This window comes from Rutidosis leptorrhynchoides, chromosome 2 (genome assembly GCF_046630445.1).
Source record: "Rutidosis leptorrhynchoides isolate AG116_Rl617_1_P2 chromosome 2, CSIRO_AGI_Rlap_v1, whole genome shotgun sequence".
NCBI classification, from domain to species: Eukaryota; Viridiplantae; Streptophyta; class Magnoliopsida; order Asterales; family Asteraceae; genus Rutidosis; species Rutidosis leptorrhynchoides.
The window spans coordinates 96,420,666-96,492,754 of NC_092334.1; the positions used below are offsets into that span (position 1 = coordinate 96,420,666).

Genomic DNA, 72,089 nt, shown 5'->3' on the forward strand with positions numbered 1-72,089 from the left:
GAAGTGATTCTAGTATATTTCAAGACTATATTGCTTGAGGACAAGCAACGCTCAAGTGTGGGAATATTTGATAATGCTAAAAACGAACATATATTTCATATCATTATCCCTCAAGAAAGACAGGCTTTTAGTTGCAGTTGTCCTATTTACAAGGAATATTCGTTTAAATATTAAAAGGTGAAGACAAAAGGCAGATTCGACAAATTGAAGACGCAAACGACCAAAAATCTAAAAAGTACAAAGTACAAGCAAAGAGGTTCAAATTATTGATGAGAAACGTCTCAAAATTACAAGAGTACAAGGTGCAAAACGCAAAGTACAAGATATTAAATTATACGCAAGGACGTTCAAAAATTCGGAACCGGGACCAGAGTCAACTCTCAACGCTCGACGCAACGGACTAAAAATTACAAGTCAACTATGCACATGAATATAATATAATATATAATTAATTCTTAAAATTAATATATATATTATATTATATTATAAAACTGTCGGCAAGCTAGGAGCCAAGCTTGTGTGAGCTGGAATCCACAGCTCTGCACTCGCGGAGCTTATAAAGGCAAAAACCTCCGCACTCGCGGAGGTCAAATAGTATTACGTGGGCCTATAAAAGGCCAAGCATTCGGCCGAAATTTACACATCTTTTTCTCCTCATTCATCAACGTATATGTATATATATTTATATTTTAATTTTAATTTTAATTTCTAATAATAAGTGTAGTGACCCGAACTTTTCCATGTTTATATATATTAATTGAGATTGATATTTACATGATTAAATGTTTCCAACATGTTAAGCAATCAAACTTGTTAAGACTTGATTAATTGAAATATGTTTCATATAGACAATTGACCACCCAAGTTGACCGGTGATTCACGAACGTTAAAACTTGTAAAAACTATATGATGACATATATATGGATATATATATATATAGTTAACATGATACTATGATAAGTAAACATATCATTAAGTATATTAACAATGAACTACATATGTAAAAACAAGACTACTAACTTAATGATTTTTAAACGAGACATATATGTAACGATTATCGTTGTAAAGACATTTAATGTATATATATCATATTAAGAGATATTCATACATGATAATATCATGATAATATAATAATTTAAAATCTCATTTGATATTATAAACATTGGGTTAACAACATTTAACAAGATCGTTAACCTAAAGGTTTCAAAACAACACTTACATGTAACGACTAACGATGACTTAACGACTCAGTTAAAATGTATATACATGTAGTGTTTTAATATGTATTTATACACTTTTGAAAGACTTCAATACACTTATCAAAATACTTCTACTTAACAAAAATGCTTACAATTACATCCTCGTTCAGTTTCATCAACAATTCTACTCGTATGCACCCGTATTCGTACTCGTACAATACACAGCTTTTAGATGTATGTACTATTGGTATATACACTCCAATGATCAGCTCTTAGCAGCCCATGTGAGTCACCTAACACATGTGGGAACCATCATTTGGCAACTAGCATGAAATATCTCATAAAATTACAAAAATATGAGTAATCATTCATGACTTATTTACATGAAAACAAAATTACATATCCTTTATATCTAATCCATACACCAACGACCAAAAACACCTACAAACACTTTCATTCTTCAATTTTCTTCATCTAATTGATCTCTCTCAAGTTCTATCTTCAAGTTCTAAGTGTTCTTCATAAATTCCAAAAGTTCTAGTTTCATAAAATCAAGAATACTTTCAAGTTTGCTAACTCACTTCCAATCTTGTAAGGTGATCATCCAACCTCAAGAAATCTTTGTTTCTTACAGTAGGTTATCATTCTAATACAAGGTAATAATCATATTCAAACTTTGGTTCAATTTCTATAACTATAACAATCTTATTTCAAGTGATGATCTTACTTGAACTTGTTTTCGTGTCATGATTCTGCTTCAAGAACTTCGAGCCATCCAAGGATCCGTTGAAGCTAGATCCACTTTTCTTTTTTCCAGTAGGTTTATCCAAGGAACTTAAGGTAGTAATGATGTTCATAACATCATTCGATTCATACATATAAAGCTATCTTATTCGAAGGTTTAAACTTGTAATCACTAGAACATAGTTTAGTTAATTCTAAACTTGTTCGCAAACAAAAGTTAATCCTTCTAACTTGACTTTTAAAATCAACTAAACACATGTTCTATATCTATATGATATGCTAACTTAATGATTTAAAACCTGGAAACATGAAAAACACCGTAAAACCGGATTTACGCCGTCGTAGTAACACCGCGGGCTGTTTTGGGTTAGTTAATTAAAAACTATGATAAACTTTGATTTAAAAGTTGTTATTCTGAGAAAATGATTTTTATTATGAACATGAAACTATATCCAAAAATTATGGTTAAACTCAAAGTGAAAGTATGTTTTCTAAAATGGTCATCTAGACGTCGTTCTTTCGACTGAAATGACTACCTTTACAAAAACGACTTGTAACTTATTTTTCCGACTATAAACCTATACTTTTTCTGTTTAGATTCATAAAATAGAGTTCAATATGAAACCATAGCAATTTGATTCACTCAAAACAGATTTAAAATGAAGAAGTTATGGGTAAAACAAGATTGGATAATTTTTCTCATTTTAGCTACGTGAAAATTGGTAACAAAACTATTCCAACCATAACTTAATCAACTTGTATTGTATATTATGTAATCTTGAGATACCATAGACACGTATACAATGTTTCGACCTATCATGTCGACACATCTATATATATTTCGGAACAACCATAGACACTCTATATGTGAATGTTGGAGTTAGCTATACAGGGTTGAGGTTGATTCCAAAATATATATAGTTTGAGTTGTGATCAATACTGAGATACGTATACACTGGGTCGTGGATTGATTCAAGATAATATTTATCGATTTATTTCTGTACATCTAACTGTGGACAACTAGTTGTAGGTTACTAACGAGGACAGCTGACTTAATAAACTTAAAACATCAAAATATATTAAAAGTGTTGTAAATATATTTTGAACATACTTTGATATATATGTATATATTGTTATAGGTTCGTGAATCAACCAGTGGCCAAGTCTTACTTCCCGACGAAGTAAAAATCTGTGAAAGTGAGTTATAGTCCCACTTTTAAAATCTAATATTTTTGGGATGAGAATACATGCAGGTTTTATAAATGATTTACAAAATAGACACAAGTACGTGAAACTACATTCTATGGTTGAATTATCGAAATCGAATATGCCCCTTTTTATTAAGTCTGGTAATCTAAGAATTAGGGAACAGACACCCTAATTGACGCGAATCCTAAAGATAGATCTATCGGGCCCAACAAGGCCCATCCAAAGTACCGGATGCTTTAGTACTTCGAAATTTATATCATATCCGAAGGGTGTCCAGGAATGATGGGGATATTCTTATATATGCATCTTGTTAATGTCGGTTACCAGGTGTTCACCATATGAATGATTTTTATCTCTATGTATGGGATGTGTATTGAAATATGAAATCTTGTGGTCTATTGTTACGATTTGATATATATAGGTTAAACCTATAACTCACCAACATTTTTGTTGACGTTTAAAGCATGTTTATTCTCAGGTGAATACTAAGAGCTTCCGCTGTTGCATACTAAAATAAGGACAAGATTTGGAGTCCATGTTTGAATGATATTGTGTAAAAACTGCATTCAAGAAACTGATTTCGATGTAACATATTTGTATTGTAAACCATTATGTAATGGTCGTGTGTAAACAGGATATTTTAGATTATCATTATTTGATAATCTACGTAAAGCTTTTTAAACCTTTATTTATGAAATAAAGGTTATGGTTTGTTTTAAAATGAATGCAGTCTTTGAAAAACGTCTCATATAGAGGTCAAAACCTCGCAACGAAATCAATTAATATGGAACGTTTTTAATCAATAAGAACGGGACATTTCAGTTGGTATCCGAGCGTTGGTCTTAGAGAACCAGAATTTTGCATTAGTGTGTCTTATCTAGTTTGTTAGGATGCATTAGTGAGTCTGGACTTCGACCGTGTTTATTTGAAAAATGATTGCTTAACAAATTTTGTTGGAAACTATATATTTTTAACATGTGAATATTATGTGATATATTAATCTCTTAACGCGTTTGATATTATGTGATAGATGTCTACCTCTAGAACAAGTCCCATTGACTCACCTAATAATAATGAAGAGTCAAATGTAAATTGGAATGATTCATGGACTGATTCACAAGTTCCCGAAGAGGAACCGGAAGAAGAGTCGGAACCGGAAGAAGAATCGGAACCGGAAGAAGAATCAGAACCGGATGAAGAAATAGAACCGGTGGGGGAAATAATAAAACGGTTAAGTAAAAGAAAATCCTCAACCAACCGACCAAGGTTAATTATGGTCAATGGTGTTTCCGCCAAGGAAGCAAAATATTGGGAGGATTACCAATTCTCCGATGAATCGGATTCTGACGAGAATTCCGATGATGTTATAGAAATTACCCCAACTGAATTTAAAAAGGCAAAAGAAAATAATAAGGGAAAGGGCATAAAAATAGAGAAATCTAATTCCAACCCCGATGAACTTTATATGTATCGTCAACCCCCGAAGTCCTTAAGTTGTAACAATGACCCGGGAACCTCTAAACCACCAGGTTTTTCTAAACCAATGTGGAAAATAACGGCTCGTATTAGGGGAACATCATATATCCCTAGAAACTTGGCAAAACGAACCAAAACCGAAGAAGAAGAAACAAGCGAGTCGGAATAAGATAGTTGTATTCGTGTGGTGTAATATATGTAATATAGTGTGCTTATGCTTTATGATATATGTAAAAATTGCTTGTATTAATAAGTATTTTTTTTTATGAATCTAACTCTTGTCTATTTTACAGTATAAAAACACAAAATGGATAGACAACCCAATATTTTAAGAGACCTACCCGGAGACATGATTGATGAAATCTTGTCTAAAGTCGGTCAGAATTCTTCAGCACAACTATTTAAGGCGAGATCAGTTTGTAAGACATTCGAAGAACGTTCCAAGAATGCCTTGGTTTATAAAAGGCTTTCGTTTGAAAGATGGGGGATATCACATTGGGAAATCCATAAGTTACGATGTGTTTACTTTGACGCATATATTGCGGGGAACCCAAATGCTATTTTACGCAATGGGTTAAGAAATTATTTTGACTCAATATATTCGAATATTGGACTTCGTGATTTAGAAAAAGCGGCTAACATGCAACATAAAGAAGCATGTTATGCTTACGGATTAGTAATGTTCGCCTCTCACCAAAGTGAGAACAAGAACATCGGCCTACAACTATTAAACAAAACGTTCCCACAAGTGACGGAGTCGGTAATTGGGGTAAGAAATGAGGTTTTTAGATTGTTACGGGACTGTTGGACATTACGTAACCCTCGTCCCTTTGACGACGTTACAACACGCTGTCTTATCAACGGCCATAACGGTTATGTTCCACAAGACCAAGGATGGGAAGTAGTCCTAGTAAAACCAGAATGCATGACTTGTTTCTGGACGTATGAATTACGTGTCTTTATTGCCTTTGCTGAACGACTTGTGTACTAGCTAGAATTATCTTCACAACTATCTTGTATCAAAGTTATTGTGTGCTATATTTCATGCTTTATGTAAAATAAGCGATATTGTAAGTTTGTAAAATATTGTATAAAAGTTTGAACGCGAAATATTATTATAATCAGTTTTTCATATAGAATTGTAGTAGTTGAATTGTATATTAGCTACTAAGTATGAACTTAACGGGTAGGTACTACCCGAATTTAAACTTATAAAACGCTAATATGAAGAAAAAGCTTTTATAAATGAGTTCATATTATGCTACGAAATACTATTAACTACTCTTAATATTCTGTATGATTAACTTGTTCCATTTGACTATTTTGAAGGAAATGGCACCGACTACTCGACACACCGTGAATATGAATGAAGAGGAATTCCGTACTTTTCTAGCTTCAAACATAGCCGTAGTACAGGCTGCGCTACATACCAACAATAACCTTGGATCTAGCAGTACAGGAAATCATGTAGGATGCACCTACAAAGAATTCACTGCCTGCAAACCTTTGGAATTTGATGGAACCGAAGGACCGATCGGATTGAAACGGTGGACCGAGAAGGTCGAATCGGTGTTTGCCATAAGTAAGTGTACTGAAGAGGATAAAGTGAAGTACGCTACGCATACCTTCACAGGTTCTGCGTTAACATGGTGGAATACCTATCTAGAGCAAGTGGGACAAGACGATGCGTACGCACTACCGTGGTCAGCATTCAAGCACTTGATGAACGAGAAGTACCGTCCCAGAACCGAGGTCAATAAGCTCAAGACAGAACTTAGAGGGTTACGAACCCAAGGATTTGATATTACCACATACGAAAGACGATTCACAGAATTGTGCCTATTGTGTCCGGGAGCATTCGAAGATGAGGAAGAGAAGATCGACGCGTTTGTGAAAGGATTACCGGAAAGAATCCAAGAAGATATAAGTTCACACGAGCCCGCCTCCATACAACAGGCATGTAGAATGGCTCACAAACTAGTGAACCAGATTGAAGAAAGAATTAAAGAACAGACTGCTGAAGAGGCCAATGTGAAGCAAGTCAAAAGAAAGTGGGAGGAAAACGGTGATAAGAATCACCAATACAACAACAACAGCAATTACAACAATAATCGCAACAATTATCCCAACAATCGCAACATCAATCGCAACTACAACAAACGGCCCAACAACAACAACAACAACAACAACAAAAACTACAACAATCATCCCAACAATAATAATAACCGCAACAACAACAACAATTAGAAGCAGCTATGCCAAAGGTGTGAAAAGTATCACTCGGGGTTCTGCACCAAATTTTGCAACAAGTGTAAAAGAAACGGTCATAGCGCGGCGAAGTGTGAGGTCTACGGACCAGGGGTTAATAGAACGAAAGGAACAAATGGTGTCGGAACGAGTAATGGCGGAGCAAGTAGTGTCGGAGCAAGTTATGCCAATGTAGTTTGTTATAAATGTGGAAAACCGGGCCACATTATTAGAAATTTCCCGAACCAGGAGAACACGAATGGACAAGGCCGCGGAAGAGTTTTCAATATTAATGCGGCAGAGGCACAGGAAGACCCGGAGCTTGTTACGGGTACGTTTCTTATTGACAATAAATCTGCTTACGTTTTATTTGATTCGGGTGCGGATAGAAGCTATATGAGTAGAGATTTTTGTGCTAAATTAAGTTGTCCATTGACGCCTTTGGATAGTAAATTTTTACTCGAATTAGCAAATGGTAAATTAATTTCAGCAGATAATATATGTCGGAATCGAGAAATTAAACTGGTTAGCGAAACATTTAAGATTGACTTGATACCAGTAGAGTTAGGGAGTTTTGATGTGATAATCGGTATGGACTGGTTGAAAGAAGTGAAAGCAGAGATCGTTTGTTACAAAAATGCAATTCGCATTATACGAGAAAAAGGAAAACCCTTAATGGTGTACGGAGAAAAGGGCAACACGAAGCTACATCTTATTAGTAATTTGAAGGCACAAAAACTAATAAGAAAAGATTGCTATGCTGTTCTAGCACACGTCGAGAAAGTACAAACTAAAGAAAAGAGCATCAATGATGTTCCCATTGCAAAAGAATTTCCCGATGTATTTCCGAAAGAATTACCGGGATTACCCCCACATCGATCCGTTGAATTTCAAATAGATCTTGTACCAGGAGCTGCACCAATAGCTCGTGCTCCTTACAGACTCGCACCCAGTGAGATGAAAGAACTGCAAAGCCAATTACAAGAACTTTTAGAGCGTGGTTTCATTCGACCAAGCACATCACCGTAGGGAGCTCCTGTTTTGTTTGTCAAGAAGAAAGATGGTACATTCAGGTTGTGTATCGACTACCGAGAGTTGAACAAACTTACCATCAAGAACCGCTACCCACTACCGAGAATCGACGACTTATTTGATCAACTACAAGGCTCGTCTGTTTATTCAAAGATTGACTTACGTTCCGGGTATCATCAAATGCGGGTGAAAGAAGATGATATTCCAAAGACTGCTTTCAGAACACGTTACGGTCATTACTAGTTTATGGTCATGCCGTTTGGTTTAACTAATGCACCAGCTGTGTTCATGGACCTTATGAACCGAGTGTGTGGAACAAGTTTGTCATTGTTTTCATTGATGACATACTTATTTACTCAAAGAATGACCAAGAACACGGTGAACATTTGAGAAAGGTGTTAGAAGTATTGAGGAAGGAAGAATTGTACGCTAAGTTTTCAAAGTGTGCATTTTGGTTGGAAGAAGTTCAATTCTTCGGTCACATAGTGAACAAAGAAGGTATTAAGGTGGATCCGGCAAAGATAGAAACTGTTGAAAAGTGGGAAACCCCGAAAACTCTGAAACACATACGCCAGTTTTTAGGACTAGCTGGTTACTACAGAAGGTTCATCCAAGACTTTTCCAGAATAGCAAAACCCTTGACTGCATTAACGCATAAAGGGAAGAAATTTGAATGGAATGATGAACAAGAGAAAGCGTTTCAGCTATTGAAGAAAAAGCTAACTACGGCACCTATATTGTCATTGCCTGAAGGGAATGATGATTTTGTGATTTATTGTGACACATCAAAGCAAGGTCTCGGTTGTGTATTAATGCAACGAACGAAGGTGATTGCTTATGCGTCTAGACAATTGAAGATTCACGAACAAAATTATACGACGCATGATTTGGAATTAGGCGCGGTTGTTTTTGCATTAAAGACTTGGAGACACTACTTATATGGGGTCAAAAGTATTATATATACCGACCACAAAAGTCTTCAACACATATTTAATCAGAAACCACTGAATATGAGGCAGCGTAGGTGGATTGAATTATTGAATGATTACGACTTTGAGATTCGTTACCACCCGGGAAAGGCAAATGTGGTAGCCGATGCCTTGAGCAGGAAGGACAGAGAACCCATTCGAGTAAAATCTATGAATATAATGATTCATAATAACCTTACTACTCAAATAAAGGAGGCGCAACAAGGAGTTTTAAAAGAGGGAAATTTAAAGGATGAAATACCCAAAGGATCGGAGAAGCATCTTAATATTCGGGAAGACGGAACCCGGTATAGGGCTGAAAGGATTTGGGTACCAAAATTTGGAGATATGAGAGAAATGGTACTTAGAGAAGCTCATAAAACCAGATACTCAATACATCCTGGAACGGGGAAGATGTACAAGGATCTCAAGAAACATTTTTGGTGGCCGGGTATGAAAGCCGATGTTGCTAAATACGTAGGAGAATGTTTGACGTGTTCTAAGGTCAAAGCTGAGCATCAGAAACCATCAGGTCTACTTCAACAACCCGAAATCCCGGAATGGAAATGGGAAAACATTACCATGGATTTCATCACTAAATTGCCAAGGACTGCAAGTGGTTTTGATACTATTTGGGTAATAGTTGATCGTCTCACCAAATCAGCACACTTCCTACCAATAAGAGAAGATGACAAGATGGAGAAGTTAGCACGACTGTATTTGAAGGAAGTAGTCTCCAGACATGGAATACCAATCTCTATTATCTCTGATAGGGATGGCAGATTTATTTCAAGATTCTGGCAGACATTACAGCAAGCATTAGGAACTCGTCTAGACATGAGTACTGCCTATCATCCACAAACTGATGGGCAGAGCGAAAGGACGATACAAACGCTTGAAGACATGCTACGAGCATGTGTTATTGATTTCGGAAACAGTTGGGATCGACATCTACCGTTAGCAGAATTTTCCTACAACAACAGCTACCATTCAAGCATTGAGATGGCGCCGTTTGAAGCACTTTATGGTAGAAAGTGCAGGTCTCCGATTTGTTGGAGTGAAGTGGGGGATAGACAGATTACGGGTCCGGAGATTATACAAGAAACTACCGAGAAGATCATCCAAATTCAACAACGGTTGAAAACCGCCCAAAGTCGACAAAAGAGCTACGCTGACATTAAAAGAAAAGATATAGAATTTGAAATTGGAGAGATGGTCATGCTTAAAGTTGCACCTTGGAAAGGCGTTGTTCGATTTGGTAAACGAGGGAAATTAAATCCAAGGTATATTGGACCATTCAAGATTATTGATCGTGTCGGACCAGTAGCTTACCGACTTGAGTTACCTCAACAACTCGCGGCTGTACATAACACTTTCCACGTCTCGAATTTGAAGAAATGTTTTGCTAAAGAAGATCACACTATTCCGTTAGATGAAATCCAAATCAACGAAAAACTCCAATTCATCGAAGAACCCGTCGAAATAATGGATCGTGAGGTTAAAAGACTTAAGCAAAACAAGATACCAATTGTTAAGGTTCGATGGAATGCTCGTAGAGGACCCGAGTTCACCTGGGAGCGTGAAGATCAGATGAAGAAGAAATACCCGCATCTGTTTCCAGAAGATTCGTCAACACCTTCAACAGCTTAAAATTTCGGGACGAAATTTATTTAACGGGTAGGTACTGTAGTGACCCGAACTTTTCCATGTTTATATATATTAATTGAGATTGATATTTACATGATTAAATGTTTCCAACATGTTAAGCAATCAAACTTGTTAAGACTTGATTAATTGAAATATGTTTCATATAGACAATTGACCACCCAAGTTGACCGGTGATTCACGAACGTTAAAACTTGTAAAAACTATATGATGACATATATATGGATATATATATATAGTTAACATGATACTATGATAAGTAAACATATCATTAAGTATATTAACAATGAACTACATATGTAAAAACAAGACTACTAACTTAATGATTTTTAAACGAGACATATATGTAACAATTATCGTTGTAAAGACATTTAATGTATATATATCATATTAAGAGATATTCATACATGATAATATCATGATAATATAATAATTTAAAATCTCATTTGATATTATAAACATTGGGTTAACAACATTTAACAAGATCGTTAACCTAAAGGTTTCAAAACAACACTTACATGTAACGACTAACGATGACTTAACGACTCAGTTAAAATGTATATACATGTAGTGTTTTAATATGTATTTATACACTTTTGAAAGACTTCAATACACTTATCAAAATACTTCTACTTAACAAAAATGCTTACAATTACATCCTCGTTCAGTTTCATCAACAATTCTACTCGTATGCACCCGTATTCGTACTCGTACAATACACAGCTTTTAGATGTATGTACTATTGGTATATACACTCCAATGATCAGCTCTTAGCAGCCCATGTGAGTCACCTAACACATGTGGGAACCATCATTTGGCAACTAGCATGAAATATCTCATAAAATTACAAAAATATGAGTAATCATTCATGACTTATTTACATGAAAACAAAATTACATATCCTTTATATCTAATCCATACACCAACGACCAAAAACACCTACAAACACTTTCATTCTTCAATTTTCTTCATCTAATTGATCTCTCTCAAGTTCTATCTTCAAGTTCTAAGTGTTCTTCATAAATTCCAAAAGTTCTAGTTTCATAAAATCAAGAATACTTTCAAGTTTGCTAACTCACTTCCAATCTTGTAAGGTGATCATCCAACCTCAAGAAATCTTTGTTTCTTACAGTAGGTTATCATTCTAATACAAGGTAATAATCATATTCAAACTTTGGTTCAATTTCTATAACTATAACAATCTTATTTCAAGTGATGATCTTACTTGAACTTGTTTTCGTGTCATGATTCTGCTTCAAGAACTTCGAGCCATCCAAGGATCCGTTGAAGCTAGATCCACTTTTCTTTTTTCCAGTAGGTTTATCCAAGGAACTTAAGGTAGTAATGATGTTCATAACATCATTCGATTCATACATATAAAGCTATCTTATTCGAAGGTTTAAACTTGTAATCACTAGAACATAGTTTAGTTAATTCTAAACTTGTTCGCAAACAAAAGTTAATCCTTCTAACTTGACTTTTAAAATCAACTAAACACATGTTCTATATCTATATGATATGCTAACTTAATGATTTAAAACCTGGAAACACGAAAAACACCGTAAAACCGGATTTACGCCGTCGTAGTAACACCGCGGGCTGTTTTGGGTTAGTTAATTAAAAACTATGATAAACTTTGATTTAAAAGTTGTTATTCTGAGAAAATGATTTTTATTATGAACATGAAACTATATCCAAAAATTATGGTTAAACTCAAAGTGAAAGTATGTTTTCTAAAATGGTCATCTAGACGTCGTTCTTTCGACTGAAATGACTACCTTTACAAAAATGACTTGTAACTTATTTTTCCGACTATAAACCTATACTTTTTCTGTTTAGATTCATAAAATAGAGTTCAATATGAAACCATAGCAATTTGATTCACTCAAAACAGATTTAAAATGAAGAAGTTATTGGTAAAACAAGATTGGATAATTTTTCTCATTTTAGCTACGTGAAAATTGGTAACAAAACTATTCCAACCATAACTTAATCAACTTGTATTGTATATTATGTAATCTTGAGATACCATAGACACGTATACAATGTTTCGACCTATCATGTCGACACATCTATATATATTTCGGAACAACCATAGACACTCTATATGTGAATGTTGGAGTTAGCTATACAGGGTTGAGGTTGATTCCAAAATATATATAGTTTGAGTTGTGATCAATACTGAGATACGTATACACTGGGTCGTGGATTGATTCAAGATAATATTTATCGATTTATTTCTGTACATCTAACTGTGGACAACTAGTTGTAGGTTACTAACGAGGACAGCTGACTTAATAAACTTAAAACATCAAAATATATTAAAAGTGTTGTAAATATATTTTGAACATACTTTGATATATATGTATATATTGTTATAGGTTCGTGAATCAACCAGTGGCCAAGTCTTACTTCCCGACGAAGTAAAAATCTGTGAAAGTGAGTTATAGTCCCACTTTTAAAATCTAATATTTTTGGGATGAGAATACATGCAGGTTTTATAAATGATTTACAAAATAGACACAAGTACGTGAAACTACATTCTATGGTTGAATTATCGAAATCGGATATGCCCCTTTTTATTAAGTCTGGTAATCTAAGAATTAGGGAACAGACACCCTAATTGACGCGAATCCTAAAGATAGATCTATCGGGCCCAACAAGCCCCATCCAAAGTACCGGATGCTTTAGTACTTCGAAATTTATATCATATCCGAAGGGTGTCCCGGAATGATGGGGATATTCTTATATATGCATCTTGTTAATGTCGGTTACCAGGTGTTCACCATATGAATGATTTTTATCTCTATGTATGGGATGTGTATTGAAATATTAAATCTTGTGGTCTATTGTTACGATTTGATATATATAGGTTAAACCTATAACTCACCAACATTTTTGTTGACGTTTAAAGCATGTTTATTCTCAGGTGAATACTAAGAGCTTCCGCTGTTGCATACTAAAATAAGGATAAGATTTGGAGTCCATGTTTGAATGATATTGTGTAAAAACTGCATTCAAGAAACTGATTTCGATGTAACATATTTGTATTGTAAACCATTATGTAATGGTCGTGTGTAAACAGGATATTTTAGATTATCATTATTTGATAATCTACGTAAAGCTTTTTAAACCTTTATTTATGAAATAAAGGTTATGGTTTGTTTTAAAATGAATGCAGTCTTTGAAAAACGTCTCATATAGAGGTCAAACCCTCGCAACGAAATCAATTAATATGGAACGTTTTTAATCAATAAGAACGGGACATTTCAATAAGGGTATGTTAGCGAATGTTGTAAGGGTGTAAGTCGAAATTCTGTCCGTGTAACGCTACGCTATTTTTAATCATTGTAAGTTATGTTCAACCTTTTTAATTTAATGTCTCGTAGCTAAGTTATTATTATGCTTATTTAATACCGAAGTAATCATGATGTTGGGCTAATTACTAAAATTGGGTAATTGGGCTTTGTACCATAATTGGGGTTTGGACAAAAGAACGACACTTGTGAAAATTAGACTATGGGCTATTAATGGGATTTATATTTGTTTAACTAAATGATAGTTTGTTAATTTTAATATAAAGATTTACAATTGGACATACCTATAAATAACCATATACACTCAATCGGACACGATGGGCGGGATATTTATATGTACGAATAATCGTTCATTTAACCGGACACGGGAATGGATTAATAGTCTATGGAATTATTAAAACTGGGGTGAAATTATGTACAAGGACACTTGGCATAATTGATAACAAAGTATTAAAACCTTGGGTTACACGCAGTCGATATCCCGGTGTAATTATTAAACAAAGTATTAAGACCTCGTTACAGTTTAAGTCCCCAATTAGTTGGAATATTTGACTTCGGGTATAAGGATAATTTGACGAGGACACTCGCACTTTATATTTATGACTGATGGACTGTTATGGACAAAAACCAGACGGACATATTAAATAATCCAGGACAAAGAACAATTAACCCATGGGAATAAACTAAAATCAACACGTCAAACATCATGATTACGGAAATTTAAATAAGCATAATTCATTTATTTTCAAATTTAATTGCACTTCTAATTATTGCACTTTTATTTATTGTTATTGTATTTAATTGCACTTTTATTTATTGTCATTGTATTTAATTGCACTTTTAATTTTCGTACTCTTTAATTATCGTAATTTTATTTTATCGCACTTTTATTTATCGCAATTTCATTATCGTTATTTACTTTACGCTTTAAATTAAGTCTTTTATTTATTTAATATTTTACATTAGGTTTTAACTGCGACTAAAGTTTTAAAAATTGACAAACCGGTCATTAAACGGTAAAACCCCCTTTTTATAATAATAATATTACTTATATATATATTTGTATTTTTATAAATTAAAACTAATATAGCGTTAAGCTTTGTTTAAAAGATTCCCTGTGGAACGAACCAGACTTACTTAAAACTACACTACTATACGATTAGGTACACTGCCTATAAGTGTTGTAGCAAGGTTTAGGTATATCCATTCTATAAATAAATAAATATCTTGTGTAAAATTGTATCGTATTTAATAGTTTTTCCTAGTAAAAATAAAGCTATTTCATATACACCTAACTTAACATCAAGTATTTTTGGTGCCGCTGTCGGGGAACTTAAACGCCGAAAGCGCAACGCTAATGATATAAAAAAATAATAATAATATAATTTTGTAAAAGTTTTTATTAAGTCCTTCGTATAAAAATATAAGTTTTTTAAAAAAAAATATAAAAATATAAAAATACAAAAAGGGTTTGTAAAAAAATATAGAAAGTTAAAAAGTATTTTTATTTTTGAGTTTAAATATAAGTATTTTATTGTTTTATATAAATATTTATTTATATTTATATATATTTTATATTTATAGAAAAACAGAAAATTAAAAAAAAATTATATAAAAAACGAACCCTTTCTCAGCTTAAATTTGACCCTCCGCGACTCTCGGAGCATTTGAACTGGACCATACCGCACTCGCGGAGGTCCTCTGACAGGTAAAACCTGGTATCATTTAATGTGAAATTAGGGTTAATTATATTAATATTAATATTAATTAGGTTTTAATTTTAAATTATTTAGTTTAGTTTTTAATTAATTTGTATTTTTAAGTTATATTAAGTTTTATTAAATATATAAAATTAATAGTTTTATATAAAAATAATATTTTAATAAAAATTGTAATTTTTACAACTTTTAGTTTATTTTTATATTTTGTTCCTTTTTATTTGTTTTTAGCGTAATATTTGTATTTTTCGCTCGTATTTAGTTTTAAGTCATAGTTTTTGCCATAGTTATTTTGTGTTTACTTATAGATTTTTAAGATTTGCCGTAAATTCCCTTAAGTGCTTTTTCTTTAGACTAAGATCTAGGTGCTTTAGAATTTTGCGATGCTGTTTTTAGTTTTTAGTTCCTTTTTAAGTTTAGACGCGCTACTTTCTTATTTTTATTTTTCGACGCCTTTTATTTTTCAACCCTTTTATTTTTCGACTTTTTTCGACGCGCTCTTTTTCTTTCTTATTTCTCGCCATTCTAGTTTTTAGGACTTAGAATTTTCTCTATTTCTTATCTAATATTTCTTTAAATTACGAAAATTTATTTTAAGTGGTTAAATTGATAGACATCAAAATTTTCTGGTTCGTAGTAATAGTTGGATTTGTACGTGGGCCGGGTTATTGGAGCCAAACAGTACTCAATTATATTGAGACCAAACGAATCCTGCCCCTCTGCTGCATCTTTTGGCTATTCGAAACGTGGGCAAAAATCAGAGAAGTCTATTAATTTGATAACTTATATAACTTTTCTTCCTTTTTAAAAACTAATAGGATATTCAGTGAATGCACCGAGCAAAACGTTCACCACCTTTTGTACGTTCACCACCTGTAACTCGATCAAGACATCTAGCAAATATTGTCGTCGTTGATTTTTCTTTAGAATCGTCATCCAGTCGACCGAGTACTCCAATTCAAATTTCCGATAATCCATTTTTTGAACCCGACCTCACAATTGAGAATCAGGAGAATATTCAGGGACAATTTATAGATCCTGAACCATTAATCTTTCCTCCGGAACCACCAATCATTCAAACAGAGATTGTTGATGAACCAACCAATAAATCAGAATCCTCTAGTGATTCAGATTCAACAAATTCAATTATGGAGAATCTGGAACCTCTAAGTATGGAAGACCGAATGAGAGCTAAACACACTGGCCAAGGTCACGCAATTACTCAACCAGACATTAATGCGCCAGATTATGAAATCAAAGGACAAATTCTACACATGGTGACTAATCAATGCCAATTTAGTGGTGCACCGAAGGAAGATCCAAATGAACATCTTCGTACCTTTAATAGGATCTGCACACTATTTAAAATAAGAGAAGTGGAGGATGAACAGATATATCTCATGTTATTTCCCTGGACTTTAAAGGGAGAAGCCAAATATTGGTTGGAATCATTACCTGAAGGGGCGATTGATACATGGGACGTTTTAGTTGAAAATTTTCTTAAACAATTCTTTCCGGCATCCAAAGCCGTGAGACTTCAAGGAGAAATTCTTACGTTCACACAGAAGCCAAATGAAACTCTATATGAGGCATGGACAAGATTTGGAAAGTTATTGAGAGGATGTCCGCAACATGGTTTAGACACCTTTCAAATAGTACAAATATTCTACCAAGGATGCGACATCACTACAAGGAAAGACATAGATATAGCAGCTGGTGGTTCTACTATGAAGAAAACCGAAACTGATGCTTACAAAATTATTGATAACACTGCTTCCCACTCACATGAGTGGCACCAAGAAAAAGATATCGTTAGATCATCTAAAGCAGCTAGAGCCGATTCTAGCCATGACTTAGATTCCATTGCCGCAAAGATAGATGTTGTCGAGAGACGAATGGAAAAGATGACTAAGGATATACACTCAATACGAATTAGTTGTGAGCAGTGTGGAGGACCACATTTGACAAAAGATTGTCTCAGTATTGAACTAACAATGGAACAAAGAGAGAATGTTTCATACATAAACCAATGGCCTGGAAATAATTATCAACCGCCAAGACCAATCTACAATCAAAACCAGAATTATAATCGAAATGTTCCATACAACAACCAACAAGGTCCAAGTAATCAACAAGTATCTAATAATACTTACAATCAGCAAAGACCTAATTTTCAAAACAAACCACCACAAACCGATGATAAAAAGCCGAATTTAGAAGATATGATGACGAAGCTAGTTGAATCTCAAACACAGTTTTTCACATCTCAGAAACAAACCAATGAACAAAATGCTCAAGCATTTAGAAATCAACAAGCTTCTATTCAAAATCTGGAACAAGAAGTAAGTAACCTAGCAAGGTTAATAGGTGAAAGAAAACCGAGAAGTCTACCAAGTGATACAAATACTAACCCCCGGAATGAAACAGCTAAAGCCATTACCACAAGAAGTGGTATTACACTTAAACCACCTGAAATACCTGTAATTTCTAATGAAGCTATTCCTACTCCACAAGAACCATAACCTGAACAAGATAAGGAAAAAAGAGCCGGTAGTTGAAAAGGTTAATGAAGATAACACAGTTAAAGCTAAACCTTATGTTAAACCATACCAACCACCACTTCCTTACCCGAGTAAAATGAGAAAAGAGAAACTTGAAGCCGAGCAATCCAAATTCTTGGATATGTTTAAACAGATAAATGTAAATCTTCCTTTTATTGATGTGATTTCAGGAATGCCTAGATATGCTAAATTTTTGAAAGATCTAATCACAAATAGAAAGAAAATGGAAGAACTCTCGGCTGTTACTATGAATGCTAATTGTTCTGCAGTGCTGTTGAATAAAATACCAGAAAAACTATCTGATCCAGGAAGTTTCACAATTCCATGTTTTCTGGGTAGTCTTAATTCAATAGAAGCATTGGCAGATTTAGGTGCTAGTATATATTTAATGTCGTATTCACTATACACTAAACTAGACCTTGGAGAATTGAAACCAACAAGAATAAGTATACAACTAGCCGATAGATCAGTAAAATATCCTAGAGGGATAATGGAGAACATGCTAGTTAAAGTTGGTACTTTAGTATTTCCAGTAGATTTTGTTGTTCTAGACATGGAAGAAGATTCTCAAGTTCCTCTCATATTAGGAAGACCATTCTTAAACACGGCTAAAGCAATGATAGACGTGTTCGGTAAGAAACTTACCCTAAGTATAGAGTACGAGAGTGTTACCTTTTCAGTTGATAGAGCAATGCAACAACCTCAATCTGCAGATGATACATGTTATTATATTCAAACTATAGAATCACATGCAGAATTGTTAGAAGAATTTCCAGAATTACAAGGAACAGGAGAATGTTCTTTAGGAGAAGGAACTGAACCAATTGATGAAACTAAAATGTTAGCTACACTTATGGCTAATGGATATGAACCAACAACAGAAGAAATTCAAATGCTAAAAGAAGAAGACAGATATCGATATAAATCATCGATAGAAGAACCACCGACATTAGAGTTAAAGCCACTTCCAAACCATTTGGAATATGCTTATTTACATGGTGAATCTGAATTACCTGTAATAATATCATCTTCTCTTACTGAAAATAAAAAATCTCAACTCATTTCTGTGTTAAAAGCTCATAAACCAGCCATTGCATGAAAGATTCATGATATTAAAGGAATAAGTCCTTCGTATTGCACACATAAAATCCTTATGGAAGAAGGTCATAAAACGTATGTGCAACGTCAATGAAGACTAAATCCTAATATGCAAGATGTTTTTAAGAAAGAAATAATTAAACTGCTAGATGTAGGTTTAATTTATCCAATTTTTGATAGTCCATGGGTAAGCCCAGTTCAATGCGTGCCTAAGAAGGGTGGCATGACTGTCATTACAAATGAGAAAAATGAGCTTATTTCTACTAGGACTGTAACAGGATGGTGTGTATGTATTGATTATAGAAAATTAAATGACGCCAGCAGAAAACATCACTTTCCCTTACCTTTCATTGATCAAATGTTGGAAAGATTAGCCGGAAATAGTTACTATTGTTTTCTTGATGGTTTTTCCGGATATTTTCAAATTCCAATAGCACCCGAAGACCAAGAGAAAACCACGTTCATGTGCCCTTATGGTACTTTTGCTTACAAACGCTTGCCATTTCGACTTTGCAACACCCCTGCAACCTTTCAAAGGTGTATGATGGCGATTTTTCACGACATGATAGAAGAATGCATGGAAGTTTTCATGGATGACTTTTCAGTCTTCGGTGATACTTTTGAAACATGTCTTGCTAATCTTGAACGAATGCTTATTAGATGCGAACAATCAAATCTAGTACTTAATTGGGAGAAATGCCATTTCATGGTTAAAGAAGGCATCGTTCTTGGACATAAAATTTCAAAGGAAGGAATTGAAGTGGATAGAGCTAAAGTAGATGTAATTGCTAAACTTCCACATCCCACCAATGTTAGAGGAGTTAGGAGTTTTCTAGGGCATGCTGGTTTTTACCGACGTTTCATAAAAGATTTTTCTAAAATTGCCACTCCTATGAATAAACTCCAAGAAAAGGATGCTCCATTCATCTTTTCAGATGAATGTATCAAATATTTTAATATTCTTAAAGAGAAACTCACTAATGCGCCGATTATGATAACTCCAAATTGGAATTTACCGTTTGAAGTTATGTGCGATGCAAGTGATTTTGCAATGGGAGCCGTTTTAGGACAAAGGATTGAAAAATGATTTCAACCTATATATTATACAAGTAAGACGTTACAAGGAGCACAAACAAATTACACAACTACTGAAAAAGAACTCCTTGCTATTGTCTTTGCTTTTGACAAATTTCGTTCATATCTCGTTCTAGCTAAAACGGTGGTCTATACCGACCATTCTGCTCTTAGATACCTATTTTCGAAACAAGATGCCAAACCAAGATTAATCCGTTGGATCTTACTCTTACAAGAGTTTGATATTGAAATCCGAGATAAAAGAGGAGCAGAAAATCTCGCCGCTGATCATCTTTCTCGTCTTGAAAATTCCGAATTAGAAGTTCTAAATGAATCAGCCATACAAGACAACTTTCCTGATGAATATCTATTGAAGATAGATCATAATGAAATTCCATGGTTTACAGACTATGCAAACTATTTAGTATGTGGATTCCTTGAAAAAGGATTATCGTATCAAAAATGAAAGAAATTCTTTAGTGATATAAAACACTATTTCTTGGAATATCCACATTTGTTTAAAAGTTGTCCCGATGGAATAATACGCCGATGTGTATTCGGAGATGAAGCTAGTAAAATTTTAAACCATTGTCACACAGGACCAACAGGAGGGCATTATGGGCCTCAACTCACAACAAGAAAAGTTTATGATGCTGGATTCTATTGGCCTACAATTTACAAAGACGCACACCTTCTTTACTTTATTTCGCTAAGTTAAAAATATAATTTTTAAAATTCGTCGTAAGTTGAAGACTAGGTCTTTGAACCGAAATTGCTTTACCCGAGAGAGGGACGAGAACTTTTATTATCATTATTTTTAATCTTATTGAATTAAAGTATTCCAAAAACATTAAAAAACCCAAAAATCTTTGCTTTTAAAACAAACGCCAATATGTTTGGAAACTTTGGTAAAATTTAATTATTTTTCTACGCTAATCACCCTCAATAATTTAAATTGTTACTGATTTCTTGTAAATGAGGGCATTGCAAGATCTTAAGTATGGTAAGGGGTTAAATTCTTTCGGATAATAAAGAACATCCCTAGTCTTATATACTGACTACCCACTTCTAGTAAAATTTTTCAAAATTTTCAATTAAATGAACTCAAAATCATGTTTATACATATTTATGAACGATAAAACTAGGTGTTAACACCGAAATTATTGTTACCTCGGAAAGGACATAAATTGAGAAACAAACCAAAATGTTAGAATTCATTTAAAATGGAATAGAGGATAATAAAAAGATAAATAAAAGAAAATAAAAGCCAAGTGTGGGAAAATTTACCAAGTTATCTTAAACATATGTCACATATTTCTGTAACAAATAATTGAAGATACTTTTGCTTTGGACTAATCTAATCAGTTTTACCCAATTTACTGTAAGAAATATGTATCTACACGATGAATCAATTCCATCATTAAAAGGAAGTAAAGTCTTCCGAAAAAGAAACGCGCTTCTTGATTTAGGTCATGAAGTTGTCGTCCAGACCAGCTGTAGGTTGACGAAAAATCTAGAAAAGTCATCACTAAAATCAGCAGGAAATCCACGAACCTCAGCATCAAACAGGGTCGCCAAGTGGTCAGACTTATCCTAACCATAAGAGGATCTGTCTTGTAAAATGGGGAGGACGCCGTGCAAATTAGCTTGATAAGACTAATGAATCAGACCCCCATAAAGGATAATCTCCTTAAAAGATCAAAAATCAGCTTTTAAGCCTGATATTACTCAATCCTAGAGATTGACCTTAAAGATTGAGAATTACAAACTCATGGAATTCGATGATATCTAAACTCGAGCTTGAACGAGAAAATATTTTGATCAAAATTACAAACCGATTTGTTTTCTGAAAACCCATTTTCAATGCGTTCATTACCATTAAACGTAAAATCCTAGGAATTCACCTGGAATTCATTAGGTCACCTGAACCAAATCGGGTGTCAACCGTAAGAACGGTGGTTGCATAATATGGTCAAAGACAGGACCTTGTGCCAGACCGGAAAATTATAAGGGTGAGCTTTACTATTGCTCCTACAAAGGATAGTAATTGTGTCCTACACGTTATAGACCATAATTAAAAGCATGTCAGGGGACATTGCCTTAACAGTTGCTTGTTCAACGCTTTCCTTTACAACCGGACGGTAGTTTACCGAAAGGTAATATACGGAACAAGTATACTGGACGTGTTGCTTTCCCAATACAAGGTTAGCAAGTGGGTGACACAAAATCACAAGTTTTGAGCTAAAATTTTAGATATCATTAACCCACCAAACCCACAAAAATATTTTGCAAACATCGGTGAAGGGTTATTCCGGAAAACTTATCTAGGGTAAAAGCTAGATTTAATTTTCAAAAGATCAAATGTTTTCATAAAGATCCAATTTCCTTAATGGATCCAAATTTTTATAGTCATGTAGGACTGTAAACCACAACGTTACTACCATTGTTTATACCGCCGTATAGAAATCACTGATGTACAAAGTGTGAAGAATAAAGAAGTGATTCTAGTATATTTCAAGACTATATTGCTTGAGGACAAGCAACTCTCAAGTGTGGGAATATTTGATAATGCTAAAAACGAACATATATTTCATAGCATTATCCCTCAAGAAAGACAGGCTTTTAGTTGCAGTTGTCCTATTTACAAGGAATATTCGTTTAAATATTAAAAGGTGAAGACAAAAGGCAGATTCGACAAATTGAAGACGTAAACGACCAAAAATCTAAAAAGTACAAAGTACAAGCAAAGAGGTTCAAATTATTGATGAGAAACGTCTCAAAATTACAAGAGTACAAGGTGCAAAACGCAAAGTACAAGATATTAAATTATACGCAAGGACGTTCAAAAATCTGGAACCGGGACCAGAGTCAACTCTCAACGCTCGACGCAACGGACTAAAAATTACAAGTCAACTATGCACATGAATATAATATAATATATAATTAATTCTTAAAATTAATATATATATTATAAAACCGTCGGCAAGCTAGGAGCCAAGCTTGTGTGAGCTGGAATCCACAGCTCCGCACTCACGGAGCTTATAAAGGCAAAAACCTCCGCACTCGCGGAGGTCAAATAGTATTACGTGGGCCTATAAAAGACCGAGCATTCGGCAGAAATTTACACATCTTTTTCTCCTCATTCATCAACGTATATGTATATCTATTTATATTTTAATTTTAATTTTAATTTCTAATAATAAGGGTATGTTAGCGAATGTTGTAAGGGTGTAAGTCGAAATTCTGTCCGTGTAACGCTACGCTATTTTTAATCATTGTAAGTTATGTTCAACCTTTTTAATTTAATGTCTCGTAGCTAAGTTATTATTATGCTTATTTAATAACGAAGTAATCATGATGTTGGGCTAATTACTAAAATTGGGTAATTGGGCTTTGTACCATAATTGGGGTTTGGACAAAAGAACGACACTTGTGGAAATTAGACTATGGGCTATTAATGGGCTTTATATTTATTTAACTAAATGATAGTTTGTTAATTTTAATATAAAGATTTACAATTAGACATACCTATAAATAACCATATACACTCAATCGGACACGATGGGCGGGATATTTATATGTACGAATAATCGTTCATTTAACCGGACACGGGAATGGATTAATAGTCTATGGAATTATTAAAACAGGGGTGAAATTATGTACAAGGACACTTGGCATAATTGATAACAAAGTATTAAAACCTTGGGTTACACGCAGTCAATATTCCGGTGTACTTATTAAACAAAGTATTAAGACCTTGTTACAGATTAAGTCCCCAATTAGTTGGAATATTTGACTTCGGGTATAAGGATAATTTGACGAGGACACTCGCACTTTATATTTATGACTGATGGACTGTTATGGACAAAACCATACGGACATATTAAATAATCCAGGACAAAGAACAATTAACCCATGGGAATAAACTAAAATCAACACATCAAACATCATGATTACGGAAGTTTAAATAAGCATAATTTCTTTATTTTCATATTTAATTGCACTTCTAATTATTTCACTTTTATTTATTGTTATTGTATTTAATTGCACTTTTATTTATTGTCATTGTATTTAATTGCACTTTTAATTTTCGTACTCTTTAATTATCGTAATTTTATTTTATCGCATTTTTATTTATCGCAATTTCATTATCGTTATTTACTTTACGCTTTAAATTAAGTCTTTTATTTATTTAATATTTTACATTAGGTTTTAATTGCGACTAAAGTTTTAAAAATCGACAAACCGGTCATTAAACGGTAAAAACCCCCTTTTTATAATAATAATATTACTTATATATATTTGTATTTTTATAAATTAAAACTGATATAGCGTTAAGCTTTGTTTAAAAGATTCCCTGTGGAACGAACCGGACTTACTAAAAACTACACTACTGTACGATTAGGTACACTGCCTATAAGTGTTGTAGCAAGGTTTAGGTATATCCATTCTATAAATAAATAAATATCTTGTGTAAAATTGTATCGTATTTAATAGTTTTTCCTAGTAAAAATAAAGCTATTTCATATACACCTCGCTTAACATCAGTTGGTACTGAACAATGGATTGAGCAGACCGTGAAGGAGACCAAGGACAAATACAAGGACCAAAGTCTGTATTTAAAGAATCTTGATGATTCTGTTTCTGACGAAGTCATTAACGAATACCTTGCTCCTGACTCTAAACCTTTGCGGACCTTATTCTTCATCATCATCTTATCTTAAATATTATAAGATATCTTCGTATCTCTCATTATACATATTCTCCATATTTCTGGAGATATTTTCACAACTATTCTTATCTGAGATCATTTATCTCTCCATAATATCTGCAACATAAAAGAAACTGTGTTGGTTTCTAAATTCTGAAAAAAATTTAAATATGAATGTTTTGAAGTAGTGTTGGGAACTGAATCATGAGTTAGTATAATATAATGACACTTGATCAACGTGATTATATTACAGTAATTCATGCTGAGTTTCTAATGGAACGTGATGATTCACAGAACATACCGTCATCATGTGCCATTTACACGACTCTTACATTCTACCAAATCTCCAAACATATTAAGAACATATCTTCTTGATAGTTCTATCTTTCTGGATATTCTGGTAATTTGCCAAATCAAGATCGTACCATTACGATTTCCTTCTTAGAACATTAACTATGTTCATCCAAAACTTCATACCTACTAATTCTGGACCATTATTCGCTTGACTTAAAGCCGGGAAGAGACAACAAAAGTATGAAACTCAGAAATGTAAGGGAGAATATAAAGTTCAATAACAACACATAAATTACAATCCGTGTATATCAATGTTTATCGCTACATAAAGACACGGGAGAATTAAAAACACTATAACCCCAAGGGCGAAGTAGAAGAAAACAGATTCCTTCGGTGAAAGTTTAAAAAGGAGAATGATTGTTGCGATAGTAAGGATAAGGACAATAATTAGAACTGGATGAAGCATTTTCGCAATCTTTTGAAATTGAAATTGAGTATAGAAGTGGTAAAAACTAATGGAATAGAAAAGGTAAATATATAAGGGAAATATCAGACGTAGTAATCGGGACAAATCATCGCATTTAATTAAAGAGATCCTAATTTCCTTAAATCTCGAAGAAACAGATCTTATAGATTTCCAAGATTTTTTTTTTTTGAATCCCTTGAATTCCGGAATTCAACCATGACTACGTCAAAAATTATGACGAAACCTATTTTCCTCATTCCACTATTTTGTGATAGCTTCACTCATACACTTCGAGTAATCGGATCGTTTTATCCATATTACTCTATGGTAATAAAATCCTATCTATCAACACATATCCATCATGAAAACATTTTTATGGTTAGCCATGACGACCTCGATCAAATTTCGGGACGAAATTTCTTTAACGGATAGGTACTGTGACGACCCGGAAATTTCGACCAAATTTAAACCTAACCTTTATATGTTTCTGACACGATAAGCAGAATTTGTAATGTTGAATCTCAAAAAGTTTGGAACTACATTCATGTAATCAATTACCCTTTGACTGTGTTCGACGATTCACCAACAATTATGTGTATATAGATATGTATATATAATATATAATATTAACTGAAAACATTAACAAAGTATTAGATATATGATACTTTACATGAACGAATTTGTTTCGATATATTTATCGACAGAATTAAGAGATAATATCAAATGATTGAATTATCAGATACATTATGATATGATTACGGGCCAATGTTATGAGGTCCACTGTGATTTAAGAAATCTATTCTTTTTGACAATATTCGGAAAATGGTAAAGTGATCTATAAGTAAGAACGTGGAGTGTAAATAACTTAGATGTTGGATATCGACAAGTTAAGTAACTCGACATTTTTCATTAAGATGATTTCATACGTTTATTAAACCTTTGGACTTTATCTCATGCTTCACCAACAGACTGTAATTTAAAAACTTGAAACCTATTATGAATATATATAATTCTACTTTTCTAAAATGTTTTATGATATAACGATTTAAATTAATATTAAATATATTTATACGCGTATTATACGTACATAGTTTTATACTTTTACTATACTTTAACTTTACCTTTACTTTACTTTTACTTTACTTTTACTTTACTTTAACTTTAATAATTCACTTTAATAATTCACTTTAATAATTCATACTTTAATAATTCACTTTAATAATTCATACTTTAATAATTCACTTTAATAATTCATACTTTAATAATTCACTTTAATAATTCACTTTAATAATTCAAAAATCTATTATAAATAAAATTCAATAGGTTTTATTATTTCATAAAAACTTGAAAATATATTTCTCTAAACTCTCTCAATCGAATTACATATATATATATTTACTTAGTATTATTTCAAGATATTATTAGTATACATAAAATACTACGACGGAGTTATATTCAGACGATTTCAAAATAAGTTTTCAAACGGGATAGAGCTAAGGAAAATATGGGTTATAACTATGGAGGTTATGGGTATTGTTCGAGGGTATTGCTCGTGAGGTCAACCTAACGTTTATCATTTTCGTTGCGTCTACGTACTTTCCTGCAATATTGAATCACAATATTGATACGTGAGCATTCATATCTTATCTTTTATATATTAATAGTGTATCCCTGACTAGTGCTCGAGTATATATGATTATGCATGTTTGTATGCTTAGTTTCGTCGTTAAATAGTTTATGATAAATCACGAATTTGATACATATGCTACTGAGATAAGGTATATGATATGCATGTCGTTGAAAAGCTAAAGAAAAATTAATAACTTTTCATTTAGAAATCGTGTGGGTTCGATGAACGGATTAAAAGATATGGTCAACTGAATTATTATTAATTTTAATATTATTATTAAAACGATTATTATAATTGTTATCAGTTGATGTTATTACTAAAATTATCTTTATTACTAAAAATTAATATTTTTATTGAAACTATCATTTTATTATTTTTATCATTATTATTATTATCAATATTATTTTATCAAATAAATATGCATACAAAGATATTTTTACCACACGTAATATAATTACATTAATAATACATACCACTATATTTTTATGATATTAAGTGAATTTTATAAATTTTATTACTTGAGATATATAAAAGTATATTTTTATCATATATGAATTTAAATATAAATTTTTATTTATTAATAAATGACTTGTATTATTTAGTATAATAAGATCTGATAAATATATTTAAATATATAAAACGACTATATATAAGTTATATAATAAACATGTATAGATTTTGGAAGTCATATTGGGTCAAGTTGACTTTTGTTGACTTTTGCATGTCGGTCTCGAGCATTAGGATTGTGATACACTACGACTTGACCTAAATTGTTAGACAGATATTGACCAACATATAAATATATATACTTAATATAGGTTCGTGAATCCGAGACAAACCCTGCACTTGTTCAGTGCCATCATATACATAATTGCTACGAAATACAGTATTGTGAGTTTCATTACTCCCTTTTTATATATATTTTTGGGCTGAGAATACATGCACTGTTTTATAACTGTTTTACGAAATAGACACAAGTACTAAAAATATATTCTACGTTGAGTTGTACCACTTTGCATATTTTTCCCTAATAGCTTGGTAACTACCATTTACATGCGGTATTGTAAACGCGAATCCTGTTGATAGATCTATCGGGCCTGACAACCCCAACCGGACTGGATGACCAGTATTCAACGGTTACACAGTACTTCGTTTCAGTGACTACACTTGGTACAGTGTAGTGAGATTTCATAATAAAGGGAATATGCGACGTTGATTAAATGTTAAGTATGGTTACCAAGTGCTCAACCACTTAGAATATTTTTATTAAAACGTTTATGTATATGAAATCTTGTGGTCTATTACTATTACGGAAATGATTGATTATGATAAACTAATGAACTCACCAACCTTTTGGTTGACACTTTAAAGCATGTTTATTCTCAGATATTAAAGAAATCTTCCGCTGTGCATTAGCTCATTTTAAGGATATTACTTGGAGTCATTCATGACATACTTTGAAAACCGTTGCATTCGAGTCGTTGAGTTCATCAAGATTAATATTAAGTCAATTATAGTTGGATGTAATATGAAATGGTATGCATGCCGTTAATTTTAGATGTAAAGAAAGTTTGTCTTTAAAAAACGAATGCAATGTTTGTAAAACGTATCATATAGAGGTCAAATACCTCGCGATGTAATCAACTATTGTGAATCATTTATAATGTATATGAACGGGTCCTTAGCTGGCAATAATGTCACTCATGAGTCTTCGCCACGCCAGAAACGTGGGAGACCAATTGGTTCAAATGATAAAAGTCCTTGAAAAATAAAATCAGCTGATAATGAGGTAAAAGAAAATGTTCAAGAAGAGCCATAAATCAATACTCCTTCTGCAGAGGAGATTGATGATGTCAATACGAAAATTGCAATCAATTATGCACATTCAAAAAATATTATGGAACCAAAATGACATGAAAAATCTTGACGAGATATTTTCATATAATGTTGCGTATGACATCATGAATGATGATGATGATCCAGAACCAAAATCTGTCATGGAAAAATAGACACGATTGGGATCATTGAAAAAGAGCAATACGAGCTGAATTTGAATCGCTCAATAAAAGAAAAGTTTTCGGATTTATCGTTCTCACACCTAAAGATGTGAAACATGTGGAGTATAGATGGATTTTTGTGCAAAAAAGAAATGAAAAAAAAATGAAGTTACAAGTTATAAAGCTAGACTTGTAACTCGAGATTTTTCTCAAAGATCGGGAATTGATTATGATGAAACTCATTCCCCTGTTATGGATGCAATTACTTTTAGATACTTAATCAGCCTGTCAGTTTCTAAATATCTAGAAATGCATCTCATAGATGTTATTACTGCTAATCTTTATGGATCACTTGATAGTGATATATATATGAAGATACCTGAAGGATTTAAGGTATCAGAAGCATCAAATGCAAAACACAAAGAAATGTACTCAATTAAATTACAAATGTCTTTATATGGGTTGAAACAATCGGATCGCATATGGTATACCCGATTAAGTGATTACTTGATAAGAAAAGGGGTATAAAAATAATCTTATTTGCACATATGTTCTTATTAAGAAAACAATGTTCGGATATGTGATTGTAAGTTGTTTATGTTAATGATCATAACATCATATGAACAAATAAAGAGATCAGTATTGACTTGGATTGCAAATTGAGCATATGCCTAATGGTTTACTTGTACATCAAACAACTTATACCGAAAGGATTTTAAAACATTTTTAAAGACAAAACCATTGGTTGTTAGATCACTCAATATTGACACTGATCCATTTTATCACGGTGAAGATCATGAAGATCTTAATGGATCAGAAGTTCCATATCTTAGTGCAATTGGAACTCTTATGTATCTTACAAATTGTACAAGACCTGACATTTCTTTTGCAGTTAATTTGTTATCAAGGTTCAACTCAGCTCCTACCAAAAGACACCGGAATGGGATCAAACATATATTTCGATACCTTCGAGGAACTACTGATTTAGGATTATTTTATTCTAACGATTCAAAACAAGATTTAGTTGGTTATGCATATGCAGGTTAATTATCTGATCCACATAAAGCTAAATCTCAAATTGGATATGTATTCCTAAATGGAGGCACCGCAATATCATGGCGTTCTCAAAAACAAACAATTGTTGCAACATCATCAAATCATGCCGAAGTGATTGCATTACATGAAGCCACTCGGGAATGTTATTTTGGTTGAGATCAATGACACAACTAATTACTGATTCTTGTGGACTAGAACGTGATAAAAGTCCAACAACTATCTATGAAGATAATGCAGCTTGCATAGCACAGATGAAGGAAGGATATATCAAAAGTGACCGAACAAAACATATACCTCCTAGATTCTTCTCATACACTCAAGACCTCATTAAGGACAACCAGATTGAAATGAGATATGTTCAATCCATCAAAAACTCTGCTGATTTTTTCACGAAAGCACTTCCAACTGCTATTTTCAGAACATACGTTCATAACATTGGCATGAGACATACTCAAAAGATGTAACAGCTGAAGCGATGTCTACTTGAGGGGGAGTCAACTCCATGCTGCACTATTTTTCCCTTAGCTAAAGTTTTTTTCCCACTGGATTTTCTTTAGCAAGGTTTTTAACGAGGCAGTAACTTGTGGTTGATCTCTAACAAAACAAAATTGCTATCCAAGGGGGAGTGTTATGATAATAATAATAGAAATATGGATAGTCAATTATGGTAGGCTAATAAAGTTGTTGAAATAAACAACTAGATGGATGCAGTAGGTGAACGGTGGATTCGATAATATCAATCAACACAAGTGAGGCCAAAATATTATGAAGACTTTTTGATTTTCTACTGCACATAACACCTTCTTATTTTTGTATAAATAGAGATGAAAGAAAGCTCATTCATTGTACCATTTCCCACACTTACAAAGTGTTTCTTTCTTTCTCTCCATTATCATCTTTGTTCTTACACTTCATTATTAGTATTCTTAATTAAGAATCAAACCACTAAAGGTAGTTATAAGCCTACTGAATTATAACAAATCAAATCACTAAAGGTAGTTATAAGCCTACTGAATTATAACATATTTCATATTTTATTATTCGCAATTTTACATATCGTCATTTAAATATCGTACTTTAAATTTTACGCACTTTAAATATCGTCATTTATCTTTACGCTTAAAATATAAAATCGACAAACCGGTTATTAAACGGTAAATCCCCCTTTTATATATTATTACTATAAATAATTATATATATTTTGTACAAATATAGTTGTTTAAAATATAGTGTAAAATAAGTCGTCTCCCTGTGGAACGAACCAGACTTAATAAAAGCTATACTACTCTACGATTAGGTACACTGCCTATAGTGTTGTAGCAAGGTTTAGGTATATCCCATCTGTAAATAAATAAATAAAACTTGTGTCAAATTGTATCGTATTTAATAGTATTTCGTATACACCGCTGCACACATCATGAGTCTCATAGGTCGAAGACGAATGTTTATTCCTACATTGAGTCGAGTGGTAGTAATAGTGTAACTTCGTTTTTGTTGGAGACTTTTTGAGCAATATGTGGAGACTTTTCTAGCAATATCGAGACTTTTCGAGCAATATGCGGTAGTAATCGTGTAATTTCATTTCTGTTGGAGACTTTTCGAGCAATATGTGGTAGTAATCGTGTAACTTCATTTTTGTTGGATACTTTTCGAGCAATATGTGGAGACTTCTCGGATAAGTGGTTTCGAGCCAACTGTTGGACACTTTTCGAGCAATATGGTGCCGTTAAAGACGTGTTTCTAGCTAGGAAGAGATTAACGAGCAGATAACGTTTTGTGTAATAGCGGAGCCCAGGGGATTCATGGGTGCAACAATCCAGTAACTCCGTAGCATGATACTGTCTGTTTTGCTCGTAGGCGCACAACTTTTTTTTACGACCACACACGGAAAACACTTTCCTAAAAGATCACCCATCCTGGTAGTGGCTTTATCCGAGCACGCTTATTTAATCTAGGTGTTATCCTACTCCATAACATAATTGGGTACATGAACACCGTGATCTTTTTATTTTAATCTATGTGTTATCCAAAGACAAAGACAGAGAAAATCCAGTTGCTCAAACAATCGGGAAAAAATCTACCTATACCTATATTGAATTAATTATTATTAACAAAAAGTAAGAAAAAAAAAACAAAACAAAAAAACAATCTGTTGTAATACATAGAGTCAAGATTGGTGGATGACATTATTTCATACCACAAAAGTCAATAGATAGTGACTACTACCACAAATATCTACTATAAATATGCATCAATTGAATGTAATTGTGGCACACATTTTCTCAATATATCACTCCTTTCTTTATTTTGCATCTTTCTTTCTTTCATTCTTACAATATAATAAGCTTAGTATAAGTTTATAAACCACTAACGGTAGTTATAAGCCTACTGAATTATAACACTAAGTTGATAAACCACTAAAGGTAGTTATAAGCCTACTGAATTATAACACGTTATCAGCACGAAGTGCTCCGTATAATCAAGGTCTATCTAAGCAAGCACAAATCACTAATCAAGGTAATAATAATAAAAAAAAATTCTTTAACGATATCTTCTATTATTTATTAGTAAGATAAATATTATTATCATCATAACTAACATTTATATTTATGTTATTTAAGTTATATATGGTCGGTTATACCGCCTGAATTATATTTCTGTAATCTAACTTTTATTAACTTCACTAACATTTATATTTATGTTATTTAAGTTATATATGGTCGGTTATACCGCCTGAATTATATTTCTGTAATCTAACTTTTATTAACTTCACTAACATTTATATTTATGTTATTTAAGTTATATATGGTCGGTTATACCGCCTGAATTATATTTCTATAATCTAACTATTATTAACTTCACTAACATTTATATTTATGTTATATATGGTCGGTTATACCGCCTGAATTATATTTCTGTAATCTAACTCTTATTAACTTCACTAACATTTATATTTATGTTATCTAACATTTATGATTACTTGTGCAATTAATCATTATTTATTTCATGCATACTAATGTTTATTCTTAAATTTATTATTTATGCATAATATGTTTATTCTCTTAATCTTCGTATTTATACTAAACGTATTTTATAGTAATCATATTTATACTAATAAAATTCTTTTATTAAAATTATTATTAATACAATGAGTACATAACAGTCGTTAATGTCAACTAACGACGTTACAATGGTCATATATACATAACGGTTATTAACGTCAACTGACGACGTTACAACGACTATATTTTTCAAATATAAAATAAACATCTATGTTTTCACATTTTCACAAATCAATCTTCATTTTCTCAGATTACCACTCTCAAAAGTTTTTGTAAAGATGATTCACACAATGATGATTTTTACTATTGTATTGGTCATATTAACTATCATCATTGTTGATAATATACCACCGGGTAAACCTATATTCTATCCTGCCCTTGTGGTTTTATTATTTGTAATCATACCATTATTCTGTTGTTTGCTACTTATGAATTTAAAATGATTCTAATTTCATGTTGTTAGAAATTGATTATGATTATAATTTATGTTGTTCATCTTTCTGAAAATAGAAAATGTCAAACTTATCAAAGCTTGAGTTTGATGCCCTAGACGTATCGGGAACAAACTACACATCATGGGTCATGGATGTAGAAATAAATCTTGGATCATTGGGTATTCTAGAAACTTTAAAAGAAAACAATACTTGTTCTGATCAAGATAAATTAAAATCAGTTGCTTTTATTCGCAAACATATTGATATCACCTTAAAACATATGTATCTCACTATCAAAGATCCACATGTTTTATGGGAAAGTATCAAGAGTAGATTCGATAATCAAAAGAAAATATTACTCTCAGCTGCGAGGGAAGAATGGAGAAATCTAAGGTTCCATGACTTTAAAAAGGTAAGTGAATACAGCTCAGCCATGTTCAAGATCCGTTCAAAGCTTCAATTCTGTGGTCAAGAAATAAGTGATGCTGATATGATGGAAAAAACTTTCTCCACAATGCATTCTGCAAACATTACTATACAAGAAAATTTAAGATTGCAGAATTACAAAACTTTTTTCAAACTTCAAACTTATCTCTTAGTTGCAGAAGTGAATAAAGAATTATTGATGAAGAATCAAGAATCTCGTCCTACGGGTGCTAGCATTCCCTGAAGCTAATGCTATTAACAATAATAATAAAAAAAAAGAAATGCACCTGGACGAGGACGTGGGCGAGGTCGTGGTCATATTGGCCAAAACCATCATCATGGAAATTACCATAACAATAATAAAATCATAATTATGTTCGAAATCACCCTTATGGTAATGGTCGTGGTGGTGGTCGTGGTCGTAATGGTTACGGTGGTCGTGGTCGTGGACAAAGAAATAATAATCCACAGAATTATAAATTTCAACCACCATACAATCCCACAAATCATAATGTTGAAGGAATCTCTTCAAAGAATATTGAAGATTCTTGTTATCGATGTGGTAAAATTGGACATTGGTCTAAAAACTGTAGAACAAATCAATATTCTGTTTAATCAATATCAGGCATCCCTAAAAGGAAAAGGAAAAGAGGCAAACCTTGTGGATGACCTTGATACAAAAATCACTGAGCCAACAAGTGACTACTTTAATGAATAAATTTCCTATTATATGTCCATATAAAATAAATGGATGTAGATTTACGATCTATACCATATCTACTTTACTATATGTTTCCTTATTATGTATTTTCGTTTATAACATATTTTTGAATGTAATATATTGATGAATTATGTACTCATTATTTGTTTCTCATATTTTGAAGTTTATGATGTACATTACTGGAGTACAAAATCAGTCAAATGGTGGGGATCTTTGTATTGCAGACAGTGGTACCACACACACTATACTCAAATCTAAAAAATATTTCACTGATTTTAAAGCAACAGAAGGAACGGTACATACTATATCGGGTCCTGCGGATTTAATAAAAGGAATGGGAAAGGCAAAATTCATATTACCAAATGGTACAAATTTTCTGATAAAAAATGCCTTATTTTTTCCCATGTCAAAGAGAAATTTGGTAAGCTTCTCTGACATATACCAAAACGGATATGATTATCAGTCAGTGACTACAGAAAATGATAAATATTTAAGTATCAATGACAAGAAGCATGTGATTGAAAAACTACCAAGACTTAGTTCTGGTTTACATTATACATATATAAATGTACCAGAAGCACACATGGTAGTTAATGAAAAGGCTTGTGATCCTGTAATGATCAATTTGTGGCATGAAAGATTAGGCCACACAGGATCAACAATGATGAAAAGAATAATTCAAAATACACATGAACATCCATTGACGGATCAAAAGATCCCTCATGATGCACTTATTCCATGTACATCATGCTCACTTGGAAAATTGATAATAGGACCATCACCTCTTAAGGTTGAAAAAGAATCACCAATGTTTCTTGAAAGGATTCAAGGCGATATCTGTGGACCAATTCATCCACCATGTGGACCATTTAGATATTTCATGGTCCTAATAGATGCATCTAGTAAATGGTCTCATGTTTGTCTATTATCAAGTCTAAATGTTGCATTTGCAAAATTTCTTGCTCAAATTATTAAATTGAGAGCACATTTCCCTGATTATACTATTAAAAGGGTGAGATTGGATAATGCTGGTGAGTTTACATCTCAAGCATTTAATGATTTTTGCATGTCTACTGGAATTGTTGTTGAACATCCTGTTGCCCATGTGCATACACAAAATGGTTTAGCCGAATCACTAATCAAACGATTGTAGTTAATAGCTAGACCATTGATAATGAGAACAAAACTCCCAGTATCTGTATGGGGTCATGCAATTTTACATGCTGCATCATTAATTCGCATTAGACCAAGTGCAAGTCATACATATTCTCCCTTGCAACTTGCTTTTGGCCATCAGCCAAATATTTCCCACCTTAGAACATTTGGTTGTGCAGTTTATGTTCCTATCGCACCACCACAACGCACTAAAATGGGTCCTCAAAGAAGGATGAGAATATACGTTGGATATGAAACATCTTCAATCATAAGATATATTGAACCCATGACGGGTGATGTTTTTACAGCACGTTTTGCTGATTGTCACTTTAATGAAACATTGTTCCCTAGATTAGGGGAGAAATAAAAAATAAAGAAAATGATGTTTCATGGTGTGAACCTCAATTAATGTATCTTGATCCTCGTACAAAAGAATGCGAGATCGAAGTTCAAAAAATAATGCATATGCAAGAACTTGCGAATAAATTGCCTGATGCATTTATAGATACAAAAAGAGTGACTAAATCATATATACCAGCAGCAAATACTTCAGCTCGAATTGAAATTCCAAAAGCTGGCAATAATGTCGCTCTTGAGTCTTTGCCACGCCAGAAACGTAGAAGACCAATTGGTTCCAAAGATAAAAATCCTCGAAAAAGAAAATCAGCTGATAATGAGGTAAAAGAAAGTGTTCAAGAAGAACCACAAATCAATACTCCTTCTGCAGAGGAGATTGATGATGTCAATACAGAATTTTCAATAAATTATGCACATTCAAAAATATTATGGAACCGAAATGAAATGAAAAATCTTGATGAGATATTTTCATATAATGTTGCATATGACATCATGAATGATGATGATGATCCAGAACCCAAATCTGTCATGGAATGTCAAAATAGACATGATTGAGATCATTGGAAAGGAGCAATACGAGCTGAATTTGAATCGCTCAATAAAAGAAAAGTTTTCGGATCTATCATTCTCACACCTAAAGATGTGAAACCTGTGGGATATAGATGGGTTTTTGTGCGAAAAAGAAATGAGAAAAATGAAGTTACAAGGTATAAAGCTAGACTTGTAGCTCAAGGTTTTTCCCAAAGACCAGGAATTGATTATGAGGAAACTTATTCTCCTGTTATGGATGCAATTACTTTTAGATACTTAATCAGTCTGGCAGTTTCTAAAAATTTAGAAATGCATCTCATGGATGTTGTGACTGCTTATCTATATGGATCACTTGATACTGATATATATATGAAGATACCTGAAGGATTTAAGGTATCGAAAACAACCAATGCAATACCCAAAGAAATGTACTAAATCAAGTTACAAAGGTCTTTATATGGGTTGAAACAATCGAGTCGCATATGGTATAAACGATTAAGTGATTACTTGATAAGCAAAGGGTATACCAATCATCTTATTTGCCCATGTGTATTCATTAAGAAAACAACATCCGGATATGTGATCATAGCCGTTTATGTCGATGATCTTAACATCATAGGTACAAATAAAGAGATCCATGAAGCCATTCAACTTCTAAAGAAAGAATTTGAAATGAAAGATCTCGAAAAAACCAAGTATTGCCTTGGTTTGCAGATTGAGCATATGCCTAATGGTTTACTTGTACATCAAACAACTTATACGAAAAAGATTTTAAAACGTTTCAATATGGACAAGGCAAAACCATTAAGTACTCCTATGGTTGTTAGATCACTTAATGTTGACACTGATCCATTTCGTCCCTGTGAAGATCATGAAGATATCCTGGGACCAGAAGTACCATATCTTAGTGCAATTGGAGCTCTTATGTATCTTACAAATTGTACAAGACCTGACATTTCTTTTGCAGTTAATTTGTTGGCAAGGTTCAGTTAAGCTCCTACCAAAAGACACTGGAATGGGATCAAACACATATTTCGATACCTTCGTGGAACTACTGATTTAGGATTATTTTATTCTAACAAATCAAAACAAGATTTAGTTGGTTATGCAGATGCAGGTTATTTATCTGATCCACATAAAGCTAAATCTCAAAATGGATATGTATTCCTAAATGGAGGTACTGCAATATCATGGCGTTCTCAAAAACAAACACTTGTTGCAACATCATCAAATCATGCCGAAGTGATTGCATTACATGAAGCTACCCGAGAATGTTTTTGGTTGAGATCAATGACACAACTCATTACTGATTCTTGTGGACTAGAACGCGATAAAAGTCCAACAACTATCTATGAAGATAATGCAGCTTGCATAGCACAGATGAAAGAAGGGTATATCAAAAGTGACCGAACAAAACACATACCTCCTAGATTCTTCTCATACACTCAAAATCTCATTAAGGACAACCAGATTGAAATGAGATATGTTCAATCCAGCAAAAACTCTGCCGATCTTTTCACCAAAGCACTTCCAACTGCTATTTTCAGAACGCATGTTCACAATATTGGCATGAGGCATGTTCAAAAGATGTAAAAGATCAACAATGTCTACTTGAGGGGGAGTCAACTCTATGCTGCACTTTTTTTCCCTTAGCTAAAGTTTTTTTCCAATGGGTTTTCTTTAGCAAGGTTTTTAATGAGGCAGTACTAGTTGATCTCTTAATAAAATTGTCATCCAAGGGGGAGTGTTGTAATACATAGAGTCAAGATTGGTGGATGACATTATCTCATACCACAAAAGTCAATAGATAATGACTACCACCACAAATATCTACTATAAATATGCATCAATTGAATGTAATTGTGGCACACATTTTCTCAATATATCACTCCTCTTTCTTTTGCATCTTTCTTTCTTTCATTCTTACAATATAATAAGCTTAGTATAAGTTTATAAACCACTAAAGATAGTTATAAGCCTACTAAATTATAACACTAGTGAAAAGATAGTACTGAGTTGATAAACCAAGATAGTTATAATTACTGAATTATAACACAATCATATTTCTACTTCCTATCCATATCTTTTATCTTCATTCTTCAAGCAGAGCTTGAAGCAACCATTTGAGTACCAATGGAGCTCTGCAGTTCAACATCGTTCTATCCAAAATTTTGTATAACTTCCCCTAAAATCTCTACAATTTCTTTCTCAAGCTCCTTCAAACCCACCCAACAATTCAATTCCCTTAAATTTTCTCGTTCTTGTACCCAATTCACCAATTTCTCTAAAAGGTTATCAATTTGTGCCAGAGCTTCGGCCCCACCTGCCGTTACCGATACAGCCAAAGAACCTTTGCCTGCTGATCTCGTTGTTGTAGAAACCCAAGAACCTAATTGCAGAGTTAGTTTTTAACTGTGTAACTGCCCTTTATCAATTTTTAAAAGTAATTATTTTATATGCATTGAAACTGTTTGATGAAAGTCCCCAATGACATCATAAATTCATAATACTATTGAGTTTGTGGGTATATAACAAGCAATGTGAATAGACTAATGCTGGTGGGGAATATGTGATGATAATTTGTATACGTTGTGCATGTAAATTCATTTGGATTGTTCTTAATTTTTAAGTTTTAGCATAAGTTTAAACTTCCCAATTGAGAGTTATATGTGTTTGCGTTATATAGTCTACATTTCTGGATTTTAAAATTTGAAGTCTGCAGATTCGACTGAGCATTGAAGTTCCGTCCATAGTATGTGATGATAGTTACAAAAGGGTCATTAATCAGTTTATGAAGAAGGCAAAGGTACATACGTTTGTGTTATTTTGTTGAGTTTTGTAGTAGTGAAAGATATCATAATGCTCATCATCGATACTAATGGTGGAATACGCAATGTTTCTTCAGGTTCCTGGATTTCGTCCTGGGAAGAAAGTTCCGGAAAGTATTTTGATAAGCTATATAGGGAAGGATGGTTTCAGAAAATCAGTTGTTGAATCCATTCTAAAAAGAACGCTTCCGCACGCCATGTCATCTGTATGCGTTGTTTTTTTTTTTTTTTTTAATCTTAACTTATTAAAATCTGAAATAATAAAAAAGTCATTAAATTTGCAGGTAGATGGACGGGCTCTAAAGGACTCAATCCGCATTACAACAACATTTCCTGACATGGAAGAAACATACTCTTCTTTGAATATCCTAAAGTATGTCAACTGTTCTATTTTTTTCGGTTAGATAATTACAGGCGTTTTGTTAATTTTGATAATAATTCAACTTGTCATGTGGGATAGATATGATATTGTTGTGGATGTAGCACCGGAAGTGAAATGGGTTCCTGAAGACGGTTACAAGAATTTGAAGATAGTAGTTGAGCTTGACAGTGAAATAGATGCTCAAACGGCAGCTGAACGAGAATTTACACGCCGTTATAAGTCTTTAAGTACGATGCGAATTGTCACAAATAGAGGACTACAGGTACTTAATGTTTTAGAATCCCTCTCTATCTGTTTTTCAACTAATATATCTTACTTCTCATAGAAAGTATTTGGCATTGCATTATATATGCATCAGCTTCTGTATGTATATTGCAACTGAAAAAATTAGAACCCTAAAATTCAGAGATGGCAATTCTAACGCACTTACATAAAATGAGTGATTTGGGTCATTCTTAATCTCTAACGGGTAGAGTAAAAATAAGCTTCAAAATCATGCGGGTTGAAAGTTGTCCCAAGTGTATTTTATAATGCAAAAGATCTGCAACATCTTTATATAGTAAAAATGTTAGATTAGATTGAAAAGTTACAATTTGCAATCATATAAGGCACATTGGCACACTATATAATTTTGTTATAATCTTTTGGTGTCTTGGGTCCTGAGCAATTGCACCTCCACAAGTACCAGTTTTGACCCGTCACACTACCCACTCATTTTGCCATGTTTGCACACAATAAAGATTTTAAATTTTCAAATAAAAATGAGCTGAAGACAATTTCCATAGATTGGTGATGTTGCCGTCCTGGATATATCAGCAACAACAGTGGAACAAGACGGATCAGAAGCAAAAAATGTTCCAGCTGCAGAGAGTAAAGGTATTCTTCTACCAGCTTAAGTCAACCAACATTTCTTCAACCACTATCTTAATAAACGTCGTGTTTTTTGGATTTGCAGGTTTCCATTTTGATACAGATGACGGAGATAGAGTTATTCCCGGTTTTCTCGACGCAATAATCGGAATGAAAGGAGGTGAAACAAAATCTTTTCCACTTGTATTTCCAGATACTTGGAAGCAAGAAGATCTTCGTGGTCTTCCTTGTCAGTTTACTGTAAGTTTCCTTTTTTGTTTTTTAATTTCGATTAAAGATTTATGGGAAAACTTATTTTCTGTGTGAATTATTGGTAGGTGGACTGTAAAGAACTCTTTTATAGAGAATTACCAGAAATGAATGATAACGTTGCTGATAAGCTACTCGGTGGATGCACCACTATTGAACAGGTTAGACATGATACATGAACTTCACCCAGTTGCATGTTTTGACACTATTTTCTTTTTATTTATATATTATATTAAATTAAAACTCTCTTGTGGCGTATGAACCTTAGGTTAAGGAGGTATTGTTGGAGAAATGTGTAGAACTGGAGCAAACAGCTAAAGATCAAGCAACAGATAATGCCATTCTTGACCAGCTTCGAAAGGTGTTTAATTTCTACAATAATTAATTATAGGAGGCAATTTTACCCATTAAATAATGAATGGATCAAAACAATCCATGCTTTATCTTAAACGGATAAATATTGGGTCAAATGGGTCAAACAGGTTGAGAGTTGCCCAAAGTGTGTTAATGTTGTTCGAACACCCATGAAGTCTATTAAATAGTGTAGATAGCGTTTGTGGTCAACTTAACCCGACATGTAGAATTTGAATTGCTCCTTATGACCTATTACGGAACAAGCCAACGTAGCATCTGAAGAACTAAGTATACAAGTTGTCAAATACTTTCTTTGATACTACGGAGTAATAAGTTGTTTGAACTCAATTGTAGATGATTCAAGTCGGAATCCCACAAACGTTATTTGAAGAGCAAGGCAGGCAGCTTTATGGAGCTAGACTTCTCGAAATACAGGTCTATTTGCATACCATTGTTATTATTCTATCTGTCCAAATCCATATTCTAATTGAGGATTAATAAAAAGTCCAAATACAAATTTCAGACAGGTTTTTTTGGTTATTTAAAAATCCGTTATGATTCTTTTATATTGAATTTTATGCTGTAAATGTGGTTAAAAAGAGTGCTTCTTTGACCCTGAAAAGTCAAATATGTGATCCTTTGTGTTTTTAATCTAATTCACATGCAGGCAAACATGAAACTAAACGAAGAGCAATTAGCATCGCTTTCAAGCCCAAGGGCGGTAAGAGATTACTTGGAAAACCAAAGGGAAAACATTGAAAGTATAATCAAACAAAATCTTGCAGTTGGAGACATTTTCAAACGCGAAAATCTGCAGGTTCACAAATTCTTTAAGATTTCAAGTGTCACAACTTGTGTCCTTGTAACAGTTTACTAACAACTTCAATTTTACAGTTTTCAACCGATGATCTTGTGAAAGAGGTCGAGAACTCTGTTGCTGAGTTTAAAAAACACAACCAAGAGTACGATGAGGAGAGTGTTCAAGAACAGGTCTTTTACCATCCCCTAGACTTTTTTTTTTTTTTTTTTTTTTTTTTTTTTTTTTTTGTTATTTCCTTAATAATGGAACACTATACTTCTTTTATTTATTGATAAATTAATAGCTATTGCGGGCTTGTTGAATATTGTTAGGTGCAAGAGGTATTAGAGGGGGCTAAAGTGCTTGAATGGTTGAGAGAACGTGCAGATATTCAGTATGTTACCAAATGATAAAAACGAAGCAGCACCTACAATTCACCGTCTGTATCATGCGGCATCCGAAGACACATTTTTGTTCCCAGGTGTTTGTGTTTTTCTATTGTATTAGTTTGTAAAAAGAGGTTGAGGGCCAGGGATGTTTAGTATATACTGAATGAAAGTTTGATTCTCAGTATTTGTAAGTTTTTAATGTAACTGAATGCCCACATTGGTATTAGAATGAGAACTAAAAATGAACAATTTCTGTCACCATTAAAAGGTTGATTCATTGTAATGTCTGAAAATTCCATGACCCAAAGATATTAAAGTACATACAAGTCTTTAACAGTAATGATCAACTAAATTCATAGCCATTCTCGGTAGGTGTGACGTAAAGGTTTTATCTGAACTTAAAAATTATAAAGCACACCAAAACGGGGGCACAAAACGACAATGCAGGTGTGACGTTAAGGTAGAGGTGTCCAAATGGGCTGAGCCGTCAGATTACCAACCAGGCTAGGAGGTGCTAAACTCACAATCCCTCATTTTGATGAGTCATACACTCATACATGGTAAATAAAGTTGTTTACTTCATATTGAAATCAATATTAATCAATAATAATCTATTAATAATAAAATATGATCATTCATGGATAAATCCGTGCCGCTATTAATCTGTTGACCCATTATTTTAGTTGACAAAAATAACTAAAATTCATGTAGAAATGAGGTCGTCTTCAAATGAAAATAAATAAAAAACGCTCTCAGAGAATACAAAAAGAACGAACGAGGGAAACCAACCATTATTTTAGTGTTGTTAACAATATATTGAACAACATCATCAGTTCTGAGTTTTTTTATGAAAAGCAAATGAAATTTTATTAACTCGAAAATGCACAAAGCCTTGGGGTCCTTACAGTGACATGGATCACGCAAGATATAAACACACGAAAAGATTGCTAGCTACAGTGGGTTGCAAAGTTGGCAGTCCATACATACACGAAATCACGACATGTTAACATATACATTAGGATTAGACAATCAAGTGAGTCAATCGAATTTACTTCTTTTGATCTAGACGAAATTCACTCGAACGATTTGATTTGAATTTCATTTAGAGTCACCAGAGTGTTCCAACATTTGTTTTGAAACAGTGGCGGAACTTGAACCCAGATACAGATGAGGCAGGTATAAAAATCTAATAAATTTTCATTGTCAGTGGGGGTAAACACTAAAAAAAAACTTATTTTTTGGTAAAAAAATCTTTTTTTTAGTGTCATTTTTTCCCCCACTAAATCCAGGTGGGGTGGATACCCCTTTGAGTATAACTATGTTCCGCCACTGTTTTGAAACACCTTGTTGTTCTGATTTTTCCAAATTAAATACGTGCAGACCCATTTAAGAGCTTGCCACACCGCTCTTCCGAAACACGAAGATGAGTTGTAACCATTAGTGCTTAAGAGTTCAACGAGCGAACCAGAATCTGTTAGCAATCATCAACAATTATATGTCAAAATCAATTTTGGATCATTTTACATAATTGATTTGGCACTCCATGTTAAATATGACGTTAACTGATACTGCCAATATGAACAGTTCATCAATCTAAAAATAACAAGGAAACATGATATATTTTATCCTCCTAACTTTTTTATTCTACAAATTTATTTAAAAAATCATGTATGGAAACTTTTAGGGTGTGTTCTAGAGATTGAGTGAGAAAGAAAACAAATGAAATGAAAGGGGAGGAATGAGATCCTTCCAATGTGGAAGGATGTCTTAAAAAGAAAATTACTCTTAATAATCATTTCACTTCCTTTCATTTCTCTTCAAATCAAAACTCAGGAACACCAAATGTTTAAATTTTCTTTTTACTTCATTTCTTTCCATCCAAAATCAAACTCTGGAACAAAGCCTTAGTTATCGTTGCAAAATCATTTTATTTTATAATAAAAACTATATATATATTTTTAAATTTTACTTAATTAAGTTGAGTTAAATCAAATTTAATTGTTAGACAATTAAAAGCCGAGAAAGAGGGTCTGATTTTCATCCTTTCCATTTTCAATGACACAAATTGGTCAAATGCTATTCAAAGACAAGGAATGTCAATTCTGTAGATAGAACACAAAAAGAAGGGGCCAATAACCTATTTTGTTAAGAAAAATAAAAAATTTATACTTCGTCCATCCCGAATTGAATGTCCACCAATAAAATTTCTTCAATTCAATTTCAATTTATAATAGTTTAGTGAAATGTTCACTTTAGGATTGCTAGCTCTTCCACAAGAGTATCATCTTATGCGATTGAAAATCGAGCTAAGAATAAACTTATTCGTTTGAAGGTTGACGGAGTGGTTGTCAAAAGATAAAACGATTGTCGGGTAGGCTGTGATCCGATTTATTATAAGTTTGAGTCTTTTGTTTACAACTTTGACTATAATTATTTCGAATACTCGATGAAAATTATACCAATAAAAACACAATTAAAAACCGAATCCATTGATATAAATCTCATCAACTATTTTATTATACAAATTAAAATAATTACAGTCAAAGTTGTAAACAAAAGACCAACAAAAGTCAAATGAGACAATTATTGTGTGACGGAGGGAACCATTTAGTAAACGAACTCGAACTTCTTATATCGAGCTTGGATAAACTCGCGAGTCTAGCTTGCTATATTTAAACATATAAAACTCAGCTGAATTTGTAATATATAAATATAAATATTTTGTTTTTTAATAATGAATTTTTTTTATTTAAATTTGATAGTAAAAATTAAGGTGTAAGTTATAAATAATGAATTATGTTAAATTAAATATGGTAAACTTACGGCTATTCTTCAATTTTCAATTATAGTCAAGCTCAATAACAATTTTCAATTATTAGTCAAGTCAAATATCTCAATTCAATTCAAGGTCATAGAAAAGCATAACTAAAATACACAAATTATCAACGTTTTATATTTAATGCAATTAAATGTAAAATTTAATTAATTTAAATTTATAAAAGGAAATACTGCTCCATTTTAGGACAAATATTCCTTGCTTATACCAGACGCTCCTTTTTCCTCCTTCTGCCCCCTTTCTCCCTCAAACACTGGAAACAACTCTCACCACAAACCTTCGCCAAAACCCTAATTCAGTCTCCACAGTAAGTTACTCTAAGTGTACGTATATACTTCTTACGTCATAATTCTCACAAAATGTACTATATTCGTTTACTATCTGTATAAAATTCTGTATTTCAGTAGTTCGATTTTGTTTCAGTTTGAATTCCGTGCTCATTTCGAGATCAGTGACGTTTTAAGTTTGTGAAATTACTCGTTAAGATGTAATCTAGTGTTGATTACGCATACAGTGACGTACATTTTTGTGTGTGTTATATGTCATCACTGCTTAATATAGCGGATTATTTATTTGGAATAATTAAAAACTAAATGTGTCTGTTTAGGTTAGTTTTTAATTCTGATAATAATGGTTCCTTATAGATGTTTGATTGTGATAAGTGTAATTTTAAATGCTAGATTGAACAATATATTTTGACCTTTTGACTTTTGTTACATTATATTTTTCAAACATGGAGTGTGTTTGAGTGTGAGTGTCAACATTTGATACCGATCGGAATTAAGTAGCTTATGCTTGCAATATGTGTTTAATAGTTCATATAATATCGTGTAGTAACAAGCTGTGTGTACTTATGGATTACCATTGTGGTTATATTGATGCCTTGTAATTATGTGGTTGCTTGAATCTATATGCTACTGTGTTATATGAGGATTTTATTTACATTCATAAATGGTGTATGATAAAGTTCTTGTAATGACAGGTTGCAGGGAAACGTAATGGCAGAGGGTGATGTTCAAAATCCTCTTCTTGGAGAAACAACTTGCAGTTCGTTGCTGCATCAGTTGCAGGTGAACTATAATTTATGACTGTTTTATAATTATAGATCTATATTTGCCAAGTTTATTGTTGAGGATAACATATGTCCTTCATTTTTATTAATCTTGAATGAACTTTTTTGTATCAATGAAGAAAATTTGGGACGAAGTTGGAGAGAGTGATGAGGAAAGAGATAAGATGCTTCTTCAATTAGAACAAGAATGTTTGAATGTGTATAAAAAGAAAGTGGAACAGGCTGCAAAGGCAAAAGCACGTTATCTTCAGGCACTAGCAGAAGCTAAGCTTGAATTCTCAACGCTTCGTGCATCACTTCTAGATAAATCGTTTGTTAACGCCGTGAGTATTCTGGACCATACCCTTTTTATGAACTTAATTACTTTTATCTTTGAAAATTATGAAAATGTTGTACAGTGTTTGTAAATTAGGCTATTCTTTATCTTTTTGTGGTTCGATTTGCAGCCTGAGAAGACTTCAGGAACTATCAAGGAACAACTTGCTTCTATTGCACCAGCTCTAGAACAATTGTGGAGTGTTAAGGAAGAAAGGATTAAAGAGTTTTCAAATGTACAGTCACAAATACAAAAAATACGTGGAGAAATTGCTGGGATTAATGAGCAGGAAGGAAAGGCTGTTGTTGTTGATGAGTCTGATCTATCCTTGAAGAAATTAGGCGACGTTTGTCAGCATTTAGAAGAACTTCAGGAAGAAAAGGTAAGTTAATTAACCACTTGTTATCTTGAACTATATAAACAGTTAATCTGTCTAACAAGATTACAAATATATATGCGATGAATCTGTTATTTTCTTAATAAAGTAACTTAGGAGATTTTATGCAATCTGAAAAGTGAAAACACTTTGGGTGACTGTCAGCCTGTTTGACCTGGTAGATGTTTCAAATGTAATTAAGTTTTAGATACTCACCGGGGTTAAAATAAACAAGGCCATATCTACCCATTTGTGCAACTAGAAAATGGGTTGAAATTATGATTTATAGTTATATGATGTATGCCTAATATGAAATTTTGTTTTGCAGAGCCAAAGACTGAACAAAGTTCTTGAGTTTGTGAACATTGTACATGGTATATGTACCGTTCTTGGAAGTGATTTCTACAGTACAATCACTGATGTCCATCCCAGTTTGAATGATGTTAATCGCGCACAAGCTATAAGCATAAGCAATGACACACTCGCCAGGCTGGCAAACACTGTCACGACTTTGAAAGAATCTAAGAAGCAAAGGTTACAAAAGGTACAAACATTCAAAATTCTATGAAATTTGATCTTCTGTCATATATATTTATGTGAACGTTGGCTGTAACTTAAAAAAGTAACATATATACTTGATGACAAATATCAACCCATCTCCAGATTCGAGAATTAGCATCTCAACTGACGGATCTTTGGAATTTAATGGATGCATCTAAAGAAGAGAGAAGCTTGTTTGATCATGTTACATGTTACATATCAGCTTCAGTTGATGAAGTGACGGCCCCGGGGGCACTTCATCTTGATCTGATTGAAAAGGTACTGAAAATGTTTAACTTTCTTTTGTTAAGATTATAATGGAGGTGGAAATTTCAACCCATATACACATCACTTGTCAATTTAGGTTATTTTTAATCTCAAACTATTTGAATGTGATAAGAATGTTGAAATTCTTGTAAGATCTGTTTTATTGCATACTACTTCCTAAATTGCTTTATACTTGGATTTAGATTTAGATTATAATTTGTATTGTAACAATATTGCCTTTTGCAATCAATTTAATGCATTGATTATATATTAAATCTCCTTCTAACAAGTGTTCCGGCTCAGCCCAACCTGGCCCATCTTGGCCTGTTTCAACCCAAATCTGCCATCTTTTAAGTATAACTATTTGTTGTTGGCCTTTTGTTCTCAGGCTAAGGTGGAAGTTGAACGACTGGACCAGTTGAAATTTAGTAGAATGAAAGAAATTGCTTTTAAGAAGCAAAAGGAGCTAGAAGAGATTTTTGCACGTGCACATATACAGATTGACACAAAAACTGCATGGGAGAAAATATTGGCTTTGATCGATTCTGGTAGTTTGGAGCCTTCTGAGTTGTTGGCTGACATGGATGCTCAGATCATTAAAGCAAAAGAAGAAGCTATCAGTAGGAAAGATATCTTGGATAAGGTTGAGAAGTGGATGTCTGCTTGTGAAGAGGAGAGTTGGCTTGAGGATTACAACAGGGTTCATCTCTAACTCACTCTTAACTCATTCATCCTCAAGTTTTTTAGTGTTCTATCTGCATGTTTTGAACCCGGAAGCACTAGTTTATGAGTGTTAGAGCTAGAAAAGTGTGAACGGGCCTAGGACCAAGACTGTTAATAGGCCTAGCTTTAGCTGAAAAAGGTTAATCCTTTTAGGCACTGTCCTGTCCCAAACGCCCGGTCCCTTAAGATAAGTACATTGTGTAAACGTAACTTTGTATAATTGTATGTTTTTAAAAGTCAAAACTGAATTTGAGGTATTTTTTGGTCCATGCTATATAAGCTATAAATATCTTATTTGACAAAAAATGAATAATTTCAGGACCCACCCAGGTTATTAGGTTTGGCATTTGTGCACCTCTAGTCTTGGTATTAGTTGGGCCAAAGTCCACTTTCGTAATGGTATTAATGTTTGTTCTCGTCTTTACAAAATTATATATTCTAATTTCATAATGGTTTTGAGATGTGTATAACAGGATGATAGTAGGTACAGCGGAAGCAGAGGTGCACACTTAAATCTCAAGAGAGCCGAAAAGGCTAGAATCTTGGTCAACAAAATCCCAGGTAAGACCTATAGATAGTGGGATGGGTGACAGGTCAAAATGGGCGATTTTCGTAACTTTTATGTCAAATATAATTACAAAACTATATTTCAACTTTTCAACAAATAATCGATTTCTTGAGGTAACCGTGTTAAAAGGTTGGCAGTATGGGTGACCTTTTCTTGTTTCCTATTTAACTCAACCTCTTTGACCCATTTGACCTATTTAATTCAACCTATTTCAACTTTTCAACAAATAATCAATTTCTCGAGGTAACCGTTTTAAGAGGTTGGCAGTTGGCACTATGGGTGACTTTTACATGTTTCCTATTTAACTCAACATTTTTGACCCATTTGACCTGTAAGTGATCTAGCATAACCCAAATCAATCCAAATGATTTTTCAGTGGTTTTGTGTGAACTTTGCATTCTGCAAGTCTTCATTTTGGTAGTACTATATATCATGCTGGATTCAGCTATCGAGTATATAACTAAATATGATGTCATTAATATTACTAACAGCCATTTATGGTTGGGTGAATCTGTGTATGCAGGTCTTGTTGACACACTGGTTGCTAAAACTCGATCATGGGAAGATGAACATGGACTGAATTTTGCTTATGATGGGGTCCCACTAATCGCCAAGCTAGACGAATACGCAGCGCTGAGGCATGCCAGAGAAGAAGAGAAAAAAAGAATGAGGGTCAGTTTCGGTATTTTACTCATTGTTTTATTCTCAATACAAATACAATATAACTAACTGTGATTTTGAAAATTGGGACAGGATCAGAAGAAATTCCATGAACAGTTGACCACAGAGCAAGAAGCCATGTTTGGTTCAAAACCTAGCCCAGCCCGACCCCTTAGTAGCTCGAAGAAGGTACTGGGCCCACATGTAAGTGGGGGCCCAAATGGATCTTTTAATAGACGGTTATCCATGAACCCAAATGCAGCTAGGTCGGTGAAGAAAGATGGAAAGAAAGACAACTTGAGGCCAGTGGCTCCTGTCAACTATGTGGCCATAATGAAAGATGATGCAGCATAGCATTCTTGAAAGAGGTGAAATATATATAACTATATCACAAACCGTTATAGTCATTAGTGGTTTAATGATATCATGATCAGCGTTGAATAGTAAGTATACATGATATCAGGTTTGAATAGTAAATAGATATGAATTTGTTTGGTTGCGTAATATTGGTATCTACTACTAGTTTAGTAGTTGACTTTGGTCTAGAGACAAATTATCGTCGAAGTCATTATGACATTATTGCTCGTTTACTAGAAGTAATTGTGTTTGCGTAAATTAGCATGTTGGTCCTCATTACTAAATTAATCTGCAATTTTTATTCATGTGTTTTCTTTTGCTTCTACTCCGTATTTATTGGTCATAGTATTTATGTGACGTACTCACGTCTTGGATGAACATGTTCCATTGCTGGAAAATCAGAAGACTCCATCTCGATTTTGTTTTTTCTGCTTGTTGTCTCTTGTAGATGGGTCGATCAGTACTTGTTTTTGGGACCTGTTTGTCCTGCTGTGATTGATCATTGTTTTTTGGTTAAAGGTTGAGTTATGTGTTGATGAATTTTTTGGCGGGACAGTGTATATCCCAAACCCGTTTAACGTAGCAGTATGGTCAAAAAAAATTTGTTGAACAAATGTTTCCGGCATTTGAAATTCCGGGACCCCTAACACGTCACAAAAAAGTGCAAAAGTTGACAGGATTTTGCACACCGGTTCCAGAATTTGAAAATCCGGCACCCTAAATGCCATTTTTGCTTTTTCTTTGTCTTGACTTAAAATACCATCCCGGAATTTGATAATCCTAGACCCCCTTCACTTTTTCTTCACTTTTTCAGCACTTTCTGTCTATCACACCAGGGTCCCGAAATTTCAATTGCCAGATTTACTTGTTCAATAGTTTTTTGTTTTGACCATACCGCTACGTTAAATGGGTTTGGTAAAAATACTAACCGCTAAAAAATTCTATGTGTTGACCCGGTCGATTTGGTGAAGAGTACTGTCATGTCTACTTTTGTTTTGTGGTTTCTTAGAAAAAAATTGTAGGGCCAAATATTTTGTTTTGTTTTATTTTGCTCTACTTTATTCTTCAAATTACACTTTGTAGTATGAGAGATGTTACACAATGAAAATAAATATGTCAAAGATACTAATGTGAAGGACCTAATTTCACTTGAAATATCATTATTTAGTCCGAAACAACAATAGACACTTTCATGTATGTGAGTTATGAGAACGTATTGCATAGACAGGCCTACTGGAGGTAATGTGTAGACTTAAATATGAGTAGGTAACTAGTGCAGTGGCGGATAAAAAAAATTATATTCTTTTTTTATTTACGGCGAAAAAACATAAATATATAAAAAAGGAATACCATTCATCAAAAAAATGAAGGGTTCCAAAACAGAATTACAATATTGAAGTCATTGGCTCGGCTAACAATCTAACAACCAACATCCAATGACAAATAAAACTTCTAAGCCGAATGACACAATAAAATTTGGATGTGTTCTCATATCTACGATTGATGACTATAACAAAGTTTGAGAGTAGACGCCCATAGAAAAACTTTGAGAATGGTTCGGCTAATACTTTGAAGATTTTCAAGAAAGCTTGGCTGTTTTTAGCTGGAAGATATCACGACAATGATTGAACAATTTTACGACTTGCATCCACAAGCTTGTACGGATTGGAAAGAGCAGTGCTTCCAAATTTCAATCATAGAAGATTGTGAGACTTAACCAAAGGTTCCTAAATTGCCAAAACTTGAACGTGAAAGATATTGACCATTGAACCCGCTATACGGCCTCTTGAATTGAATGCGGATGTTCCACGAAGCTACCCTCACTGTTTTGACTTGTTGCTATGCAACTCATCCTTAGCCATATTTTCCATCATAAAAAAAATTATATTCGACCGGGTGCAAAACAAATTGATGAAAAGTTTGCAATATTTTTTTTTTTTTTTATTTAGAATAATTTGTACTCACAACTTTTGTAAACATTAGTGTAATTAAAACTCATGAAAATTTGATTTTATCATTTTCATGGCGTCTCAATTTTATTTTTAGTTTTATTTTATTTTTTTAAAATTTTTTTCCTACTTATTGGCCGGAGGTCCACTTGGAAGCAATCTCTTTATCCGTTGAATAAAGATAGGGATGACTTTCTCTATTTTTGAGAGTGTTTTCACTCTGGGTGAAGAAATGACTTGTCTTTATTCTCGGATAGGGGAATGATTGTCTACATCTCATGTAACAGCCTCGCTTTGGGCCTAGTAGAAATGACACATTTACCCTTGTGGGTTAGTATAGCGATTTTAATAATTATGTGTTTTATAATTATTGTGTGTGGGATAATGTGTGTTTTGTGATAAGGGTCACAGAACATATTTTCTTTTGTGATTTGGACTTAGAATGAATAAGTTATTAAAGATTATGGGTTTCAAATAACTGGTAAATACCCGTGTGTTAGACGGAAGTCTTACCTATGTGTGAAGAAACCTAAATAATAAGATAAATGCATGTACGTTCTTGTCTTACCATTTTATCAACTAAAACAAACCCTAAACACTCCCTATTGCTCTTTAAACCTTGAAATCAAGTAGTGCAAATCAAAGATTGTGAAGTTGTGTATCTGATTCTATCAGTTTCAAGGATCAAAACAAGGTAAGCATATTTTATTTTGGTGATTCCAAATGGGTTTTATATGGGTTTGGTTAAAATGGGTTTTTAGTGATTGATTCTTGATGATATATGTTTGTGATGCTAAATTGAGGTTAGAAATAGTTTGTATATGTATTATGTGATGTTTTTGAGGTGGTTTCATGATCAGAACGGCCAAAAATCAAGATTTGGAGTCAAAAAATGCGAAAACAGCGAGCTAGAGCTGTTCTACAGCTCCCACACTTTTGACAGCTCAACCACGCGATTGAGCACACTTCTGAGGGCTCAACCACGCGGTTGAGGGCTAATCCCTACGTTTGAGGTCTCAGCCGTGCGAGTGAGCAGTGGCCAGTTTTTGGTAAAATTGAAAATGCTGTAACTTTCAAACCGTAACTCCGTTTTTGACGAATAAACTATCGTTGGAATTGTCTTGAGATGTAGTTTCTAATAATAAGGTTTTAAAATATTAAATCAAACTATAGGTTGGGTGTAAAAAGCTCGAATTGCAGTTGTGCTGTTGTACTTGCTCAACCGTGCGTCCGAGGCACTCACTCGTGCGAGTGAAGTGTCCATTCGCACGAGTGAGACACTAAACCGTTTGAGTAGGTTTGATAATCACTATTATAATTGATAGGTTAGTCGTGCAAGTGAGGATACTCACCCGTGCGAGTGAGCATAGTCAGTCGCACGAGTGAGACCTCATCCGTGCGAGTGACAGTGTTTGTATGTTTGAGTCAAGTGCAACTCTGACCCATTTACTGTATTGTTGTGATATTTATGCTAATGAGTAATTTGATGGAAAAGTGTACTAACTAGAGAACTGATATTCTCAGATGATAAACGAAAAGGTGAAGGCTCAGTGATATAAGACAACCGAGTACTTGTGCTTCCAGGTGAGTGGGATTATCTTTATGGATGTGATTATACAGTGACAAGTATAGTGATCCGTACCATGCTTATAATTAGACTGTTTAATGAGTCTGTGACCAGTATCGTGACCTTATGTGATTATGTGCACACCAGTGAACGTCGAGGTGTTTTGTGCGATGTAAAAGGTCAATGCTATTTACCTTGTGTATTTAGGGTGATAGTATTGGGTCCAAGTGTTACTGATTAGTGGTATAGTATGAATGACGAGTGTGTCACGTCTGGAAGACTATACCAGTAACTCAGTAGTGTGGACTATCGGTATATTCCAGCTTGATCAGCTATGGGTTTCCGATCCTCTTGTGTATGGCTTAAAGTAATTAGTGACCAGTTCCTATAAGCTGTGCTTGATACTTGTAGTGATGTCCACCTAGATATTACCATTCACTTAGCGTTATGCTAATTCCCCCATAGTGTTTTGCCCTGCAGGTAATATTAGCAGCTTTTGATGGGTTTTGCAAGGCAAGTGAAGATGTTTGACACAGTGTATAACTCTGATGTTTTGTATTTTACTAAATGGTCAAGTTGTTTGTATAAATAACGTAACACCTGCGATTTGTGTTATCATATAATTATGCACTAATATATGATGTGAAAACCTTCAAGTCTTCCGCTGTGAGTGTCTTTAAAAAAAATGCCCGTAAAAAGTATGGTGTTACAAATTGGTATCAGAGCATAGGTTTTCCAGTATGTACACTATGTAAGTGTCATACTCCTAAACTTATGAATGTGTCGTGTCAAGCATCCAAGTAGGGGGACAAGTGAATGTAGAGTTATGCACCTATGTGACTGTGATTAGTGATAGGTACTAACGGATTATCTACTAAGTTTTGTGTGAGATGTTGTGATAAAACAGGTATGGCGATCGATCGAACCCTGTTGTTGACCCGTTGACCCCAGTTTCTCCAGAGTTATGTCAGTGAGTCCTGATAGGAGATTTGACATAGCGACCCCGACAAATCGTCAAATGACGGCGTCATCTACGTATGGTCCCATTACATGGTCGTAAGTCTTTATAACAAAGTTTGACCGAAAAGTATGTCGCATTCATTTCATAAATAAGGGTGTTTCAAAGTTTACAAAAGTAGTTTCCATAACAAGTACATAACAATGTTTAAAGTTTGTATGAAACACGTGCGACACGATTAAAAGTAGTCAAAAAGACGCTCCACGTATGCAAGTATACTCGACATCCAACGCAAGTATCAAATAGTATGAGCGGAAGCATGTATCACCTAAGTTCAAGGACCTGAGAAAAACATAGAGAATCTGTCAACGAAAACGTTGGTGAAATCATAGGTTTAAATAAGTAAATGAGTAATAGTAAGTTGAACCACAAGATTTGCAACATCGATAAAGCCATAGTACATTCTAAAAGTTAATATTCACGAGCACCCAATTATCAAAGCTTAACGTTCCGTCCGTTGAATACCCCATCAATTAGTGCTAGAACAACACTGTTCCCGAAAATATATTTCATTCGTAAACGGTAGCGAACCGTTTGAATGAGGGTTTGTCAAACCCATATGGCCATATAACATAAGTTCTCGCTTACACCATCTGATGTAACTAATGATAATCGGATTGAGGATTTTCGTTCTAAACTCGTATGTAGAATGTTTGTTTTCCCGTTCTTGTGTTCACTTAGTTCAAAAGAATCGTTTATGTTTTCTCATCCCAAAAGTAAGTTTAAAAGAGTAAAAGTGGGACTATGATCTCACCTTTGATTGCAAGAGTGAAATAGTACTTCAACAAGTAAACGTGCAAAGAAAAATGCTAGTCTCGACCTAAACAATTAGGTTGTATCAATAACGATAGTCACGAAGGGTCAAAGATGTTCAATTAGTCCTATGGCTCAATACGACTCGATTAATATAGCATGTGAAGCAAATTGTCAAGTTTCATGCAAGATACAAGTATAAAAGCATGTTAGGAAGATTGCATAATTAATTGGTTAAGTTTGACAAAAAGTCAAACTTGGTCGGGTCAAAGTCAACGAAAAAGTCAACATGTTCGGGTCGGGTCCCGGACAAATTTTCCATGCTAATTATTCATATACAAGTATATTAAAACAAGTTTCATGTGAATCGGAGGTCGGTAGCTAGTCAAACATTTCACGTTAAAAGGGACATGGAGGTCAGAATCTGTCCAGGCCATTTGGCGCGCCGCGCGGGGTAGGGTGCGCGCCGCGCGACCTGCAGTTCAGCTATTTTTCTGTCTTTCAAACTATGCACGAGCCAAAACCAATTCTAACACAACTCTTGACCCGCAAACACTTATAGCGCCTATCATACATCGTTGGAAAGGCACCGCTCTTTCCTTTCGACTTAAGGCATCGGCCACTACATTTGCCTTTCCGGGGTGATAACGAAGCTCGCAATTATAATCGTTCAAGGTCTCAATCCACCTTCGTTGTCTCATGTTTAGTTGCTTTTGATCGAAGATATGTTGGAGACTTTTGTGATCGGTAAAGATGGTACTTTTGGTACCAAGAAGATGATGTCTCCATAACTTAAGTGCAAAGATGACGGCACCGAGTTCAAGATCATGTGTCGTGTAGTTTCGTTCGTGGACTTTGAGTTGTCGAGAGGCATAAGCAATGACTTTCTTTCGTTGCATTAATACGCATCCATAACCGTTTTTCGAGGCATCACAATATACAACAAAATCATCATTGCCTTCGGGAAGTGACAAGATAGGAGCGGTGGTTAGCTTAGTTTTCAAGATTTGAAAAGCGGTTTCTTGTTCGGATGTCCAAACGAATTTTCGTTCCTTGTGAGTTAACGCGGTTAGAGGGCGAGCGATTAAGGAGAAATCCTTGATGAATTTACGATAGTATCCGGCGAGACCCAAGAATTGACGAATTTGAGTAGGAGTAGTAGGAGTCTCCCATTTACTAATGGCTTCGATTTTCGCGGGATCGACTTTAATGCCTTGATCACTTACAACATGACCGAGGAATTGAACTTCTTTCAACCAAAATTCACACTTGGAGAACTTGGCATAGAGTTGTTCTTTTCTCAAGAGTTCAAGCACGAGTCGGAGATGTTCTTTGTGTTCCTCTTCGTTTTTAGAATAGATCAAAATATCATCGATGAACACGATAACGAATTTGTCGAGGTAAGGTTTGCACACGCGGTTCATGAGATCCATGAACACCGCCGGTGCGTTAGTGAGACCGAAAGGCATGACAAGGAACTCATAACTACCATAACGAGTCCGGAAAGCGGTTTTGGAGACATCTTCCCCCTTAACCCTTAGTTGATGATAACCCGAACGGAGATCGATTTTTGAATATACACGAGAACCTTGTAGTTGATCAAAGAGGTCATCGATGCGAGGAAGAGGATATCGGTTCTTAACCGTCAATTTGTTTAGTTCACGATAATCAATGCACATTCGTAGGGATCCGTCTTTCTTCTTGACGAACAAAATCGGAGCGCCCCATGGTGAATGGCTAGGTTGAATGAAACCACGGTCAAGTAACTCTTGGATTTGACTTTGTAATTCTTGTAATTCGGATGGAGCGAGTCTATACGGTGCACGCGCTACGGGTGCGGCTCCTGGAATAAGATCGATTTGAAATTCAACCGGTCGATGAGGTGGAAGACCCGGTAATTCGTCGGGAAATACATCGGAAAAGTCACTAACAATTGGCACATCTTCGATACGCTTTTCGTCGGCCTCGACTTTCTTAACGTGAGCAAGAATCGCGAAACAACCCTTGCGAAGTAGCTTTCGAACTTTAAGGCACGAAACGAGATTGAGTCCGGTGCAATTTTTGTCGCCATAGACAATCAATGGTTCACCATTCTCGATAGGAATTCGAATTGCGTGAAGATCGCAAAGAATGTGAGATTTATTTTTGACCATCCAATTCATACCGATTATTACATCAAAACTCCCTAATTCCATGGGTATCAAGTCAATTTCAAATTCCTTACCCAAAATGTTCAAAGTACACCCCCGGTAATATGTGTCGGCACTTAAGAGTTTTCCGTCGGCCACTTCGATAGAATAAGTAGTATCTAAGGGGTGTGGTGGAGTGCAAAGAGTAGGAGCCAAAGTCTTGGACACAAAACATTTATCGGCACCCGAATCGAATAAGCAAGTAACATAAGTGTTGTTGAGAAGAAACGTACCCGTGACTAGTTCATTGTCATCTCGGGCTTCCTCGGTGTTGATGTTAAAGGCTCGGCCTCGGTTGTTGGGGTTGGTTTTCTTTTTCGGGCATTCGTTCTTATAATGGCCCGTTTGGCCACATTCATAACAAGTGACCGTTTTTGGAGGATTGGGCCCCTTTCGAGCGACGGGGGCGGTGCTTGTGCAATTGTTGGCCCTATGACCAACTCCTTGGCAACGGTGACAAATTAGCTTGTTACATTCGCCGTAATGATGTTTGTGGCACTTGTTGCACAAAGGTAAGTTTCCGACATAACCCTTCTTGCCGTCGTTGTTGAAGGGCTTTTTGGTGAAGGTGTTGTTGTTGTAGTTAGTTGATGGAGTGGCTTCCCATTTCCTTTTGTTGCCACCCGACTTGTCCTCGGCCTTAGGAGCCGGCACTACGATTTCGTCAACCGTTTCGATTAATTGACGAGCCATGTTCATAGCGGCTTGATGAGTAGCGGGTTTGGATGACATCACCCCTTGTTTGATGCTTTTTGGAAGACCGAGCATGTAGAGCTCAATCCTTTGAGATTCGGGGTTAACAAGATTAGGACACATCAAGGATAGTTCGGCGAAGCGTTGATTATAAGCTTTAAGATCGTTTCCGACCGCTTTCAAAGCTCTTAGTTCTTCCTCGAGCTTTCGGGTTTCTTCGCGCGGAAAGTATTCGACAATCATCTTTTCCTTCAAATCGGCCCAAGAGAGGGCATGAGCTTCATCGGTACCCACCGATTGAACATAGGTGTTCCACCAGGTGAGAGCAACACCGGAGAACGTGTGGGTGGAGTATTTGACCTTGTCTTGATCCCGACAACCGCTTATACTAAAGACGGCCTCGGTTTGTTCAAACCAACGAGTAAGCACAACCGGTCCACCGGTTCCATCATAAGTGTGAGGTTTGCACCCCATGAAAGCTTTGTAGGAGCATCCCTCGTTTGAGTTACCGGCCCCATTATTGTTGTTGTTGTTGTGGTTGTTGTTATTGTTATTGTTGTTGGAAGAGTGACCGGCCATGGCCGCATCTACGGCGGTAGCTATCATCCGTTCGAGAGCTTGTTCGGGAGTTTCGTTGCGGCGTACACGACGAGGAGCCATTGTTCCTTCAAAACAAAAGAATACCGTTGGTTAGTATTCTAAATAATACTAACCGTGATATGGGATAAAGATAGAGAGAAAATTATCCTTGACCCGCCTTAAATTCTTTATGTCATAATGTCGGTGTGTTCATATGAGTCACCGTAATATAATTTCCGGGAATTATATTACCCTAATTCATATGTGCATTCGACATTACATCATATAGTCAAGGTGGCGTGTCAATTAAATTATACAACGCAAGATTTAGATAGGATAAGAGTAGATATGAGTAAGAGAGTTCGAGTATAAATGCACAAATAGTCAAGTAATTCCTACGTCAAGTCTATATGCCGGTTGTAGTCTAGACTCACCAATGTACCCTAAGACTCGGGGTTGACACCAATGAACTCTAAATCCCTACAACCAAGGCTCTGATACCACTTGTAGCGACCCCGACAAATCGTCAAATGACGGCGTCATCTACGTATGGTCCCATTACATGGTCGTAAGTCTTTATAACAAAGTTTGACCGAAAAGTATGTCGCATTCATTTCATAAATAAGGGTGTTTCAAAGTTTACAAAAGTAGTTTCCATAACAAGTACATAACAATGTTTAAAGTTTGTATGAAACACGTGCGACACGATTAAAAGTAGTCAAAAAGACGCTCCACGTATGCAAGTATACTCGACATCCAACGCAAGTATCAAATAGTATGAGCGGAAGCATGTATCACCTAAGTTCAAGGACCTGAGAAAAACATAGAGAATCTGTCAACGAAAACGTTGGTGAAATCATAGGTTTAAATAAGTAAATGAGTAATAGTAAGTTGAACCACAAGATTTGCAACATCGATAAAGCCATAGTACATTCTAAAAGTTAATATTCACGAGCACCCAATTATCAAAGCTTAACGTTCCGTCCGTTGAATACCCCATCAATTAGTGCTAGAACAACACTGTTCCCGAAAATATATTTCATTCGTAAACGGTAGCGAACCGTTTGAATGAGGGTTTGTCAAACCCATATGGCCATATAACATAAGTTCTCGCTTACACCATCTGATGTAACTAATGATAATCGGATTGAGGATTTTCGTTCTAAACTCGTATGTAGAATGTTTGTTTTCCCGTTCTTGTGTTCACTTAGTTCAAAAGAATCGTTTATGTTTTCTCATCCCAAAAGTAAGTTTAAAAGAGTAAAAGTGGGACTATGATCTCACCTTTGATTGCAAGAGTGAAATAGTACTTCAACAAGTAAACGTGCAAAGAAAAATGCTAGTCTCGACCTAAACAATTAGGTTGTATCAATAACGATAGTCACGAAGGGTCAAAGATGTTCAATTAGTCCTATGGCTCAATACGACTCGATTAATATAGCATGTGAAGCAAATTGTCAAGTTTCATGCAAGATACAAGTATAAAAGCATGTTAGGAAGATTGCATAATTAATTGGTTAAGTTTGACAAAAAGTCAAACTTGGTCGGGTCAAAGTCAACGAAAAAGTCAACATGTTCGGGTCGGGTCCCGGACAAATTTTCCATGCTAATTATTCATATACAAGTATATTAAAACAAGTTTCATGTGAATCGGAGGTCGGTAGCTAGTCAAACATTTCACGTTAAAAGGGACATGGAGGTCAGAATCTGTCCAGGCCATTTGGCGCGCCGCGCGGGGTAGGGTGCGCGCCGCGCGACCTGCAGTTCAGCTATTTTTCTGTCTTTCAAACTATGCACGAGCCAAAACCAATTCTAACACAACTCTTGACCCGCAAACACTTATAGCGCCTATCATACATCGTTGGAAAGGCACCGCTCTTTCCTTTCGACTTAAGGCATCGGCCACTACATTTGCCTTTCCGGGGTGATAACGAAGCTCGCAATTATAATCGTTCAAGGTCTCAATCCACCTTCGTTGTCTCATGTTTAGTTGCTTTTGATCGAAGATATGTTGGAGACTTTTGTGATCGGTAAAGATGGTACTTTTGGTACCAAGAAGATGATGTCTCCATAACTTAAGTGCAAAGATGACGGCACCGAGTTCAAGATCATGTGTCGTGTAGTTTCGTTCGTGGACTTTGAGTTGTCGAGAGGCATAAGCAATGACTTTCTTTCGTTGCATTAATACGCATCCATAACCGTTTTTCGAGGCATCACAATATACAACAAAATCATCATTGCCTTCGGGAAGTGACAAGATAGGAGCGGTGGTTAGCTTAGTTTTCAAGATTTGAAAAGCGGTTTCTTGTTCGGATGTCCAAACGAATTTTCGTTCCTTGTGAGTTAACGCGGTTAGAGGGCGAGCGATTTGAAATGTCCCGTTCTTATTGATTAAAAACGTTCCATATTAATTGATTTCGTTGCGAGGTTTTGACCTCTATATGAGACGTTTTTCAAAGACTGCATTCATTTTTAAACAAACCATAACCTTTATTTCATCAATAAAGGTTTAAAAAGCTTTACGTAGATTATCAAATAATGATAATCTAAAATATCCTGTTTACACACGACCATTACATAATGGTTTACAATACAAATATGTTACAACAAAATAAGTTTCTTGAATGCAGTTTTTACACAATATCATACAAGCATGGACTCCAAATCTTGTCCTTATTTAAGTATGCGACAGCGGAAGCTCTTAATAATCACCTGAGAATAAACATGCTTAAAACGTCAACAAAAATGTTGGTGAGTTATAGGTTTAACCTATATATATCAAATCGTAACAATAGACCACAAGATTTCATATTTCAATACACATCCCATACATAGAGATAAAAATCATTCATATGGTGAACACCTGGTAACCGACAATAACAAGATGCATATAAAAGAATATCCCCATCATTCCGGGACACCCTTCGGATATGATATAAATTTCGAAGTACTAAAGCATCCGGTACTTTGGATGGGGTTTGTTAGGCCCAATAGATCTATCTTTAGGATTCGCGTCAATTAGGGTGTCTGTTCCCTAATTCTTAGATTACCAGACTTAATAAAAAGGGGCATATTCGATTTCGATAATTCAACCATAGAATGTAGTTTCACGTACTTGTGTCTATTTTGTAAATCATTTATAAAACCTGCATGTATTCTCATCCCAAAAATATTAGATTTTAAAAGTGGGACTATAACTCACTTTCACAGATTTTTACTTCGTCGGGAAGTAAGACTTGGCCACTGGTTGATTCACGAACCTATAACAATATATACATATATATCAAAGTATGTTCAAAATATATTTACAACACTTTTAATATATTTTGATGTTTTAAGTTTATTAAGTCAGCTGTCCTCGTTAGTAACCTACAACTAGTTGTCCACAGTTAGATGTACAGAAATAAATCGATAAATATTATCTTGAATCAATCCACGACCCAGTGTATACGTATCTCAGTATTGATCACAACTCAAACTATATATATTTTGGAATCAACCTCAACCCTGTATAGCTAACTCCAACATTCACATATAGAGTGTCTATGGTTGTTCCGAAATATATATAGATGTGTCGACATGATAGGTCGAAACATTGTATACGTGTCTATGGTATCTCAAGATTACATAATATATAATACAAGTTGATTAAGTTATGGTTGGAATAGATTTGTTACCAATTTTCACGTAGCTAAAATGAGAAAAATTATCCAATCTTGTTTTACCCATAACTTCTTCATTTTAAATCCGTTTTGAGTGAATCAAATTGCTATGGTTTCATATTGGACTCTATTTTATGAATCTAAACAAAAAAAGTATAGGTTTCTAGTCGGAAAAATAAGTTACAAGTCGTTTTTGTAAAGGTAGTCATTTCAGTCGAAAGAACGACGTCTAGATGACCATTTTAGAAAACATACTTCCACTTTGAGTTTAACCATAATTTTTGGATATAGTTTCATGTTCATAATAAAAATCATTTTCTCAGAATAACAACTTTTAAATCAAAGTTTATCATAGTTTTTAATTAACTAACCCAAAACAGCCCGCGGTGTTACTACGACGGCGTAAATCCGGTTTTACGGTGTTTTTCGTGTTTCCAGGTTTTAAATCATTAAGTTAGCATATCATATAGATATAGAACATGTGTTTAGTTGATTTTAAAAGTCAAGTTAGAAGGATTAACTTTTGTTTGCGAACAAGTTTAGAATTAACTAAACTATGTTCTAGTGATTACAAGTTTAAACCTTCGAATAAGATAGCTTTATATGTATGAATCGAATGATGTTATGAATATCATTACTACCTTAAGTTCCTTGGATGAACCTACTGGAAAAGAGAAAAATGGATCTAGCTTCAATGGATCCTTGGATGGCTCAAAGTTCTTGAAGCAAAATCATGACACGAAAACAAGTTCAAGTAAGATCATCACTTGAAATAAGATTGTTATAGTTATAGAAATTGAACCAAAGTTTGAATATGATTATTACCTTGTATTAGAATGATAACCTACTGTAAGAAACAAATATTTCTTGAGGTTGGATGATCACCTTACAAGATTGGAAGTGAGCTAGCAAACTTGAAAGTATTCTTGATTTTATGAAACTAGAACTTTTGGAATTTATGAAGAACACTTAGAACTTGAAGATAGAACTTGAGAGAGTTCAATTAGATGAAGAAAATTGAAGAATGAAAGTGTTTGTAGGTGTTTTTGGTCGTTGGTGTATGGATTAGATATAAAGGATATGTAATTTTGTTTTCATGTAAATAAGTCATGAATGATTACTCATATTTTTGTAATCTTATGAGATATTTCATGCTAGTTGCCAAATGATGGTTCCCACATATGTTAGGTGACTCACATGGGCTGCTAAGAGCTGATCATTGGAGTGTATATACCAATAGTACATACATCTAAAAGCTGTGTATTGTACGAGTACGAATACGGGTGCATACGAGTAGAATTGTTGATGAAACTGAACGAGAATGTAATTGTAAGCATTTTTGTTAAGTAGAAGTATTTTGATAAGTGTATTGAAGTCTTTCAAAAGTGTATAAATACATATTAAAACACTACATGTATATACATTTTAACTGGGTCGTTAAGTCATCGTTAGTCGTTACATGTAAGTGTTGTTTTGAAACCTTTAGGTTAACGATCTTGTTAAATGTTGTTAACCCAATGTTTATAATATCAAAAGAGATTTTAAATTATTATATTATCATGATATTATGATGTACGAATATCTCTTAATATGATATATATACATTAAATGTCGTTACAACGATAAACGTTACATATATGTCTCGTTTCAAAATCATTAAGTTAGTAGTCTTGTTTTTACATATGTAGTTCATTGTTAATATAATTAATGATATGTTTACTTATCATAATATCATGTTAACTATATATATAACCATATATATGTCATCATATAATTTTTTTACAAGTTTTAACGTTCGTGAATCACCGGTCAACTTGGGTGATCAATTGTCTATATGAAACCTATTTCAATTAATCAAGTCTTAACAAGTTTGATTGCTTAACATGTTGGAAACATTTAATCATGTAAACATCAATCTCAATTAATGTATATAAACATGGAAAAGTTCGGGTCACTACAGTACCTACCCGTTAAATAAATTTCGTCCCGAAATTTTAAGCTGTTGAAGGTGTTGACGAATCTTCTGGAAATAGATGCGGGTATTTCTTCTTCATCTGATCTTCACGCTCCCAGGTGAACTCGGGTCCTCTACGAGCATTCCATCGAACCTTAACAATTGGTATCTTGTTTTGCTTAAGTCTTTTAACCTCACGATCCATTATTTCGACGGGTTCTTCGATGAATTGGAGTTTTTCGTTGATTTGGATTTCATCTAACGGAATAGTGAGATCTTCTTTAGCAAAACATTTCTTCAAATTCGAGACGTGGAAAGTGTTATGTACAGCCGCGAGTTGTTGAGGTAACTCAAGTCGGTAAGCTACTGGTCCGACACGATCAATAATCTTGAATGGTCCAATATACCTTGGATTTAATTTCCCTCGTTTACCAAATCGAACAACGCCTTTCCAAGGTGAAACTTTAAGCATGACCATCTCTCCAATTTCAAATTCTATATCTTTTCTTTTAATGTCAGCGTAGCTCTTTTGTCGACTTTGGGCGGTTTTCAACCGTTGTTGAATTTGGATGATCTTCTCGGTAGTTTCTTGTATAATCTCCGGACCCGTAATCTGTCTATCCCCCACCTCACTCCAACAAATCGGAGACCTGCACTTTCTACCATAAAGTGCTTCAAACGGCGCCATCTCAATGCTTGAATGGTAGCTGTTGTTGTAGGAAAATTCTGCTAACGGTAGATGTCGATCCCAACTGTTTCCGAAATCAATAACACATGCTCGTAGCATGTCTTCAAGCGTTTGTATCGTCCTTTCGCTCTGCCCATCAGTTTGTGGATGATAGGCAGTACTCATGTCTAGACGAGTTCCTAATGCTTGCTGTAATGTCTGCCAGAATCTTGAAATAAATCTGCCATCCCTATCAGAGATAATAGAGATTGGTATTCCATGTCTGGAGACGACTTCCTTCAAATACAGTCGTGCTAACTTCTCCATCTTGTCATCTTCTCTTATTGGCAGGAAGTGTGCTGATTTGGTGAGACGATCAACTATTACCCAAATAGTATCAAAACCACTTGCAGTCCTTGGCAATTTAGTGATGAAATCCATGGTAATGTTTTCCCATTTCCATTCCGGGATTTCGGGTTGTTGAAGTAGACCTGATGGTTTCTGATGCTCGGCTTTGACCTTAGAACACGTCAAACATTCTCCTACGTATTTAGCAACATCGGCTTTCATACCCGGCCACCAAAAATATTTCCTGAGATCCTTGTACATCTTCCCCGTTCCAGGATGTATTGAGTATCTGGTTTTATGAGCTTCTCTAAGTACCATTTCTCTCATATCTCCAAATTTTGGTACCCAAATCCTTTCATCCCTATACCGGGTTCCGTCTTCCCGAATATTAAGATGCTTCTCCGATCCTTTGGGTATTTCATCCTTTAAATTTCCCTCTTTTAAAACTCCTTGTTGCGCCTCCTTTATTTGAGTAGTAATGTTATTATGAATCATTATATTCATAGATTTTACTCGAATGGGTTCTCTATCCTTCCTGCTCAAGGCATCGGCTACCACATTTGCCTTCCCCGGGTGGTAACGAATCTCAAAATCGTAATCATTCAATAATTCAATCCACCTACGCTGCCTCATATTCAGTTGTTTCTGATTAAATATGTGTTGAAGACTTTTGTGGTCGGTATATATAATACTTTTGACCCCATATAAGTAGTGCCTCCAAGTCTTTAATGCAAAAACAACCGCGCCTAATTCCAAATCATGCGTCGTATAATTTTGTTCGTGAATCTTCAATTGTCTAGACGCATAAGCAATCACCTTCGTTCGTTGCATTAATACACAACCGAGACCTTGCTTTGATGCATCACAATAAATCACAAAATCATCATTCCCTTCAGGCAATGACAATATAGGTGCCGTAGTTAGCTTTTTCTTCAATAACTGAAACGCTTTCTCTTGTTCATCATTCCATTCAAATTTCTTCCCTTTATGCGTTAATGCAGTCAAGGGTTTTGCTATTCTGGAAAAGTCTTGGATGAACCTTCTGTAGTAACCAGCTAGTCCTAAAAACTGGCGTATGTGTTTCGGAGTTTTCGGGGTTTCCCACTTTTCAACAGTTTCTATCTTTGCCGGATCCACCTTAATACCTTCTTTGTTCACTATGTGACCGAGGAATTGAACTTCTTCCAACCAAAATGCACACTTTGAAAACTTAGCGTACAATTCTTCCTTCCTCAATACTTCTAACACCTTTCTCAAATGTTCACCGTGTTCTTGGTCATTCTTTGAGTAAATAAGTATGTCATCAATGAAAACAATGACAAACTTGTCAAGGTATGGTCCACACACTCGGTTCATAAGGTCCATGAACACAGCTGGTGCATTAGTTAAACCAAACGGCATGACCATAAACTCGTAATGACCGTAACGTGTTCTGAAAGCAGTCTTTGGAATATCATCTTCTTTCACCCGCATTTGATGATACCCGGAACGTAAGTCAATCTTTGAATAAACAGACGAGCCTTGTAGTTGATCAAATAAGTCGTCGATTCTCGGTAGTGGGTAGCGGTTCTTGATGGTAAGTTTGTTCAACTCTCGGTAGTCGATACACAACCTGAATGTACCATCTTTCTTCTTGACAAACAAAACAGGAGCTCCCCACGGTGATGTGCTTGGTCGAATGAAACCACGCTCTAAAAGTTCTTGTAATTGGCTTTGCAGTTCTTTCATCTCACTGGGTGCGAGTCTGTAAGGAGCACGAGCTATTGGTGCAGCTCCTGGTACAAGATCTATTTGAAATTCAACGGATCGATGTGGGGGTAATCCCGGTAATTCTTTCGGAAATACACCGGGAAATTCTTTTGCAATGGGAACATCATTGATGCTCTTTTCTTCAGTTTGTACTTTCTCGACGTGTGCTAGAACAGCATAGCAACCTTTTCTTATTAGTTTTTGTGCCTTCAAATTACTAATAAGATGTAGCTTCGTGTTGCCCTTTTCTCCGTACACCATTAAGGGTTTTCCTTTTTCTCGTATAATGCGAATTGCATTTTTGTAACAAACGATCTCCGCTTTCACTTCTTTCAACCAGTCCATACCGATTATCACATCAAAACTCCCTAACTCTACTGGTATCAAATCAATCTTAAATGTTTCGCTAACCAGTTTAATTTCTCGATTCCGACATATATTATCTGCTGAAATTAATTTACCATTTGCTAATTCGAGTAAAAATTTACTATCCAAAGGCGTCAATGGACAACTTAATTTAGCACAAAAATCTCTACTCATATAGCTTCTATCCGCACCCGAATCAAATAAAACGTAAGCAGATTTATTGTCAATAAGAAACGTACCCGTAACAAGCTCCGGGTCTTCCTGTGCCTCTACCGCATTAATATTGAAAACTCTTCCACGGCCTTGTCCATTCGTGTTCTCCTGGTTCGGGCAATTTCTAATAATGTGGCCTGGTTTTCCACATTTATAACAAACTACATTGGCATAACTTGCTCCGACACTACTTGCTCCGCCATTACTCGTTCCGACACCATTTGTTCCTTTCGTTCTATTAACCCCTGGTCCGTAGACCTCACACTTCGCCGCGCTATGACCATTTCTTTTACACTTGTTGCAAAATTTGGTGCAGAACCCCGAGTGATTCTTTTCACACCTTTGGCATAGTTGCTTCTGATTGTTGTTGTTGTTGCGGTTATTATTGTTGTTGGGATGATTGTTGTAGTTGCTGTTGTTGTTGTTGTTGTTGTTGTTGTTGGGCCGTTTGTTGTAGTTGCGATTGATGTTGCGATTGTTGGGATAATTGTTGCGATTATTGTTGTAATTGCTGTTGTTGTTGTATTGGTGATTCTTATCACCGTTTTCCTCCCACTTTCTTTTGACTTGCTTCACATTGGCCTCTTCAGCAGTCTGTTCTTTAATTCTTTCTTCAATCTGGTTCACTAGTTTGTGAGCCATTCTACATGCCTGTTGTATGGAGGCGGGCTCGTGTGAACTTATATCTTCTTGAATTCTTTCCGGTAATCCTTTCACAAACGCGTCGATCTTCTCTTCCTCATCTTCGAATGCTCCCGGACATAATAGGCACAATTCTGTGAATCGTCTTTCGTACGTGGTAATATCAAATCCTTGGGTTCGTAACCCTCTAAGTTCTGTCTTGAGCTTATTGACCTCGGTTCTGGGACGGTACTTCTCGTTCATCAAGTGCTTGAATGCTGACCACGGTAGTGCGTACGCATCATCTTGTCCCACTTGCTCTAGATAGGTATTCCACCATGTTAACGCAGAACCTGTGAAGGTATGCGTAGCGTACTTCACTTTGTCCTCTTCAGTACACTTACTTATGGCAAACACCGATTCAACCTTCTCGGTCCACCGTTTCAATCCGATCGGTCCTTCGGTTCCATCAAATTCCAAAGGTTTGCAGGCAGTGAATTCTTTGTAAGTGCATCCTACACGATTTCCTGTACTGCTAGATCCAAGGTTATTGTTGGTATGTAGCGCAGCCTGTACTGCGGCTATGTTTGAAGCTAGAAAAGTACGGAATTCCTCTTCATTCATATTCACGGTGTGTCGAGTAGTCGGTGCCATTTCCTTCAAAATAGTTAAATGGAACAAGTTAATCATACAGAATATTAAGAGTAGTTAATAGTATTTCGTAGCATAATATGAACTCATTTATAAAAGCTTTTTCTTCATATTAGCGTTTTATAAGTTTAAATTCGGGTAGTACCTACCCGTTAAGTTCATACTTAGTAGCTAATATACAATTCAACTACTACAATTCTATATGAAAAACTGATTATAATAATATTTCGCGTTCAAACTTTTATACAATATTTTACAAACTTACAATACCGCTTATTTTACATAAAGCATGAAATATAGCACACAATAACTTTGATACAAGATAGTTGTGAAGACAATTCTAGCTAGTACACAAGTCGTTCGGCAAAGGCAATAAAGACACGTAATTCATACGTCCAGAAACAAGTCATGCATTCTGGTTTTACTAGGACTACTTCCCATCCTTGGTCTTGTGCAACATAACCGTTATGGCCGTTGATAAGACAGCGTGTTGTAACGTCTTCAAAGGGACGAGGGTTACGTAATGTCCAACAGTCCCGTAATAATCTAAAAACCTCATTTCTTACCCCAATTACCGATTCCGTCACTTGTGGAAACGTTTTGTTTAATAGTTGTAGCCCGATGTTCTTGTTCTCACTTTGGTGAGAAGCGAACATTACTAATCCGTAAGCATAACATGCTTCTTTATGTTGCATGTTAGCCGCTTTTTCTAAATCACGAAGTCCAATATTCGGATATATTGAGTCAAAATAATTTCTTAACCCGTTGCGTAAAATAGCATTTGGGTTCCCCGCAATATATGCGTCAAAGTAAACACATCGTAATTTATGGGTTTCCCAATGTGATATCCCCCATCTTTCAAACGAAAGTCTCTTATAAACCAAGACATTCTTGGAACGTTCTTCGAATGTCTTACAAACTGATCTCGCCTTAAATAGTTGTGCCGAAGAATTCTGGCCGACTCTAGACAAGATTTCATCAATCATGTCTCCGGGTAGGTCTCTTAAAATATTGGGTTGTCTATCCATTTTGTGTTTTTAAACTGTAAAATAGACAAGAGTTAGATTCATAAAAAAAAAATACTTATTAATACAAGCAATTTTTACATATATCATAAAGCATAAGAACACTATATTCCATATATTACACCACACGAATACAACTATCTTATTCCGACTCGCTCATTTCTTCTTCTTCGGTTTTGGTTCGTTTTGCCAAGTTTCTAGGGATATATGATGTTCCCCTAATACGAGCCGTCGTTGTCCACATTGGTTTAGAAAAACCTGGTGGTTTAGAGGTTCCCGGGTCATTGTTACAACTTAAGGACTTCGGGGGTTGACGATACATATAAAGTTCATCGGGGTTGGAATTAGATTTCTCTATTTTTATGCCCTTTCCCTTATTATTTTCTTTTGCCTTTTTAAATTCAGTTGGGGTAATTTCTATAACATCATCGGAATTCTCGTCGAAATCCGATTCATCGGAGAATTGGTAATCCTCCCAATATTTTGCTTCCTTGGCGGAAACACCATTGACCATAATTAACTTTGGTCGGTTGGTTGAGGATTTTCTTTTACTTAACCGTTTTATTATTTCCCCCACCGGTTCTATTTCTTCATCCGGTTCCGATTCTTCTTCCGGTTCCGATTCTTCTTCCGGTTCCGACTCTTCTTCCGGTTCCTCTTCGGGAACTTGTGAATCAGTCCACAAATCATTCCAATTTACATTTGACTCTTCATTATTATTAGGTGAGTCAATGGGACTTGTTCTAGAGGTAGACATCTATCACATAATATCAAACACGTTAAGAGATTAATATATCACATAATATTCATATGTTAAAAATATATAGTTTCCAACAAAAATGTTAAGCAATCATTTTTAAAGAAAACACGGTCGAAGTCCAGACTCACTAATGCATCCTAACAAACTCGATAAGACACACTAATGCAAATTTTCTGGTTCTCTAAGACCAACGCTCGGATACCAACTGAAATGTCCCGTTCTTATTGATTAAAAACGTTCCATATTAATTGATTTCGTTGCGAGGTTTTGACCTCTATATGAGACGTTTTTCAAAGACTGCATTCATTTTTAAACAAACCATAACCTTTATTTCATCAATAAAGGTTTAAAAAGCTTTACGTAGATTATCAAATAATGATAATCTAAAATATCCTGTTTACACACGACCATTACATAATGGTTTACAATACAAATATGTTACAACAAAATAAGTTTCTTGAATGCAGTTTTTACACAATATCATACAAGCATGGACTCCAAATCTTGTCCTTATTTAAGTATGCGACAGCGGAAGCTCTTAATAATCACCTGAGAATAAACATGCTTAAAACGTCAACAAAAATGTTGGTG

At 34.6% G+C, this 72,089-nt stretch overlaps 2 protein-coding genes and 1 non-coding gene across 3 annotated transcripts; 2 read left to right on the forward strand and 1 right to left on the reverse strand.

The window, feature by feature from the left end:
• Positions 1-17,107: 17,107 nt before the first annotated feature.
• Positions 17,108-17,214, reverse strand: LOC139895365 (small nucleolar RNA R71). Its single transcript, XR_011775820.1, has one exon. It is a non-coding gene; the product is annotated as a small nucleolar RNA R71 (small nucleolar RNA).
• A 22,008-nt stretch (positions 17,215-39,222) lies between these two features.
• Positions 39,223-43,232, forward strand: LOC139891191 (trigger factor-like protein TIG, Chloroplastic). Its single transcript, XM_071874143.1, has 13 exons — positions 39,223-39,548; positions 39,871-39,954; positions 40,054-40,182; positions 40,261-40,349; positions 40,437-40,620; positions 41,144-41,234; positions 41,314-41,468; positions 41,546-41,638; positions 41,746-41,838; positions 42,186-42,266; positions 42,499-42,648; positions 42,726-42,821; positions 42,963-43,232. Exons 1-13 carry the CDS (start codon positions 39,282-39,284, stop codon positions 43,038-43,040), a joined length of 1,590 nt encoding a protein of 529 aa, XP_071730244.1. The 5' UTR covers positions 39,223-39,281; the 3' UTR covers positions 43,041-43,232.
• A 3,476-nt stretch (positions 43,233-46,708) lies between these two features.
• On the forward strand, positions 46,709-51,001 carry LOC139888105 (65-kDa microtubule-associated protein 1-like). The gene is made up of 10 exons (XM_071871139.1): positions 46,709-46,740; positions 46,838-46,925; positions 47,047-47,250; positions 47,374-47,625; positions 47,948-48,163; positions 48,283-48,438; positions 48,815-49,126; positions 49,623-49,710; positions 50,241-50,389; positions 50,471-51,001. The coding sequence occupies exons 1-10, from the start codon at positions 46,709-46,711 to the stop codon at positions 50,729-50,731; spliced, it is 1,758 nt and encodes a 585-aa protein (XP_071727240.1). The 3' UTR covers positions 50,732-51,001.
• Positions 51,002-72,089: the final 21,088 nt, after the last annotated feature.

Bases quoted from the DNA above. Each gene is read 5' to 3' on its own strand.
- LOC139891191 (XM_071874143.1), top strand. From the start codon at position 39,282: ATGGAGCTCTGCAGTTCAACATCGTTCTATCCAAAATTTTGTATAACT. The intron at 41,639-41,745 runs GTTAGACATGAT...TATGAACCTTAG, and splicing joins GATGCACCACTATTGAACAG to GTTAAGGAGGTATTGTTGGA. The intron at 42,649-42,725 runs GTTCACAAATTC...TCAATTTTACAG, and splicing joins TCAAACGCGAAAATCTGCAG to TTTTCAACCGATGATCTTGT.
- LOC139888105 (XM_071871139.1), top strand. From the start codon at position 46,709: ATGGATTACCATTGTGGTTATATTGATGCCTT. The intron at 46,741-46,837 runs GTAATTATGTGG...TTGTAATGACAG, and splicing joins TGTGGTTATATTGATGCCTT to GTTGCAGGGAAACGTAATGG. The intron at 48,439-48,814 runs GTACTGAAAATG...TTTTGTTCTCAG, and splicing joins ATCTTGATCTGATTGAAAAG to GCTAAGGTGGAAGTTGAACG.